General features: G+C 41.0%; 1 protein-coding gene across 1 annotated transcript; it reads left to right on the top strand.

The window, feature by feature from the left end:
* The first annotated feature begins 455 nt into the window (after window positions 1-455).
* Window positions 456-17,801, top strand: TMEM62 (transmembrane protein 62). Its single transcript, XM_084263967.1, has 12 exons — window positions 456-510; window positions 1,589-1,634; window positions 5,480-5,621; window positions 7,057-7,181; window positions 7,339-7,461; window positions 8,868-9,023; window positions 10,440-10,599; window positions 12,153-12,266; window positions 13,553-13,637; window positions 15,125-15,229; window positions 16,048-16,166; window positions 17,061-17,801. The coding sequence occupies exons 1-12, from the start codon at window positions 471-473 to the stop codon at window positions 17,394-17,396; spliced, it is 1,551 nt and encodes a 516-aa protein (XP_084120093.1). The 5' UTR covers window positions 456-470; the 3' UTR covers window positions 17,397-17,801.
* The last annotated feature ends 43,147 nt before the right edge of the window (window positions 17,802-60,948 follow it).

The raw sequence follows: 60,948 nt of genomic DNA, 5'->3' as shown, positions 1-60,948 counted from the left end.
TTTAACTAGTGGTGCAGTGAGGCATTATTATATGAACAGGAACGTGAATGGTTCGAACTTTAATCGGAGCTTGAGGGGATACAGAAGGTGAGGCAGTTAAAGCTTCTGGAGTGAAGGTGTAACAACTTACGCTCTTAGTAAAGGTGCTGCGGTGATGTAGTCAGTAGATGTTTGAACAGGCTGCCACGTTTGTATGAGAAGGCGTTCACCCTTATAGTAACCTCTTGGACCAGAAGATAGGAACATGCAGGTTGCACACAGAAGGCCTGCAGTCACATACCAAAGGAGGCTTGGGTTACATGCTTGCCTAGTTAAAGTGTTTGTGTAAGCAGTGTAGGCCTCTAGTTATATCTCAACTTTGTACACTTTCAGGTGACCTGACAGATGCCAAGACAAGAGATAAACTGGGATCTGAACAGGTAGAAGCAGAATGGAAAACTTACCAGTCAATCCTGAAGAGATCAAGGGTCATGGCAAAAACCAAGTGGATAGACATCAAAGGGAATCATGGTAAGAAGGAAGTTAAATGTCTTTCTCTTTCCTGTGATTACAGAGCGCATTTAGGCAAGTTAGAATGTAAGGTATTAGTACTTACTAGCATGTTAGTGGTGGTTATGAGTCAGTAGATGGGCTTGCCTGCCTACTCTACTGAAGGCCCACTGTGCTTACAGGCAGTGGAGTTTCAGTACCAAGGAAGTAAGTCTTCCTTTACTGCTTTTGCTTGGCAAGTGGTAGAACACAGCTTCTGATGTTGGTTTCCAGGTCCTTAGTTTATGTACACTCATCTTTAAATGGAAGAGCAAAGCTTAACCTTACCCTACTCAAGAAATGGCTTCCATTTACTTTTCCTAGACCTCCTGCCACAGGTTTAAATTAAAAAGTATCACACATTCAGCAAGTAAAGGAAATTCTGTTTCTTTTGATTAGAAAGGACTCCTGGAAATTTGTACCCATGTAGTTGTCGCTACCTTCTAAACATTCAAACTCAAGCTAACAACCTTCTAGCCTACATAAGCCAGGTGTTACAGAAGGGGAAAAACTAGAAATTGTAGCACTTGGGGGGAGGGGAACCCACATGCTTTGTCACATACAGCCTATATATGACAGTTTACTCCCATTTCCCTCTCAGGCTTCTGTTACCAGCCTCAGTGGAGAGGTAGACCCTCAGCTGCAGTACAAACCTCCACAAGCTGCTGTTTTACACATGCTATTGCTACTTTATTTTCCTTGGCTGTGTTAGGTCTTACAGAGAATGCACTTAGTACGAAAAGCTTTTGAAAAGCTTTGTGGCCAAAATGGAGACACATGGTCAGCTTTTAGCCACTAAATGAAAATTCACATTCCCACAACTTTGTCTTTGAATTGAAACTTCAATGAGAAAACTGTTCCCACTTTTAGGTTAGCTGCACCAAGTATATAATACCTTCTCTGCAGGGTTAGACAGTCTGCTTGTCAATTATTTAACAAAAATAAAAGGCTTTTAAGTACCTGCTGGGACTGCCATATATCAACAGTATGAAATAAAACCCATAGGTCAATAACCAATTTGATCTGAAAGTTTCTTAATTTCCTTTTCTCTCCTTTACAGATTCATTCAACATTCCCCACCTGGATAGTGTCCGCAATTATTACAGGTACTTTTATTTCTCATGCAGATGCCACTGTATTCAAGGTCAAACTCACTAAGCAATATTCTCTTTTCAGTTATCACATGCTTTTTTCACTGACTTTCTAGTGGTCAGGACCATACTTTTTAATCCCTCTGTCTATCCCATTGCCAGTTGATAGAACAGAATAGATGGAGGTAATAGTGAATTATTCATGCAGACTTCTATCCCTTTCCCCTCTGCATTTTGTAATGGTATGTATTGCAAGCCTGCCTGTGTCTTCGAAATATTCTGTGCCTTATGTATTCAATTTCCTCAAGACAGCTCTGTGATATATTTCTGTAAAGCTAGTGTAGACAAAAAAATAGATGAAAAAGAAAGCAAGAGAGAAGTCCAGGTTTTTAATGTCCTGCATGCCTAAAAGTGCATTTCACATTGTATGGGTCTTAATTTTGTCTGAGCCATTTCCTCACATCTGAGTCATTTTAGAAAACTGAAAGTAGAGAAGCAAGAAGGCAAATGATCGTCATGAGTGGACAAATGTTCTTGAGGAACACACTTGAGATGTATGTGTGAAGATAGGTGAGGAAACTTCTGCGCTTCAGCTGGCTCTTTTGTTTGTTCTTTATAAGGGTAGCCTCAGCTGTAACTCATGTTTACTTTTCAGTTTCTCCTACTCTTCACATCTGAACACAAAATCTCATCTCATAATTTGGTGGTGCTTTGACTTCTTTGGATCTGGAGGAGGACTTGGATATCTAAATTCTGTAGTTCAGGCTCTTAAGTCATCTACTTTGCAGTAAGATTGCAAATTAAATATCTAATACTTGTTTGCTTCAGTTTCCTGTGGCCCAGCAGTACAGATACATTTTTCCACAAATTCTGTGGGAAATGATTCTACAGCAGCTGCATTTGGAGGTAAACGTGGAATTCATATGTAGATTTACCACAACAGGATGAATGTGTGGTGCTGCAAGGGGTTTGGATGCACTAAATGCACATCCATACATCTTTCACCACAGTTGTGGCTATGTGACAGTCTAGAATCAGTCTTCCACTCAGGTTTAAGGCTGCTATCAGAAGTCCCAGTGACACCCATGGGAACATGTAGCACCAGTGAATTTGCTGGATCATCCCTGAATTGTTTTGCCTAGACGAGTTTACAAGATGTGTGGATCACCCGCCTGTAGTACACACTGAAGATGCACCGATAGCAAAAAGGATTGGAAAGGGTGAAATTTGGAAGCAATTTAGCCAACTTAAGAATTTCCAAGTGAAATTCTGAGTCATGTGAAAAAGTCCATGCTTATTAACTATCAGTCTCTTGCTAAACAAATGTGTTCTCAATGAGGTTTGCATCGTCACAGCAAAGTAAAAGAAACTTTAATGAGAATTCTCACACCTAAGACTGAAGAAAGGCCTTAAAAGCTATTAAGCATCACTAATAAAACTGAAAAGATAATTCTGCCTTTAATCTGATGCATCAATAAAAATATAAAAATTAATAACATTTTTCTTCTACCCCTTCCTTGCGAAGTTAAACAGTCAGAAGTATATCTCTAAGTGATAACAAAGCACTGTCTGGTTGCCTGAAAAAGTAATTCATTCTTTGCTGTACACATTAGTGCTATAGCTTACAGATATAAAAATAGAGGCCAAGGCAAAGTTATTGAACACCACGTTCTGTGTTCATTATGTATTAAAATTAAAGAAGGCAGCACTTGTATTGAAATGTGATATTTTACATAAAAACATGGGTTACTGTTTTATGTTCGCAGGGGATGATTTGTTTGTTACATATACACTTAAGTGAGACTAAAGGAAGAAATTGTAGGATTAGGATACTGAGCTTCCAGTTTTCCTATAGAAATTCATGAATATAACATTAAGTTCCAAAAACTAAATTTTGTGAGAGGGTCTTTATGGCATTAGAAGTATTGATTTATACCTGAAACTTGGTTTTAATATATTGCCTTTTATTCTGCTCACGTCAACCTTTCTGACCATTTTGTTGTTTATTCTGATGGGTGAGGGAATAGTAAATATGAACTGCTTTCAGCAGTTTTTTTGTGTTCAAATTATACTCATCATCTGAGCTCGAGGATGTTTTAGCTTCCACAAACCTTACAGGGGTTTAAAAAAAACTACAACAAAACCTAAAAAAACAAACATACACACAAACCCAACCCAAAACTGAAAAAAACCCAAACAAACTAAATATTCCCCCCTCAATTAAACTCTATAAATTTTAATCTCAGATTAAAATCACAACCATTTTAGTTACAAAACTTGACTCTTTATTGAGCAACTCATTAGGCAGCATTAGTTGGAATATTATATTTCTTTGCCAGTAGGTTATGTGTGCAATTCCCATCTAGCATCAAGTATCAAAAGCACTTCAATTTTAGAAGTTAGAAAATCTGAAGAAAACTGTTGTCAATGGAAGGAGAGAAAATAACGTATATATACATTATTGCCTGTATTTAATGTAGACAATATTAGCATAAAGCTACGGGGGGGGGAAAGAATTATTTGACATGTCTTCTAAATCCTTCCCTGTTTACAGTTCTCTCTTGAATTATTTTAAGATTACGATTCAAGCGGTTGATTAGCATCAGGTAATATGCAATAGAGCAGAAACCCTTTTTGCTCTCTTCTGATACTCCCTGAATGAGAAATTATGGTGCCATTCCCCAGGTGGCAGGAGAACTGGTAAGATTTGCTATGCTGAGAAACAAAAAAGAGACATAAGCAAGAGGAAGCGCTGCTGCCTTTACTCTTAGTGCGGTTTGGCATAGTGTACTGGTTCTGGAAAGCCAATGGCATCCTGGCTTGTATCAGAAACAGTGTGGCCAGTAGGTCTGGGAAGGTGATTGTGCCCCTGTACCTGGCATTGGTGAGGCGGCATCTTGAGTGCTGCGTCCAGTTCTGGGCTCCTCACCATAAGAAGGACATTGAGGTCCTTGAGTGAGTGCAGAGAAGGGCAGCCAGGCTGGGGAAGGAGCTGGAGGGCAAATCCTATGAGGGGTAGCTGAGGGAGCTGGGGGTGTTTAGCCTGGAGAAGAGGAGGCTCAGGGGAGACCTTATCATCACCTACAACTACCTGACAGGAGGGTGCAGAGAGGTGGGCGATGGTCTCTTCAGCCAGGTGACAGGAGACAGGACAAGGGGAAATGGCACGAAGCTGCCCCAGGGCAGGGTCAGGTTAGATGTTAGGAGAAAGTTCTTCCCTGAAAGAGTTGTGAGGGCCTGGAACAGGCTGCCCAGGGAGGGGGTTGAGTCACTGACCCTGGGTGTGTTTAACAGACAGGTAGATGAGGTACTTAGGACAGGAGCTGTCGGACTTGATGATCTTAAAGGTCTTTTCCAACCTTGTGGTTCTGTGGTTTGGATCTTTTGGAAAAACAATTGAAAAGGCGTGATACTTCTGTGGTTCAGAATCAGCCATCAGGGTAACTTAAAGAGATCTCTATCCAAATTTGATGTTCCTGGTGTTTCTAGGTAAGGAAGGAAACATTATTTTTGAGCAATTCTTTCAGATACCACCAATAAACACAAGACAAACTTCTCTTTCTTTTACGGATCCCCCGTTAGTTACCACATTGCTCAGAGGAAGCATATTTCTGCTAACAAATCTCAAACGTGTGCCAAACTGCCACTTGTCTTAACACACAACTCGTGATGCATATTCTCTGAAGTACAGACTTTTCAGTGCCAGAGATGTTTAAGAGGAGGCTTTAACGCAGCAGGAAGATGGACCTAGATCTAATGCAAGAAATCTTGCATTTATATGAAGTGGGTCGTTGTCGGTTGTCATTGTCACCATTGCTACAAGCTTTCCTGACGGCAAGATTGTCATTTTCTTTTGGCAGGAAGTATTCTGCGTGGCGTAAAGATGGCTCTTTCCATTACATCCACACCACCCCTTTTGGGAACTATTCATTCATCTGTGTGGATGCCACTCTCAGCCCAGGTCCTAAGAGACCCTATAATTTCTTCGGGATTTTAAACATGGTATTTTATAAGTCTTGGCATTCCATTTTGCTGTCTGTTTTGTTTCTCTAGTGGGTGTTGGGGTTTGGTGGGTTTTGGGGTTTTTTTGAGGGGTGAGGAGGGTTGGGGTGTCTTTATTCTTATCAAGAACTGTCTGAAAGATTTGTGTTCATCTAAAAGAGTCTTCATGTTTTTCAGTTATTATGCATGTGGGACGTTTATTTAGCAAAACCAAGCATGTCAACACTCACCGTTTCTTCTCTCTCAAGAAAGAACCAGTACAGCAACATAAAATTAGTCATTTTAAGGACACTCTCAGTAGTTTCTTAGCTTTTAGCAAGGCATGAGTGATATTTTCCCTCCTTTTTGCTTTGGGAGATGCTTTTTTTTTCTTGTGTATTACAGACGAGTCATGCTGAGCCATGGAATAATGTGAAAGATAATGCTGTAAAGAAATGTGTCATTTATGCAAGTGAGGTCTGATCTTCTGAGACCATAAAAATTCCATGGTACTGTTTTGAAGGAGTAACATTAATCCCAGTGTTTAAATCACATATCAGATAACATTTGGCGTCCCTTTGATTTTTCTCTGTAGCTTATTGACATGCAATTGTTCTTGACATCCTCTTCTGAAATGCTGGCAGAGAGTTACAGCACTCTGGTGCAGAGATGTCATACTTTGCCTGTGAGAGTGACCTCAAAATATTGTCCCTCTAATCTTGTCTAAAGGAGGCTCTAGTTTTAATAGTTTTTAAAGCTAGTTTAAAATAGTTTGTAAAGCTCTTGGTGATAGCCAGGTGAATGGTGACGCAGGATTGCCAAGTACTGTTGTCATTGTTAATGGTAATCCATAGTGGATGCAGTAGATTTGCAGGAAAACTCAAAAATCTAAGAAGTGCAGTGGAGTCTAGAGCTGGCTGCCATAGGTCAGACCTTTTCAGCTTGGAGTCCAGAGAGTGTAATTTGCAGGTTTTTGCCCCCAAATGAAAATAAAGGTAGCTACCTTGAAGAATTAAACCTCTGCCAGGAGATTGAAAAATAAATTAGATTTGCATTAGTGTTTTGATTGCGTAGCATGGGTAAAAATATTACCAAAATCCAGATTCATAAAGGCAAAGGAAATATAATCTCACTTAATGAGCCTGTTGATGTAATGCAGAATGGTACACTGAATCCATTCTCTTTTTGCCCTTTTCCCATGTTTGGTTGCAAGAAAGGTGTTGAGTGTCTTGATTTCACTTTCTTTTTCCAACATCAGATTTTAGGGGTATGTCTAATAGTGTGGTTTGTGAATGCACGCAACTGATAGTATTGTCTGTTTTGAAAAAAAATAATAAACCAGAACCTTTTGTTTTCTTCATTAGTTTCTTTCTGCTTTCCATTTGCTGTTGTTTTTAAATACCCTGAAGTTTGAACAGGTTTATCTGTTTGTTTTTCAAACATCTGCCCATTTCAGAATCAAATGAAAGAGCTGTCTTTGATGGCCACAGAAAGTCTGAAGAGCAATCATACTATCTGGTTTGGCCATTTTCCTACCTCAACAATCATCTCCCCAGCTCCAGGGATACGAACATTAATGAGGTGAGAACTACCTTTTTCTTCCTGTTTTCAGCCTGAAGTACATTTTTTGCTGCTTTTCCCATGCTCATCTGTCACTTTTCAGGTTTTCTGCAGTGGTATTTCCTTCCCACCGAAATAATCACAATTCTTACACTGTTTTTATGGGGGTTTTTTCCAGTTCTGCCACAGCTTATTTATGTGGACATCTCCATACAATGCATGGGCTGATGCCAGCCTTGCACAGTCAACACCATGGTGGCACTCTGGAACTCGAACTGGGAGACTGGATGGATAATAGGAGGTGAGTAAACCCTGTGTGAAGAAAATATTATATGGAACATACATGGTTATACTCTGACTCACTTTCATGCTCTTTGGAGAATTTTCCCATTAAAGTTTTAGAAAATTGTTTGTATTTGGGGTCATTTTTTCCTTATACTGACAGTTTGCCAACAAATTAAGTAATTTTTGATTTATTCATGTTAGATAAAAATTAAAAAGAATACATCTAAATGTCCATTTAGTATGTCCATTCAAAGTAGACAAATTGGAATAAAATTCAGCATCACTACTTCAAATTACCCGTGCTCGGCACCAGCTCTCAGAATTTTGGAGGAAAAGTACTCTTATCTGAGAAATGTTAACTTTGCAGCATGTGAAAAACTGTCATGGAATGTGTAGTATATTAGATTTTATTCTGCAGTAACCCTCAGAGAGATACTTGTATACATAGAATCACAGAATCATAGGGATTGGAAGGGACCTTGAGAGATCATCGTGTCCAACCTCCCTGCCAAAGCAGGCTCCCTGGCTCATATTGCACAGGGAAGTGTCCGGACGGGTCTAGAATCTCTCCAGAGAAGGAGACTCCACACCCCCCTGGGAATCCTGTCCCAGGGCTCTGTCACCCTCACTGTGTAAGAGTTCTTCCGCGTGTTGGTGCGGAACTTCCTGTGCTCCAACTTGAGGCCATTGCCCCTTGTCCTGTCCCCACAGACCACTGAGAAGGGGCTGGCCATTTCCCCCTGTGTCCCACACCTCAGATATTTATAAACATTAATAAGGTCCCCCCTTAATCTTTTCTCAAGGCTGAACAGCCCCAGTTCATTCAGCCTTTCCTCATAGGCAAGATGCTCCAGACCCTTAATCATCTCTGTAGCCTCCTCTGGACTCTCTCCAGGAGATCCCTGTCTTTTTTTATACCAGGGAGCCCAGAACTGGACACAATATTCCAGGTGGGGCCTGACCACGGCAGAGTAGAGGGGGGAGGATCACCTCCTTCGACCTGCTGGCCACACTTTTCTTGATGCACCCCAGGATCCCATTGGCTCTCTTAGGCACCAGGGCACACTGCTGGCTCAAAGACAGGAAGAGAACACGTGGGGGTCAGAGTGCCTACCCAGACACTGAAGTAATGTGCATGTTATTTGAATTCTTTAACATAATGTTCATCTATCTGATTCACATGCAAAATTCAATAGGACATTTACAATTTTGAGTGGTGCTTCAGTGAACCCCAATAAAATGATCATGATCAGAGGTAACCAGCTGTGTAGTTAGGACAGCAGATTTGGTTAATGGATCAACTACAGAAGAAGATAAATAGAAACTGAATCAAACAAGGTCTATTTAGGAACTTGTGAAGCATGGGAATCAGCTGTGCACACAGTGTTCTGTATCAACTGATTCTTTATCCTTTCATTACAGGTACCGGCTCCTTGCAATTGATCACGACCTCCTCAGCTTCACAGATCTTAACTTTGAAGAATGGCCTGTAGTTCTCATCACCAATCCCAAATCCTTCCTATACAGTAGTTATGTTCATGAACCACTGGTTAAAATCCTTTATTCTACTCATATCAGGTACCCTGTAATCTCTTGGTTTCACAGTATTTGACTATATTTGAATAGCTGGGGTCTTCCTTGGTTATGATGTACATCTATATTTATATGTACATACACAAAACGTTGGGGTTTTTTAATGGGTGTCCACTGTTCTCAGAATTCACTCTTCTCTGGAAGATTGTTCCTGAGAGCTCACTTAGATTTCCCTTTAGCACAGATATCATACATAGTAATTAATATTTGTTTTATTTATGCAGTTATTTCCCCTAAATTCAATTGAACTTTTTTATGTAACCAAAGCTGGTATAGTTAGATTAACATGTCATCTGTGTGGTTAACCTTACATGGTCACGTTGCCTTCACTGATTTCAGGGGTTTTTGTCATAATTTTTAAAGTGTTTCCTCTATTCATTTCAGACTTCTTAACCTTCTGTGTTTTCAGTTTTACATCCCTTGTAGGTTAAAACATCTTAAGCCTCTGCTTTAAGTCTCTCCATCTTTCATTTCTACCTTTTCCTTTTTATTTTAATTTCAAATTTCTGTGCCCTTTCCAACATCTTATATTTGCTATTAAACCAATGCACACGAAATACATGGGTGTATTACATACACAGAATTACAATCAAAAGAAGTTCATCGTACTTTTCAGTCAGGAACCAGTGTCACACTAAGTCTGCCTACCTTCCAGTTTCTTCTTTATAACATTATCTGACCATTCTTATCGTTATATTAAATGTATGAACTTGTGGAATCATTCCCCATAACTATATGAGACTCCTTCATTTGCCTCCCCTGGAATGCCTTTTTGTATTACCAGAGATGAGAGGATACAGTGAATCTATGTTAGCATCGCTGTTTCTCTGAGTATAAGCACTGCCGATAGATGCTACATTTGTTGGTACCTCAGATGTGTGATACCAGCCTTGCATTCCACTCCACTCCTCATAAATTCAGTATACAAAGACTGGGAGGTTATATTCTGACTAGGAAAACAAATACAAAGAAAAACCCAAGCAAGCCATCACACCCAGCAACAAAAGGCTTCAGAGACTGGCGATTTTTAACACCAGTATTTGGTCCTGTGCCTGTCTGTATGTGTGCAGGAGGGTGCATCCCCTTTGTGTTAGCAAATGTTCTGAGAGGAAGGGTCCTAAGATTATTTCTGCCAGGATAGCCGGGTCTCTGCTGATTCTTTTGTCTGTTCCACAGCCTTCTGATCGATCTTTTTGCACCATACAATACAGAACTTCTCTCTTTAACTGTAGGGAAGAGCTCCATGTCACCATTAGCCTACAGATACTTCACCTTTTTAATTTCTAACTTTTGAACGCTTAAGTACAACAGTGTAATCTTTGTAGACTTTTCTTCAGGAAGTCATGACAAATCTTCAAGTCTGTAACAAATCTGTTTATTTTGCTGTTATTAACTCCTCAGAATTCTGGCCTTCTCTCCTTCTATCATTATCTCCATCAAAGTCTACATAGATGGCGTTCATTTGGGGAATGCACAACAGGTGTCTGGCCCTCTCTATGTACTGAAGTGGAACCCACAAAACTACAGGGAAGGATTCCATCACATAGATGTGACTGTCCAGGTAAGGTTATCCTGGAATGTTAGCATTCTTTGTCTTACATTTTTGTCTGCTCCATCACCCTTCTGCATCGTATAACTAGGGACAAAATACATGATAACAGACTTGGTTCATATTTGCCTGCTTACAAAAAACCAAGGATTTCTTAAATTAAAAACCACTGACTGCTGAACACTGAACATTCATAAAGCATCTGGACCAAGGAAAGGATTCTTATTGTTCATGAGAAATATGTTAACACTTGACAGAAGAGCAAGTAATTTTTTAGAAATAATTCTTTTGAGTAAAAGGCAACAATTTGCTTTTAAGGTTGCCCTGGAAAAAAAAATAATTGGGCTTGATCAAGAAAAACAGTAAGTAGCATCCTGTTTTCAGAAGGCAAAGGAACTGGGTCTGGAAGATCAGAATGCTGTTTTTCATTATGTGTTTGAAGTTCTTTTCATGATTTCTTATAGGCTGACAGTGAATACAGTTTCTGTTTCCCAGAACACCAGACTTAACTGGTGTTCCATAACTGGGTGCAAAAGGCATATTTCAGTGAAGGCTTCTCTTCTTCAGTCACCTTTGTCCTGCTTGGGGGAACCCAGCTAGGCAGTCTTTCTCATAGGACAAGAGCAAGAATGCTTTTTTTTTTTTCCTAATGGCCTTTCTGTGCTGCCACTGTTCCAGCTCCTGGCTTGTTACTGATTTCTGCTATGTGTTACTTGGGAAAGATGCATTTTTAGGTGGGTTTTTTGTTTGGGTTTTCTCTTTTTTAATGATGATGAAAATATATGCTCAAAACTAAGTAACATTTGGCGAGGGTCATACAGGCCTGCATAATAATAGTTTGCCTGCAAATACATGCTTGTTATCTTGTAACTGAAGGGGATTATTTAAAAATTCATTTCCTCCAGTTATAAATCACTATCTGTAACTGAATAGTTCTGGGAAAGCAAGGAGGATGAAGCACTAACTTCAGTTAGGTATCTGGAGAACATATGAATACTCAGTTGCTGTACTTTGTTTCTAGAATTGTCTATTGTTTCAGCTATAACCACACTAAACATACTGAATCCTTTACTGGAAACCATTTATCTTTGCATATCCTTTACATATTATGTTTATTATGTACTGGACGATAAGGGGTCAGTGTTACACGTGCAGAAATATCAAACTCCTGAATAAATGTAGCAATTTCTAGCAAATACACCAGAAAAGAGGCACAAAAAAAGCTTCAAAATATTTTAAGATGGTCCATTACCTAGAATTGAGCTTTCAGAAAATAAATGGTGGTGGCCAATAGTCGTTGTCTTCCACAGGTTGCTGAGTCTCTGAGTCTCTCCTCCATATGTAGCCCTTTCATGTTATGATCTTAAAAACACCACTTAACTTGAAGCTAAAAAACTGACAGTAAGTGATCCTATGCAGGTAGAAGAATTTTATGCAGCAGTATGTCTAACATCATGCATCAATCGGATCTTTCCACAGAAGCTGAAGTGATAATTAGCAATTTTAACTAGATATTTTGCACACAACTGGAGTCTTAATTTCTCTCTCTCATTATATCAATTTAGGATGCTTCAGGAAGAATTAGCACACGGAGTCATATATTTGCTATGGAAGAAAACCTCTCTCTTAGATTTGCCTTTTGGCCATCTGTTATTCTTCTTGCTGACCACTATGTTCTAGTAAGTGCTTTCAGCAAAACAGCTGTCATTGCGTGTTGGTTTTCTCAGAGACCACAGGAGGCATCTTTCTAATTCCTGGGAGACTTTGCTCTCTCTGGATCCGACTTAATCAGCATTGCGCAATCATTTCCGGTTGCAGACTCTGATTGTGAATGTGCAGTGATGGTTTGGGCAAACAGTTAACTTCACACACACAGAATCACAAGGTTGGAAAAGACCTTTAAGATCGAGTCCAACCGTTCCTGTCCTAAGCTAAACCATATGCCCAAGTACCTCATCTACCCGTCTGTTAAACACATCTAGGGAAGGTGACTCAACCCCCTCCCTGGGCAGCCTGTTCCAGGCCCTAACAGCTCTTCAGTGAAGAACTTTATCCTAATATCTAACCTGACCCTGCCCTGTGCCATTTCCCCTTGTCCCACCTCCTGTCACCTGGCCAAAGAGACCATTGCCCACCTCTCTACACCCTCCTGTCAGGTAGTTGTAGGTGGTGATAAGGTCTCCCCTCAGCCTCCTCTTCTCTAGGCTAAACAGCCCCTGGACTTAGGGGCATTTCCTGGGGGACTTCCTGGATTTAGTTGCAGTTGTCTGGTTTTGGGCATAGGTGTCTACACATTTTGTACAAGCAAGAAATGGGAAAGAAGCTACTGGAGATAGTAGATAAAGGAAATATTGAATAAAAAAAACCTTCACCGTGATCTGTTGCAATATCTACTGTTGAGAACGCTGCAAAAAGTCTTGCATCTTCTGCTGACATCGTAGGTAACTCTAGGAAAGAGGAGGGGAAAATTCCATTGACCTCAGTAAGTTCCAGGTCCTATCTGGCGGTATCACTTCCCAGCATGTGCAAAGAAGGCATGTCATGATAGTTTAGATGCACTTGCAGAACAACATAGGAAAGTCCACGTGATAGTGTCATAATTGGCTCAAAGAAAGTTATTACAGTAATGTTGTTAATCAGTAACAGGTATTCTCTACAATGCCTCCAGCTGCAGTTCTCTTCAGCCCAGCACTCAGAAAACATTGTACGTAGGAAGCATATTTACACTTTCCCAGCCCATGTGTTTTACAGACTCTGGGTTTAAAAGATTCGGGTCTATCACTTTCTGCCATCCAACTGAATTCAAGCCAGTGAGATACCAGTCCAGTAACTTAGAATCTCTTAACTTTCTTGTGACTTTTCAGTTCAATGACACCACAAACTTTGAATATGTGTTTCAGTTAGAGATCTCAATGTCCATAAGGCGTGCTCAGAGCTGGCTTAGAGGTTAAAACTATCTTTCCAGGCTCGTGTGCTCTTTGGACTGATTGTGCTGACTCAGATCACCTTGCTGGTTACTTTCAGATACCTCCAAAAGCCGGCGCTCAAAGGTATGACCCAACATTTGTGGCTTTTAGAGGATCTGTTTTTCCCAGACCTTTTTTGCTGTCTATCTGCACACTAACGATGTGCAAGCAGTTGCCCAGTTAACTGGCATCTCATACTGTGGGGTTGGGTTGGGTTCTCGGAAGCAGCTGTTTTGCATTTAAGGGGACCCAGGAAACCCCCCAATATACAAATAAAGTAAATTAAAAACTAAGAACTTAATCAGGTATCTTTGTTTAAATGAAAATTCAGCTAATTTGAGCCTAAAGGTTTCATTTTAATTTTTTCACTGCAGAATCCGATGCAGAGGGGAGTGTTTTGTTTTGCAGGGCTTGCATGTGTATGCTTGTTTCGCCACAGCTAGCACAGAATTCTGTCACCTGAGTGGAGGAACAGCTTTCATTCTGCAAAAATAATGTTTACTAATCTTTCCAGAGAACAGGAAGGTGCTTGGGTCTTTCTCAGAATGATCTTGAGACCAGTTCTGTCATAACTTGATATTTTGTTTGTGATAAATCTGGTAAATGACAATTAATGCTGTTATGCCTGTGGTGTTTATCCTTTAAACAACTGTTTGAACCACACCTTACTAATGAGATTTTTCTGGAAGCCACCTCCCTTCCTATTCATATCCGTGTACATCCCTTCCTTTATACACATAATCATGTAGCATCCTGAGGTAACTACAGCAACTGCTTGCATCAAAAAGATTTTTCAGTTGCCTTCATAGAATTGAGCAGCTAAAAATGAAAAGAACTAGTGCTCTGCTCAGCTAGGTCCCTGCAGACCGTGAGAAATGTTTTACAAGTTAGGGAACAAATTTGTTAGAGCTGCTGATTTGGAAAGGTCAGGCTTGTCCTCCAGGAGTTAATGCTTTGTGAGAAGGGCAGCCGTGTAAAAGGTGAAAGTCTGGAAGCTGGAGATTAAGGCTCTCTTAATCTCAGTCTATGAATTGTCTGCTTGGGTTAGAAAGTGAATATTGCTTTTTGTTGCGCTGGTCAGAATGCTGCTGCTTTACCACCTAACCCTCATTTTATCTGAGTTGCTATCCAATCTTGCTAAGCAGATTTAATCAAAGAAAATCCAGTTAATCTAGGCTGACCCACCTTTTTGGGTTTGCAAAGTTACTGCTTTGATTATCCCACTTTTCATTTCATATGAACTTTCTCTGTGTTTTTCAATCTAGCTAACGTCATTTTCTGGGTATAGAATGAGCGTTCAGTTTTATTTACATACAGTAAGCAGCTGGTACTGCTGCTTTTTAACATAGGTTATTATATTTATCACTTCCTTACTCTCAGTTATCACAGTAACAACAGAAATGCATTCCCTTGTGTTTGTTCTAGAGGTGTACCAAATAGTATTTCTATAGTTCTTACTTAATAGAATGTACAGATTTGTTTCAGAAAGACCAGTGGTTTTTTATATATATATATACACACATATGATATGTGTGTGTTGCAACCTGAATCAAGTGTATTTTTCTGTTTAGAAAAGCCAAGATTACTTACTCTGACCTCGTATTCCCTTCACGTCTTCAGTAAAACAAACACCTTATATTACTCAATCCTGGCCCTGAATTTATACACCCTTCTAGGTAAGTAACCTAGAGTCCTGGAAGACAGAAATTGTATTTTTAAATTACACATCAGATCCTGATGAAAAATGAGACTGAGAACGTCTTGGACAATGGGAAAATCTATTTAAGTTAGAAATTCTATGTGGAACTTTGAAAGCTAGCCTAATGTAGAAGCCCTAGAATTAATAAACCAAATTATTAAATTACTCAAAGTAATTTAAGCAAAGTGCATATTTTTAAATTTAACTTATTTTCACTTTGAGTAAGATCTGGTTGGACCTTGGTGTGAAATGCATCTGTGGAATGTATATTTCACATGTCACCAAGACCTCTTGGCTCTGATGTGAACAATTTTAGTTTACTTCTCCTCCAACAATGGGTTACTAAACTAGCTATTCCTGTGGCAGCTGGTGCAGTATGCCTAACACAGTGCAGCCTAAGCCAAGCTGGAATTTTTTCTGGCCATGCCTTTCAGACGTAGCACTGTAATCCTGGGAAAAGGCAGCATTGGGCAGCATCTGTCTTTTCCCTTCTTTCACCAGGGAAACATTGTAAGTGGCGGTGAAAACTGTTGCAGAGATGAAATCAGCTTAAAAGTATTTTCACTGGGCTCCACAACTCATTGATGTACCATGATGCTTTGATATGAGGAATGCTCATCAGATTGCTGTTTGTTGAAGATGAAAACATTGGGCTTATTGCTATAGGCAAGCGATCGAGAAGTCATTTTATCCCAGTTAACTGCTTTGTGCTCAGGAGTACAAAGGGCACTCAGAGAAGGGCCATGGCTTTGTTGTACTTTCTGATGGTGCTGTGTTTGGTTTCTTCTCTTCCAGGACCGTGGTTTGTAGGTGAACTGGTAGATGGCCAGATGGGGGCCTGTTTTGCCTTTGGGATATTCGTCGGTGGTACCTTCCTACAGGGCAGTCTGACGTTTGTGGTTGGGATTTTACAGGTACCTCTTATAAAAATTAAGGCTGACAACTGTTTTCTTCTTGGAATTTTTTCTGAGGTTTTTAACAGTTTCACGAAGAAAGGAGTCTTGGAAGGATAGAGAAAATTAGTGGCTGTGCCTGACTACAAGAGCTCTTTCTTACCCTTCTGCAGATTTAAAGGGCAGAAAGGCAGGAGGTTGTGCATTATTTTCTCAGACTTCTCCTTTCCTCTTCTGAAGTTGCTTTGGACTCTCTGGATGTCTAGATTAGAGGCCAGCTCTACAGATCCACCACCCTGAATTTTTTCCTGTCCTCAGCTTGTGTGCAGGTTGCAGTGTTTCAGCAAAAGGAACAGAATGGCCAGGGCAGTCCTTGCACACTGAATAACCCCTTCACATCAGTAGGTGTCACCCTCCACGCACACGAGTCCAGTTTTCCCAGCAGTCTCACCCGCCTGTGCTCTAGTTTTCTCGGCTGCCATTAGTCTGAAAGAAAGGGTGTAGTTCCTTGGCATTTAAACCAGACCAGGCCAGCGTTGCTTCCTTCACGGTCCATCCCTTGTGCCAGGGCTGACACTTGTCTGACACCAGAGCGGGCTGGGACTGAGGGCTGAACAGGGCCTTCCTTTTTTACTCTGCTGGTATTTTGCCCAGTCTAGCCCCTGAACCGACTCCAGGGAAGGTCAGCTGCATGTCAGCGCCTCCCACGGCAAGGGAGTGGCCAGGAATGCTTGGGCAGCCGCAGTGTCAGCTGCCGAGTTGTGGAAGTGCATCCTGAGATCCCAGCTCTGGGACTTGTACTCAGCCCTTAGCATGGAACAGGTTTACGTTCTCTTACCTTTCTGTGGCCTCACGTATATTACCCAGCATGCTCAGCTTGCTCATCATCTGTTTTTTCTCTGCTCTTCTTTCCAGATGTTGTTCTTCAACCTGCCGCTGATGGCCTATCTGTGCTGGTGCCTGTTGCTGCGATGCCAGGGTCACAGCTTCTGCTCTCACTTCCGTCATATCCGACGCCTCCGACGCCTCGTGGCTGTGGCTGTCCACCTGGCGATGGCACTTCTCCTGGCCTGGCAGGTCTATTCCTGCTACTTCCTGCAGCGAACGTATGGCACCTTGGCGTTCTTCCTCTCCCCAATGAGAACGTGGCTGGTGGCTCTGACCTCAGCACTGATTTATAAAACTTGGACACTGAAATCACCTGAGCTCAGAACTTACATAGTAGAAATGAAAAACTGTCAGAGCTCCTGAAGCACAAGCACGATAGAGGCGTTCAGAGTTCTTTGACTTAAAAAAACTTGATAGGGCACAACCTATAGTCTCTGATGATGCTGGAATTCCGCACAGCCCAACCGTTAGGTGGTAAGATCTAAAACTGTACCTGTGTTGCTATGGAGCTGTATTAAGTAGTAAATGTCTAACAGTATGTATTATATACTTCTATTGTATTATACTATATTTTCCCGTATAATACATGTTATATAATACAGCTGTACATTATACAATAATACAGAAAACTGTGTAATTATAATACGGGGTTTGTGATACAGAAGAGAGGTATGTCCAGATGGACCATAAATGGAATTGTTTGCTCATTGCTACTGTGAATGGAAAAACATTTTTTTATTCATTAAATTCTTGGGTTTTATAATGCTGGGGAGAATGAGCAGAGATCTTGGGTAGGAGCTCCGGGATTTGTGCCTAACTTGATTTTTTAATTCAAGTTTTAGATATATTTTTACAAGACTAACTACAAGACTAGCCCAGGTGTCTTTGTGAACTAATGGTACTGCAGAGGTGCTGTGGTGGCCTTCCTAGTGGTGGCCTTCACTTACTCGCAGAGTTTTTCAGCTCCTAAAGCTCTACAGGAGCAGTTTGCAGGCTGTGAGGTGTGTATACATGTTACTTATGTTTATGTGGCCTATTGCTCCATTGAGGCGGCAATTTTCCCAAAGTTGGCCAGTGAAAGCAGAGTGAACAACCAGTCTTGGCAGGCATTCCCAGCTGCAGTCAGAGACTGGCATTAAAGCAAGAAAATGGGGCCAGCGGCCTCAGGATGGGAGAGCCCAAAGGAATGGTGCTCTAATGCCTGTGGTGTCTGTACAGGAGGGGATCGGGGCTGCATCTTTGTGTCTCAGTCATATGTATGAAGAGTGACCTGAGAAAACTCATTTCTTTACTTTCAGTTTTTCTAAGTCTAAAAGGGAGAGAACAGTTGTGTTTACAAAGAATGAAAGGATTGAGAGCCAAGAGAGGTGAGATGCCTTTGCCTCTAAAGTAAGGAGAACACTGGCCCGCGTCACAGGAGTGGAACAGTTAAAATGCATCACGTAATTTTACAGTAACTTATTCATGGCTCAGAAAAAAGAGGTGTAACTTATTTATGGAGCCTTAGGAAAAAACCCACCAGTGACTATAGTAGGACATACAGGAAAATAAACTGATTTGGAAGAAAATATTAAGTGCAATGAAGACTTTTGTTATTTCTAGAAGGTGATAGTTTTCCTGTTCCTCAGTGATTGACAAGGTAATAGGGAAGAGTCATGCTCTTTACAGAGAGAGTGGTACGGTGCTGGAACAGGCTGCCCAGAGAGGTGGTGGATGCCACATACCTGGAGCTGTTCAAGGCCAGGTTGGATGGAGCCCTGGGCAACCTTGTGTAGATCCAGGCCTGGAGGTTGGTGGCCCTGCCTGTGGCAGGGGTGTTGGGTGATCCTTGGGGTCCCTTACAGCCCATGCCATTCTATGATTTGCATAAATTACGTTAAGAGAATATAGAATGTTGTTTGTTTTTCTAAAGCTATTAGAAAATCAAAGAAGTGGGGCACAAAATTTACTCTCATGAAACACTACTGAAAAATTAATAAACCTGAACATCACAATTAATTTACTTTTGTGTGATCAGGGAACATAAGAAGTGGGACTAAAATACTTCCTATCTATCCCCTGCAGCAAGACGCTGTTCTGAAATGAGACTTTGTCTCTGCTAAGGTAGCAGCTGATTGCAACATAATCAAATCTTAATGTATTCAACTGTCTGTGGACTTAAAAATCTTACAGTCTGTCAAGTATTTACTGTTTTGGCTCCGTGGGATGTGTTTGGTAGATTGATAGAATTCTGTTAGGAACCTCTTGGCACTATTCTTATTCTTTGTAGATGTGTTATCTCTGGCTCCAGGGACCCAAGTAAGAATCGCAGGCTCTGAAACGTGGTTGATGTGTGTTAGAAATTACAACGGTCTTAAAAACAGGACTTAAGGTAGGCACGTTAGTGAAGCAGTGACCCAACAAAGTAGGCACACTTTTGGTCAGTGACTGCAGCCTTTTTATACCATACATCTATACATATTCATCACCTGTCCCGCTTCATATTAAGATGAGTTCTAAGAAGTGGTTTCCATAAACTCCTCCCAATTGCGTCTGCGCATTGTCCTGTGGTAGTGGTCGTTGGGGGTCTCAGCGATGAAGGTTCGAGTCTTCCTCAGGTTGAACCTTTCACCTCCTTCCTCTGTTTAACTATGGATTTTACAGGCTCAACCAAGGCGCCCCATCCACAGCAATACACAATATAATACACATCACATGTCTGGGACATTCCTCTTCCATTTGGTGAAGAAAATTAGAATGTATGAGTCCTTTTGTCTGGGACAACTGCTTACTGGCAAGTAGTTGTCTTTATCTTAACTCTCCCCGGCAACTCACGTGGCCCTGGGCTGAAGGAAGTTTGTGGATGACACCAAGCTGAGTGGTGTGGTCGACACAACAGAAGGAAAGGAAGCCATCCAGAGGGATCTTGACAGGCTTGAAAGATGGGCGCAGGGGAACCTAATGAGGTTCAACACTGCCAAGTGTAAGGTGTTGCACTTGGGCCGGAAGAATCCCAGACACAGATACAGACTGGCAGAAGAGCTTCTTGAGAGTAGCCCTGCTGAGAAGGACTTGGGGATTGTGGTGGATGAGAAGCTTGACATGAGCCAGCAGTGTGCTCTTGCAGCTCGTAGGGCCAATGGTATCCTGGGCTCCATCAGGAGAGGAGTGGCCAGCAGGGACAGGGAGGGGATTGTCCCTCTCTACTCTGCCCTCGTGAGGCCCCATCTGGAGTCCTGTGTCCAGAGCTGGGGCCCTCAATACAAGAAGGATGTGGAACTGTTGGAAAGGGTTCAGAGGAGGGCCACAAGGATGATTAGAGGGCTGGAGCACCTCCCCTACAAAGAGAGGCTGAGGGAACTGGACTTGTTCAGCCTGGAGAAGAGAAGGCTGCGGGGGGACCTCATTGCAGCTTTCCAGTACCTGAAGGGAGCTTATAGGCAGGAGGGGATTCGACTTTTTAAAAGAGCAGATAATGGCAGGACAAGGGGGAATGGACTAAAGCTAAAGGAGGGAAGGTTTAGATTAGATATTAGGGGGAAGTTTTTTTACAGAAAGAGTGGTGAGGTGCTGGAACAGGCTGCCCAGAGAGGTAGTGGATTCCCCGTCCCTGGAGGTGTTCAAGGCCAGGTTGGATGGGGCCCTGGGCAGCCTTGTGTAGATCCAGGCCTGGAGGTTGGTGACCCTGCCTGTGGCAGGGGGGTTGGAACTCTATGATCCTTGGGGTCCCTTCCAACCCAGACCAGTCTATGATTCTATGAAAGCTCCATACAGGTTTCAGATTGCGCATGTTAATTTTGTAGCTCCTGAAAAGGCAATTCCACTCCTAGTCAAAATGACCCCACATCGTTTTGCCTGTTTGCCTTGATGTGGTAATTTGTGCCCCATTATCAATCAACATGGTCGAAGCCTCTTCCTTGAGCCTGATTTCCTTAAGTTGCAGCCCATGTCCTCAGTTACGACTTAACCCCTTATCTCATTGTCCAGGATCATCTGTATCTTTTAGCAGAGCTATGTACTCAAATTGAACCCTTATTTGAGGACAGTATTCCCCCTTATTTTATGTGCTATCCTAAATTCCCCACACAGGATCTCTGATGAGGCAGCCTGAGTCCTTTAAGTCAGTAAAGAATAAATAACATTTTTCAGTTTGCAAAAGCAACATTTCTTAGCACTTTCCACATCTATTACATACATATATGGGGATGATGTAGTAATTGGTGAGAGCAAGAACTATCCTGCTGGCCTGGGATGCTGGTGAAGAGCACAGGGCTGAAACTGAGAACTAACTCTACCCTGCTTCGGAAGCACCTCTTGGCTTGTGGTCTGCAGACACAATTCTCTCAGCCTTTTGCTACCTAACAGAGAAGTAAACTTGGATTTTCTCCATCCTAAACAGCCTTCTGATGATCTAAAACCTTAGCAGGAAGGTATCAATTTTCCTACCTGAGCTGTACCCTTTAACACAGGAGACTTTATTTACCCAGGCTGCCTTCAAAGCTTTTTACTTCTTTATATCTCAGCAGGCTAAAACTTCTTAGAAGCACAGACTAGGAACTAGCTTTGAATTTAGCTGTTCTTATCAGATAGGCAAGACCTCGAGTTAACTATGAGTAACAACAATCACAGTACAGCATGTTTTCCCTTAACAGTCAAAGAAAATAAATTGCTTTCTTAAAATGTAGCCCAATGAACTTAAATGACCTGGACAAACCTCTGGCAACTACGCAGATATTACAGTAAAGCTGCATGTCACCCTATAAAGAAAACTGCTTTTGTTCCCCTGTTGGCTTGTGGTGCCCCGAAGGCACAAATCAATGTGGTGGACTGAAGTGAGGCATTCCCTTGATAACAGGCTCTGTGTTCTCTTTTAAATTCGTTCTCTTTTAAAATTCAGCTTGTCTGCTCAACCACAGGCTGTATTTGTACTAAGATACAGCACCATATTGTACTGTAATGTATCTTAGCCTCTTCTATGAAGCCAGGCTGAGAGTCAGGGTGCTTCAGCCTGGAGAAGAGAAGGCTCCGGGTAGACCTCACAGCAGCCTGCCAGTCCTGAAGGGGATCTACAGGAAAGCTGGGGAGGGGCTGTTTGTGAGTGCATGGAGGGATGGGGACAAGGGGTGATGGCCTTATGCTGAAGTAGGACAGATTTAGATTAGATGTTAGTAAGAAATCCTTCCCTGTGAGGGCAGTGAGGCCCTGGCACAGGCTGCCCAGAGAAGCTGTGTCTGTCCTCTCCCTGGCAGTGTTCAGGGACAGGCTGGATGGGGCTTTGGGTCACCTGGGCTGGTGGAGGGTGTCTGCCCACGGCAGGGAGTTTGGAACAAGATAGTGCTTAATGTCCCTTCCAACCCAAACCAGTCTGTGATTCCATAGTTTACATCGATCAACATTGGTGTAAGATTGCTCATAGTGTTGCATGGTTTATGACACATTTTTCCAGTTTATGGATAAATTATGGCCAAAAATATTTTCTTTCTTAACTTGAACAGAAGCAAATGGCTTCATTACTTCTGGCATGTCGTGATCTTTCTTTTAAAATAGTACTCCATGGTTATTTTGGGGTAAGCATGAGAGTACAGATGGCTTCTGAAGTCAGGAGTGATAAGTAGGAGGACAAATCAGCTACGTGAAGTGAGCAAAGCAAGCAGCAGATCATGGAACCAGGCTGCTGAAGTGCTTCACATAGTGCTGGAGGACATTAGTATGATCTGTGGCAAATCAGTCTTTCATAGTATAAATGTTTCTATTAAAGTACTCTGCAGCGGTTGTTGGTTTGTGTTTTTTTTAGTCTGCACAGGGAGCTCCTTTAAAATACTTAACTTCCATTTGAAACTACTACTCTGAAAGGACACTTGAAATGATTATTTGGAAAGGGAAAAAAAATCTCTTGTTCTCTTTCTTGAAGTCTCCTAGAAAAAGCATGCGTAAGTTTTCATGCTGATGTTTGCTTATGAAGGAATCCTGGTGTTCATCAGTGCATTACACTCAAGGTGCTGTGAAATGCAAAACAAACTAGGAAGAAGAGAGAAGATTCTTTTATATGTGTTACCCTCCATGCTCTGAGGGCTAAGCAAAACTTGGCAAGGGAAGTTCCCAGGCGAGTGCCATTGCCATGCATCATTTCCTATAACTGCTGTCAGTGAGGGCCTGTCCAATCCTGTGATCCCAATGGAGAAATCTTGGCATTCAGTGTAGTGGAAAATGCAAGAATGTCTAGGGGAGAGAGGCTTCTCCCATGTGCTTTTCCCACTATCTGCATAGCATACTGAAAAAACAAAGATACAGAAATAATCCCCCAAACCAGTTCCCAAACTTCCCAGGGAAAGAACCCCTGGCTGGAGCTGGCTGAGGCAGACAGCTGCCTCCAGAGCATGGCTGCTTACCCAGGCTGCCTGACCTGAAGACACGGCTCAGGCTGTTCCAGCTTGAAACACTGACCGATGCCCATGCAGCTCCCTGGTGGGTTGTTGCTGCCCAAAGAGAGATGTAGCTAATACTCTGGGGAGCAAGACATACAGGCAGCTCAGTCCCAGCAGGATAGGCACTTGTAGAGGGAGTCCTGTCCTCCTCTGTCACCCCCAGAAGCAGGAGAAAGCCCAACCCTGCTAGCTCCTGTCCAGACTTCACCCCACAGAGCGCAGTCCTTGGCCCTCTACCTTACCTCCCCACATCACCCAGCCTGGAAGGCAAATGAAATCAAGCAGGGGCTGGTGGGTGAGAGAGGCTCCTCCTTGCAGAGATAGAGAGAAGCTGGTGCAACGATGGAACAAAGGAAGGTAGACCCATAGCCCCATAAAACCTCACTGCCTTCTCTCATGGTTTGCCCTCAGTCTCCTACAAAAATACACTGTATCTCCTTTTTCTTCCATAAACACTGCTTTGCTACTTCATACCCATCACTTTCTTTCACTAGCACTGAACTGTTCAGCCACCCTCTGACCACCATACACCCAGCAGAACATGCTGTAGCAAAAATGAGTTTTGCTGGCCAAGGTCTATTTCTAATTGCAAAATTGTGTCTTCCTGGGGCTAAAAAGTCCTTGCTCATTTCTGCTTCTTTCTGTGCATCTCATAATAAGTTCCCAGTTGCGTCTCAATTTGGAGATGATTCCAGTTGCTGTTACCCTTTTTTACTGTGGGATAATGCTGTCTGCCTGTGATGTTCTTTTATCCCCAGTAGCCTAGTTATGGTTTGTACGAACTTTTCCCACCCAGTAAAGGGAAAGGCAGTGTAGCAACAGGGGAGAGTGACGGTACAAACACAACTACTAAGTAATCCTGCATCTGCTGCTGCCTTGATCAGTGCATCAAAGTACAGAATAAACAGATGAAGCTATTTCAAAGGCATCTCTCCTCGCTTTTGTAACAGCAGCTACTACAACCTGCAGATAGAAACATTTATGTCCGGGCTGACAAGTTCCTTTCATGGTATCACTGACATGGAAATCCTGCCTTTAAACTGTATTGAACCACTAATAGGTGCTCCTATGAAAAAAGCATCTTTGTCTCATTATCGAGGAAGAAGCCAACAATAAGGACAAGAAACATGATGAAATAAGGACATTAAGGGGGAAAAAATGGAGAGTAAGAAAGCAGAAGGGAAGGAAGTGAAATACAGGACAGCTAACAGCAGCTCTTCAAGGTGCAGTGGAAGAAGGGATGGAAATGGGAGTGCATGAAACTACCAAATACAAACAAGCAGAAAATTGACTCAAATAAAAAAAAAAAAGGTCAGCCTAACACTGTGTAAGTTATATTGCCCTTTGCAATGCGAAATGCTCGTTTATAGATTGTATAGCTGAATTTCTAGTACTTTGTTGTGGTCACAAACTCCTACTCTGAATTAATGCTTGCCCTTGTTTAAGATCTTATAAACTATCAATCACTGTTGCCTGTTACCTGTCATCTTTAGTTAAATGAGACCTCTCCTATAATGCAAAATATATTGCTACATAAGAGCCACACTATTAGAATAATTGAGAAATTAAGACAAGGTGAAAAGAGGACATATTCATGTTTTTTACAATTCTGGGTACTTGTTTTAAAGCATTTTCTCCCTTTGACTTTTATTAATTCTTAGAAGGTGACACGAGCCAAGATGCACAAGTAAAGCTACTCATCTGTGAGAATCTTAAACATTGGAGGGAGGTCCCAGGATGAGGTGTATTTTGACTGTCCTCATCTTTCCCACCACCCCCCAAAACCATCTGATGAAAGCTGATTGACCCTCTGTTGCCCTTCACAGCTTACCTTCTACAGAAATGCAGCTGCAATCAAGCTGCCTTTATTCCCGTAAAGAATGAGTAATCTCAACATGATCCTGCTCTGAGTCTCCCCTCACATCATCAGCTCATAATAGGTTTACGACTTGCACAGGTTACTGAGCAAATCCTGTAAAAATAACAGTGCTGAGAATTTTAGAATTTTATCATATTCTGTTTTGGTTGTAAAAAAACCTTCCTAGAGGCCTGTGGCACTCACAGTGCCAGAGATGAGCTCGTTCTGGCATAGGTCTGCAGCAAGAGCTGTTTAGAAGTACAGAACCTGCACTTTGGACAAGCAAATGTAACTCTGGAAACAAAAGTAGGTCAGACTGAGGCCTTCACCTCTAAACGTATGAAAACCTTTTAATGTGGTTATTGCTACGATTGCTTTCTTATGTTCATACAACACAAACTCACCACAGCTCATAGTTGGAGCTCCTTGAAACCCGGAGGTATTTAATCAGCTTGCTTTGGGTACTGCCCTATGATACCCATTTTTCTCAAAACAGGCTGTTAAAACAGAAACAAAAATAAGACTGAGAAAGGCAAATACAGGGAACTGAAAGTCATAGGATGCTGAAACTTTAGTGTAGGAAGAGGCTAGTCCTCAAGCATGGAAGAAAATACAAAAGCACCATGGTGGCACTGTTTCCCAGAAAGCACCGTATGTATTTATGTGCAATTAGACACATACACACAAAACCAAGTTCAGTGGAGGACTCTGTTCCAAAGTGACACGGATAGTATTCCAACTCAGGGACAGGAACATTAACACTCTCATTTGTAGAAGTACTCTTGCATCATACCACTATCAGGAGCAGTGGCAATGGAGTCTCCAGTTAAGATCAGCTTTGCTGCAGGGGCGTGGAGTGTTAATATTCATCTCCGTGGAGTGGCCTGTTTTATTTTGCATGTACGCATTTGCTTTAGGAATGAACTGTAAGGAGCAGGGCATTTATTCAGAGATGAAGAGTGTTAATGTGCATTAAGGCTAATCTGCTTCCTGGCAGAAGTTAAAGGCAGATTACAGGCAGTAGGTAACAACATGGCTGATGGCCATGCTGTCTTAATCTGAGTATTTGTACCAGGCACAGGCATGTGGAAGGGACAATAGACCTGTCATCAGCACTCACACATGCCACAGCCGCTGTTTGGAAAGGTTGTACTCCCATCAGCTCCCTCCCCACTAAACCCAGCCGAGGTTGTTAGAAATGCCAAAGGTCCTAAGAAAGGACTTGAGGTAGACACGTTAGTGAAGCAGTAATTTATTATATGTTGTTGCAAGAGCGGGTGACCTAACAAAGCAGGCACACCTGTGGTCAGATTTTGTAGCATTTTTATACCATATCCCTGTCCGAAATAATTAGGTTACCTCATACACCTATACATATTCATAACCTGTCCCACATTGTATTAAAATGTGTTCCAAGAGGTGGTTTCCATAAACTCCTCCCGATTGCGTCTGCGCACCATCTCATGGTAGTGGTCGTCAGGGGTCTCAAAGTCTTCATCAGGTTGAACTTTTCACCTCCTTCCCCTGGCACATGCATAGTTGTGATTGTTCCAGGTGGGCAACTATAATTGGCATGTTTCCTTCTTATCAGTCCTTGGTCCACATTAAATTATTCCAAGAACACTAATCACTCAGGACTAACTACACTAGAAACACTAGAGTTGTTCAAGTGAGACATTGTTTATGTGAGGTCACCTCTGACATAACCACTGTGGCACTTCAAACCATCCTGTTAGCAAGTCCTCCTTAACCCTTTACAAGCATCTTGTTAGCAAGTCCCCTTTATCACAAATAGCAGTAATAGCAAGAGGTGCAATATTTCAGTAATGTGGAGACATATGTCCACAGGCACAGGCATTTATTGAGGGACACAGTTCTTCACCCCAATGGCTCAACATTGCCATCTTATTGATGGTTCTCCGTGATGGATAGAAGATAGAAGTAAAGCAAGGAGGAAGGAAAAGTCTGTGCACAATAGTCCAATAGCTACAATCAAAACATTCAAACAATTGACATTTCCAATAATCAATAATAACTGTTAAAATTTGATGAACATTAATTAAACACCATATGTATCACAAGAACATGTGAAAGTAAAAGTTTCCCTCTCCTTTTTCCCCATGGATTAAGTTTTTCAAAATTTACAAGCTCAACTTAGGTGTTTTCATGTCTGTCAGGGTACTAAGTGTAATTGTGGGTTTCCCAATCACCAGTTGGAAACCAGTTAATTCAGTCACAAACTTATTTTTATTAATTTAGCAGGCAGCAAATAAGCTTGGGCAGCGCTGGGCGGCTGGAGAGTCTCAGCTCTACCAACGGCACGCACGGGCACACACGGTCCCTGTCCGAATTCAGGTTTTTCTAGTCTTTTAGCTCTGGGTCCTGATTGTTTCACTGAGGCTTCTTCTGCACATGCACCAGTTGTTGTTAGGGGGTTGTCTTCTACCTCCTGGTGGTTGATGAGATGAAGTTGCTCCTCTTCCTCACTTATCCCTTAGTTGACCCCTCTCCCACATGTGGTCATCTTTAACAGTAAGCTCATTCATTGGCTACTTAATTTCTATGGTTTCTACTTCTAAGTTACCTATAACTCAATTCTATGCTTCGTTAGCAACTTACAATATACGTTCCACAATCATTCTTACAAAATCAGAATGTTACGACCTGTTTCAAGGTATATGCAGTTTACTGAACAAAGGCTCATCTATCACACTAAGTTATAAATATTCCTTTTGTCCAGGACAAATGTTTGTTATCTGAATAATGGGGCTTAATTAGAACATAAGGTTTGTTGAAGGAATCCAGAGCCCCATACAGGTTTTAGTTTTAATTATGCAGCAACACCTTTCTGGTGAGCTATCTCCACTGGAACAGGACCCCAAAGCAATTCAAGATTGAGTCAAACCACACACCCCCTCCCCATAAATCGCCTGAACGTTGCAGAAACCTGTTTGTGGAGCCAGATAACTCTTACATTCCACCTGAGTCACAATTAATTGTCCAATGTATAGATATAAATTTCATCTGCATCTGTTAACAGAGCTGTGTATTCTAATTGGGAGATAGGTTGTGCCATAATTCATTTAACACAATTAACAGCAAAACTTCCTTATCTTCCTAAATTCGTCTACAAAGGATTTATGATGAGGCAGCCCGAGTCCTTCACCTTTCAAGTCATCAATTTGCAAAAGCAACATGTCCTAGGGAGCCTGGCTTTGGCAGGAGGGTTGGACCCGATGATCTCTTGAGGTCCCTTCCAACCCCTGCAATTCTATGATTTCCCAGCATTTTTCACAATGTGACAGGAGCCCAAGTGCTCAGGATCACTGCATTCCCTCCTGCCTCCTGTTTCAATATACATACAAATTACCCAGGCTGCACTGCCCAACTGCCCCTGGGGAGTTACATCTACAAACAGCCAAGATGGAGGAATTCCTAGCTTTTCACTCACCAGGTGCATTCTGCCTGTATTTGCCAAGTGTGACTACGCTGATGTTACTGCATGAAAACATCAGCTTCTGTCCCAGCATGATGCTGGTTAAAGCTGCCAGAGTTAGTTGTGCTGATGGTGGAGTCACGCTCTGGCTGAAAGTGAACCAGTCGCTAACGTGGTAGTTGAAAAATACACTCTGGAAGATTTTAGACCACGGAATGTTATACTGCAGGTGTCTTTCCCTCAAAGTTCATGGCATCTCTCACTCGGCTTGCTTCCTTCTTTCAGGGCCACTTTCAGTACCAGGAAAGACACAAACTGTTTTTCATATCGCTCGAGACTGTAGCAGGCAATTTTAAACCCTTCTTATTTTCCACAGCACACAAAATGATTTGAAATGCCAAATTTATTGCACAGTGTTTCTTTCCTAGTCCTTGGATTCCATTTCCTTTAAGCCTGGGTAATGACTCACAGAGATCTACATAATCCATTCTCTGGAGAATTCGACTCAGCCAGGCTGTTTGGAATCACTTGTCTTAAAGGCAAATTAAAACCAAAACCAACTACCTGTAAATCAGAACGTCTGGAACCATCGGACACTCTAAATAAATAGTTTTAATGTCTCTTAAATGTCCACAGTACTGGAATTCTAATGTCTTTAAGATAATTATCCACTCCCTTTTCAGGTCTTTGCTATTGAAGACTTAATCTCCTTGGTCTCATTTGGCCTGGGGTTATGCTAGTCAGACTTGAAAACCTGACCCATTTCTTCAGGCTTCCCACTGAAATGGTAAAAGAGCATTCTGAGGCCAAAAAATCTGAGCCAAGATGAGTAACTGAGGGAACAGAAGGTCTGCCCTTACCTTCTGCTGTCAGGCGGCATGGTTTGAGGTCCTCTGCATGTCACCCTGGAAAGGTGTAAAACCCAGAAAAACTAGGGAGATCCGGGAGATTCTCATAAAAATAAGATAGATTTTATAAAAAGATTTCATTTAAGCCTGGAATGCAAGGATTGAGAAGTGTGAATAAGACTCTCCCTGCACCTGACCCTATCTCTAATGAAAGTCTCAGGTTGCACACAAATGGGATTGTAAATGAATTAGGTTTCAAGTGCTCTGAAAAGAGCAGACACAACGACACAGTACAGAGAAACGGACAGAGGAAACTTGTTCCAGATGGCAAAATGGAAATAACCGTTCTTATTAAGAGACCCTGAACTGCAGAAATTGAAGTTTTCATTGCAGTTATTGGTAAAAATGAGAACATTTACATCCCAAAACGATCGGCCAGGCTCATTTGACTGTCAGGGCAAACTCGCGCTACTAAATTAAAAATTCCTAGAGATGTTCCTGCGCACGGAGACAAACTAGCATGGGAATGGTGCACACCTACTCCAGCAAATTTTGCTAACCACCAAAACTAGATGGCTGCATACAAATTGCTGATTGGAAACGTTTCCTGAGATGTTGGAACTTTCAAACCATACCCACAACATACTCGCAGATGTGCTAGCTGGCAACTGTCACCATGATGTCAAAGAACCTATCAGTCATTTCTAGTAGAAATGATTGCATTCTGGCTTGTAGTTTGATGTATTAGCATCCCAGAACCTCTGCTTTCACTACAGACAGAACAACTTCATGGTTTATTTAAGAAAATGGCAATTATTGCAAGTAAAAACTTGCTCACCATGATACCAAAACTCACAGCTTACAGAACTCTCTAAGACTTGTTTTGGAGCTTTAGAAAGTGGCACCAGATGCAAAGGGGGATAACTTCCACCAACATGGCACCAAGCATGACCTAAAGTGCAGCTTTTATAGAAGAGACATACTCATTTTATTTCCTAGAAAGGCCAGTCTTGTCATAATAGGTTCCCAGAATTCATTTGCATACTGGTTGCATATGCTCAGTGATTTGAGCCAGGGGTCCTCAGTGGTGACATACTCAGGCTTCCTGGCATGCTGACCTTGGTCCTGTGAAACCAGTTACTCTTCTGTTATTAGAGGGAGACCTTGCCCCAAGGTCCATTAGCCTTGTGAAGAGATGACAGCAACATCCCTAAAGCTTGGAAAAGTCATCCTTTTAGTTAGAAATTGAGATTATCTGTTTTCTACCATCGCTTCCATTCATCATGGACTGGAAAGCAGCTTTAAGAGAAATAATGAAATACACCAAGCAAAATATGCCAAGTAACTTCTAAAAAAGTGTAATGGTAGAAGCAACTGTATTAAACAGCTCTCCCAAAAATGCAGAGATAGCCTTTGTGAATATTTATAAATACATAGTAAAATAAATGCAAACAGCTGATGCAAAAGAACAAATCTGTTGAGTAAATAAAGTATGAAAAATGACTGTTACATTTAACTCCTCCAAAGAATGTATATATACACCTGTAAGTAGCAATCACTAGAAAAAAAAGGAAGTCTGTAAGTTTTGGCTCTTGCTTAATTCTACTGGCTTCCGATCTTGTGGGACTAAAGACTAAACGGACTAAATTCTACTCTTCCCAATTCCTTGAGAAGGAAGCATTCCTGAAGCACAGCTTGAATCACCTGGCTCTAACTTTGTCTCACTGGAGTAAAAGGCGAGTTACCTGCCCTTCCAGAACTAGTTGTTCCAATAAGGTTGGCTTGTTTGTGACTGAGAAACAGTATCATTGGCCACTGGGCAAAATCAGACCAAAAGTGTTTAGGAAAAGAGAACGGGGAGTCTGGGCTTGGCACTCAGGTCACCCTTTGTAGCAAGCTTCCATCTAGAATTGCCCGCTTCTGCCAGGGTGAACTGAAGAAGTTACAAAGCCTCCTTCAGCAAGGTTATTCTGCTTGCTCTTACCCCAAAGCCGATGCCCTGTCCATCAACAATTTGAGGCAGCTGGGAAGGCAGGGCATAACCTGAGCCAGTATCCTCTTTTATTCAGCAGTGCTGAAAGACAAGGCTTTAATGAGAAGGTCTGATGTGACACATGGTTTTGTTTACAAGTTGAAATGAAGTGGGGGATGAGATACCTTTAAAACTTCAAACACAAAAGGCTACTAAAAAATGTCTCAATAAGCCTGGAATATTAATCACCCTTAGATCCCACTTTCCCCTTGTTTGCTCAGTACAAAAGGAGGATGGGGCATTCTGATCTCCTCCATCTGTGTTTGAAACACATTCCATACAGCAGCAAAAGAAGGCAACTGGCTTGGGTCTGATGGGAATCCTGTCAACGCCATTCTGTAGCTGGATGAATCACAGACACATAGCACTGAAAAGCACACACACAACCCATGCAGGCCATGCCTATTCCAAGCCTATGCACTGCACAACAGTCAAGTAAATGTAGCCCATCCCAGCCAGACAGATGTTTAATGAAGCATCTTGAAATTGGAAGTCTTGTCTTTCTACCTCCCCCTGGTGCCTGAGTTAGTACCTCAGGGTTCTTAAACTTCTTAATTCCCAAGCTGAACCTGCTTTCTTGATATTTGAATTGAAACTGTTTCTTTTCTGCTATCTCCATCAGTAAGGGAACCAATGGTTTTAATTCTCTTTACAGCAAAGTGGGTTTGTCTGGTTCTCTCCTACCTTCACTTCCACTTCAACCCACAAATCTCCCAACCACGATTCCTACAGCTTTGAGAATCAGGTGCAAGTGCTGGTTATGGCTTCATTCACTAATTCTTTCTGCTGTTTCCACTGTCTTTGAAGCATTGGCACACTTCGGTACTGCCATCACCCACTAAAGGGGAAAATCTGTCATTTGTAAACAAAACTGAGAATAGCTACATAACATTTAACTGGAATCATTTATGTGTTTTGTCCAATTATTTTTCCCCTGGTCACATCTCTCTTGCTTCATCATGAAGTATCCCTCCTCCTCTACCCACACTCCTCTCAATTGCAAACTACTTCCATCATTGCAAAGAAGAAAAAAAGAAAAAGGTTTAAAAATGTATATAAAAGAGCAAGGTTTAGAAAAAGCTGAAATTATAAACCAGGGTACTCAGTCTCTTCCTGGTCCTATAAAGCCATAGATTTATTTATATATGTGTGTGTGTACATACATATCGCATCACTGTCACATAAATGCCAAGTTCCTTCTCAATATAACTCCATCAGAATGAACAGAACTAATAAGCTATAGAGGAGATACATTGGTCCCATAACTGGTGGCTTTGGCACTAAACACCGCGACAGGTGGACTTGAACATATTTTAAAAAGCAAATTCTGGCTTAGCTCTAAGCCTACCACCTACCATGCAAGGGGTGGCAGAGGGGTACAGGCTTTAAAATGTATCCTCCCGCCCAGATCATGTCTGCTTTTGTACTTTGTTCCAGCTGGAAGTTCTCAGCCACTGGCATGCCATTCTTGCCCAGAATTATTTTAAAAATCAAGGAAATACATTACTCAATATAGACCCTCCCTAATCACTATGGGAAGGCCTTTTTTTAAGGTGGTTCATTTTAGAATAAACAACTAGGCCGTATCTTTCCTCAGGCATAAAACTGCCAACAACCTTCAGATTTTGTGTCGCAGACACAATTTAAATGGGTGCACTGCCACCGCCCATCCCAAGGAAACACCAGCTCATCTGCCAGCTTACGCTTACCTGGGTCAGTACCAGGCAGTCACACTGGCTGACAATGTCTGCACTGTTTGCTACACCTAAGTTTTATGAACAATTAGAGCAAATTAAATAATTTTTAGAAACAATTAGGTCAAATTAAAGAAAAAGCAAAAGGGGGGGGCGCTGTAACGTTTGATTTGCATTAGAAAAGACAGGTCAGGCAGTAATTCTGACCTCTTAGGACTATTTTGGCATTGAGCAGCATACAGTACTTCCCAAAAAACTTAATGCACACACGTGGGTCTATTACTAAATATGATTTATACTCACACTATTCCAGATATTGTGCTGACATCCATAACAAGGCAAATGTGTAAGCAAGGAAGTAAACAAATCCTCAGAGTGTAAATTTTAAAAACTTTCAAGCATGGGAAGAAGAAAAGATTCAATATCTACTCTAAGGAAACAAAAATTAACAGGATCAAAATATTTCAGTCATCTCTTAAAACGTGAGAACTGTCAAAAACTAAAAAGCAATGCTTGCTGGTCTTGCTTCACTTTGAGTCCCTACGCTTAAGGTTTTCTCATATATCAGACCTTAATCTTTTTTTTTTCTCAGCCAAAAGTTTAGAAATATGTATATACAGTCCAAATAAATACACATGACAATAAACTTTATTTGTTGCTGCATGCAATACTAAGATATATAAAAGGCAGTTATTTTAAGTTAGGGGTTGTTTCTACCCTCACCATTTTCGAGCAAATGAAAATGAAATGACTCAAATGAAAAGTATTTTGTTCACAAACCAGATAGAGATTTAACCATTTAAATGTGTTTACACTTGAAGAGCCACTTAGACAAAAATTATTAAAGAGTTACTTCCTTTTCAGTATTTCAACACCCAGGGTGCTACAAGAAATACTACATGAAATGGATCTCAAAGGGTTCTTTACAGCATCACACTGGTGAAAAGTGACCTGAACAGCTCATTGGACAGAAAAATGTAGAGCATCAGCCTACAACAAAAGGAGAAAAAAAACAACTCACCCTTCGATGAAGTTACTAGTTGCCGTTCAAAATATTTATTTAAAAGCATCGAAAACACAGGAGTAAACAGTTGGAGAGAAATAAAGATCCGTTTCACGCCCACACATTTGATACAATCTCTGGAATGAACACACCCGTGGAAAACCCTAACAGGAAGATAGCTTAAGATGAATTTTGGCAGATCTTGTGTTCAGCATCATACTCAACTACAGACTTCCTGTGTGACCGTGGGCACGTCACTTTGAACTTTTATATTTTTCAGAACAAAATTCCTCATTCCTCCTGATAACATCTGCCTAACAAAATGACATTCAAGCGGTACAGTGGCTACCCCCTGAGCCACTGTATTAGTATCTCAGAATTTGTGCCAATTCAATGAGCATTTTATGAACTGACAGACGTGCCCAGTGCAATAGGATACGACAACCACACTCTAGTAAACCAGTTTGTGCACATACAGAACTTGGCTGGAGTTTCCAACCACTAATGAAATAGGCTTTGTGCAGAAATAACGAGTTAAGAATACAGTGACTATAAACCAACACTGATCTGACAGCTCACATGAAATCCAGGCAAATCATTTCTCTATGCACTGTTCAAATCCATCCATGGTGTTCAGGGTCTGATCTGCTGTTTAGAAACCACACAGCATTGGCAGAACTGCTGTACTGCTCATGCCTTACAGACAGGCCCTTTATCAAACCTGCTGACTCAATATTCTTTATCCTGGAACTTAATACCTGTATTATGCAAACACAAAAACCCTATCTGAATGAGAAAAGAGATGATGAAAAGCATTTTTGTTGTCCCTAATACACACTTGAAATACCTGCTTCCTATGATAGAACAGAGAAAGAAAAAATCAGTTCTTTAACAGAAAAAAGCCTAAGACGTTAACATATTAAAAGAATGAAAAAGCAATGCAGAGCAGCATAGAAAGATGAAGGTGAAAAAAGCATACAATGTTAAGTTTAGATTACTTCTTTGAATGCCTGACATTCTGAAGGAATAAAAATGCTGTTGATTTCCAGGTCATTTTCACAGCTTTTGGTTGAGAGAAGCCTGTGTACTAATTCACTTTGAAGATCTTCCAGATACTGTGAGTGGGTGGACAGAAAGTGAGGCTGGCAACTGAATTGTTCCATGGCAGCTGTCACAGTAAAACACACACTGGAGATGGACATTTACTTCTAAATATGACTGGCCTTGCTCTACAGTGAAAGTAACACCAGTACACAAGTAAATGTTAACACTAATACTGTAAGAAACAGTCAAACTTTCCTTGTATTACAAACAAGTGACTAAAAAAAGCTGAGACACCGTCCTTTCAAGCACCATAAGCTGAAGAAACCTTTTGGAGAACAGATTTTTTTTTTAAGTGAAAAAGGCAGTATTTTTTTTTTAAAAACCAACAGGATGCAACATGCATTACTATTTTTTTTTTAGGTTTTCCAACAAAAAGAGTTTGTTTTTCCTAGAAGTCAAATACAGTAAAAATTAACTGCAAGTTTTAACGTCATCATTGTATGCCAAGATCACCTGAGCCACCTCATGAGTACGAGAGCATTCAGCAGCACAACAACAGCCCCTTCAGGGTGCGTTTCAAGTATGTTTTAGCATAGTTTTATTCTTATCTCTTTCTCCCCATACCTTTCTTTTCCTATTTTTGCAAGGAGACACAGGACAACTCCTTTTACAGATGTTAAACAAACTCCTCAGTTTGCTCCAGTTTGTTTGTCCTGGGCGTGGATCACAGAACTTATTTCTGAGACCACACAGAAGATATGCTCTCAGTTACACCTGCTTTTGCCAAAATGAACTTGCCTACTTCCTGCTCATGCCAGGTTCAGTCTAGTTAAAAAAGGAAGAGCAGGTAGCTTAGAGAGAGTGGTGAGGGGCTGGAACAGGCTGCCCAGAGAGATGGTGGATGCCCCATCCCTGGAGGTGTTCAAGGCCAGGTTGGATGGGGCCCTGGGCAACTTTGTGTAGATCCAGGCCTGGAGATTCGTGGCCCTGCTTGTGGCAGGGGGATTGGGCTCAGCAAAGCCCTACTCTAGCTGCTTTTCTGGAGATGAGGCTCTCACAACCCTCAAACCCGTTCCCCTGCCTACCCTGCACTGCTGAGACACAAATTCCTGAGGAAATTACTTCTGGGAAGGAGGGCCGGGCCTCGCCCTGGAAAGGAGGGCTCCGCCGAGCTTCCCGACGTGTGAAGAGAAGTCCGCAAGCCCTCCCGGGTGTAACGCTCAGCACCCGGGCCCGCTCATCTCGACGGGGCTCACCCCCGAGGCCCCGCTGCGCCGCTCCGGCCGGTCACGGCTGCCTCTCTCCCTTCCCGCGCACGGGACGCCGCACGCGACCGGCTCGCGACCAAGCCCCACGCGCATACCGCTCCCGCCGCCTCACGCTCAGCCGAAAGCTCGCCTCGAGCCTTGCAGCACGTTCCTCCGCGGGACACAGAGGCCGCCGCGCGCATGCGCAAAGGCTTTAAGGGCAGGCACACAGCGGCCCAGCGCTTAAAGTGGCGGTTCCCTCAGCCTGGTGTCTAAAGGGCGGGATTGTGGGCGGTAATATGGTGTCTCAGAGGCTGCTTGGTGGCTGTAGGTAGCCGGCTTTCTCATCTGTATGCTCCCACGCTCCTGTTTTGCCGGGAGTAGTCCCTGGGCCAGGGTCTCCCACCTTGGCTCCTAGGTATAGGTGAGGTGTTGGTGGCTCATCCTGGTTGCAAAGAGAAGGCTTGTGAAGGTTTTTCCCTGTGAGGGAAAGGCTAACACTGACTTATGCTTACTCCCTATGTGTTCTGGCAAGTGAGGTGGTGTTTGTTACTGCAATAAAAGGCTGTGTTATAACTGTTCTTAAAGTTCCAGTAAAGTTGCTGTTCCATATGATGTATTTACAGTGTGTGTATCTTGGTTATGCTTGAAAGTAGGTGAAGAGGTATTTTTACTTAAAAGAGCCATTTGTAGGAGGGTGACTAACTGAAGAGCTGGAGCTCCCCTGGGATGGGGCTTGGGTCCTGGAGCTGCCTGCCTTGGTTACTCTGTGTGCTTCCTCTGTGTTGTAGAGACTCAGGGTGCTGGAAAGGAAAATAGGCCTGTGGGGTGGCCACTGAGTTGCTGGAAATTACTATGGAGTTCAAAGTGACCACTTAAGATTGGAAAAACTCTTCTGTGCTGATAATCCTGATTACTTTGTCCCTTGTAAAGGAAGGCAAAGCCTTTCTATTGTACTTCATCTATAGTATTTTAATACAAGGATGCTCTAGGGGAAAGTAAATGAGATACCTTAATAAGGGCATTTATACCTTTGTGCTTTCTTGTATCAGCTGATCTAGTGATAGGTCAACTTTTTACCTGTGTAATGCCCTAAAAGTTAGTCTTCAGGGTTGAAGTCAGCTCTGTAGTTTTAAATGGACATATCTTGTGTGTAGAAAGCTTGCAGTAAAACAAATGAATACTGATCTGCCTCATACTTGTGTGAGAAAAAGAACAACACAATTATTACTGTAAGAATTAATTGAGAAATGAATGCTACATGTCTTTCATTATATGAGCAAGCAGGAAATGACTTGAGGTGTATAAGAGTTCCCTGTTAATGTAGTAGTAGTGTATCTCAATGACTTGTAATTTAAGGAAAATGGGGGAAGTTATGCTGTACATGGGCACATATGCATAATTTTTCCATATATAATGTCAATAAAAATTTGGCCATTTTATGAGATTATCTAAAAAATTACAGACCCCAATGCATTATGTGGGCTTGCAAAAGTCTCTGTAAAACCCTGCTTTCTCTTGCACAGGCTTTGTTTCCTCCACAAATGAGGTTATACTGAAAGCTGGTTATAACAAGCGCCTGCAGTTTACTGATTTAACCCTTATATTCACACACACCCACTCCAGTTTCATTTATTACATACTTGGTAAGCAAAGCTGCAGTGAACTAAGCTTAGATGAGTTTGAAGTGCAGTAGCTGCTCTGCACTGACTTGCCTTGTGGATACATGTTTTAGTCTAAGAATGCTTTTTTGTGGTTTAGCATAGTCAGCCTCGGCCTAAACTGAACAATGCAAAGTCACACTTTATGTGAAATAAAACTGTCTGTGAAGGCAGGCAATTATTGAGTAGTTGTTACATAATAGATACTAGAGGTTGTTACCACATGCAAACAAGGCTGAATCAATATAGGTGTCATCATTTTAAAGTCAACCAGAGACAGGGCAGAGCTAAAATGGGGGGATGTGTCTATGCTGGAAGATGGTTGTGAATCTTATCAATAAACCATTGCTGTCTACCCAAATGGCAGATGTCTCTCAGTGAAGCCTTACTTTACTGAACAGATGCTCCCCTCAATTCTGACTAGCTTCAGGCAGATTTGAGAAAGCAAGAAACATTTCTTGACCACATGGTGAGATGAAAAAGACTTTATGCCATATGATCTTTTTAGAACAAAAAGAGAAAATAAAAAAGAGGTTTTGTGGGTATAAAGTCATTAGCTCCCAGAATTGTGTGAACTTGGACAGAGTGTAAAAGTGAAACAGCCATCCAGTTCAGAGTGGTTAAAATATTGCCACCAATTTTAGGGAAGCCAATAACAATAGTTAAAATAGAACTAAAAGAAAACCAGTCTGGATGCTTTTTTTTCTTTTAAGATTGATTGAATGTTTAGCTGACCCTTTAATATAGAAACAACAAACTTTACATATTCTGCCTACACTGTGAGGCTTAAATGTTTCTAAAGTACCCAGTAATCCTGTTCATTTTCCAAAATTTACTGGGCTTGTGCATCATATTGATGAAAGCATGTAATAAATTGTCACCTTTTGTACATTTCCATATTTATAGGCAGATGTGTGTACTCTTTCTTTGTTACTTTTTTATTAATGTCACTATAATAGGTAGTCTTTTTTTTTTTTAATCTGTACAGATGAATAGTGCAGATGTTGTTTATGTAATTGAAGTGCAGCTGTATTTTGGCCATCAAAATTCTCTGGGGTATGCATGAGCTCTGAATGACATCAGATTCTTTAGCCTCTGTATATAGGGAGCAAAGTGCTCTATGAGGTATCTTAAAAAGCATCCTTTATGGATTTTGTGGACAGGAATGATCTGTTAGATTACTTCAATCCAACGCAAATCTTTGGTTTTGATATAGTAAGTCTCTGACACAATAGGCAAATAAGAGGTCATCTTCTGCCGTGAGGCATTTTTCTAAAGGTACAGAAAGTTAGAGAAACAGTATTGAAAGTATTCTTCAGAGAATTCAGGAAATGTTGCCGAAGGCGTCTTGAGAAAAGGTATGTCTTCTCCATTCATAAAACCTTATGGAAGTACTTAGTGACTAATATCTCATCATGTTCTTGGGTAATAAACCCATTTTACTTCTCTTAATCCAGCCTGAAACACCTTTAGAATTTGTAAGAAAAAATGATTTTAAAATGATCTGTGCTAGACTTGATGTTTCTAGTTTCCTAAACTATGAGTTTACTAGTGTTAAGTTTCTTGCCCTCGCTGCTGAGAACAGTGAGAAAGCTCCTTTGCTTTGTCGATGCAATTGCACCTAACAGCCTGAAGTGTTGCTGAGTGTAATTTGAGTTAATCCACGTATCTTTGCATGAAATGGTTTCAGAGCTTGGAGGTGATTCATTCTGCCGGCTAAGCTGTGGATGCAATAACTTCAGCAGAGGACAGCAGCGCATGAGGTCATCACAGACATTTGCAGTGACTGTTTGAATCAGTGTGAGTTTATCCATTATGAGAACTGACAAATCTTAGCTTGAGACAGCTGCTGAGGTTGAACTGAGCTTTTCAGCTGACTTTATGTCAGAGTTACGTACTGTGCCCTAGAGTGCAGTTTACAGGTGATCTGTGAGCAGCTCAGCTCCCCGTTGGCTGAAATTGTTGGAAAAGGTAGGCAGCTGGGGAAAGCAAGTTATCATGCGACTCAGGTTATGCCATCCACTTCTGAACTGTCTCTGCTTTTCAAGATGATGTTCATGAGAGTCCTGCTTTGTAAAAAGAAACAAACCCCACAAGATATCCATGATGGTTTGAGCATTAGCTTGGGGCAGTGGTATTTGCTGGAAAGTTTTCCAAGTGGCCCCTCAGCTGTTTTATCAGGCTGATATCTTCTGATGCTAACTGCTAGCTAATCACAAAGTGACTCCAGGTAAGTACACAGATAAGAAGCAGTTGCTGCGTTTTGTGGCAATTTGGCTTTCTGATGTTTAGTGCTTGGGAATGCCCTCACCCATCCTTCTTTGTTGTTGTTTTAAAACTTTCATCTGGATTAAGACTGGCCAAATATCATAGGTAAGATCTGGATTTACTCTGTTGTTTACATTTTTTGTGATTGTAAGGAAGCTTTGCTCTGTAAACAATCTTTGCTAGTCAAAACTACTGGTTTTGATATACATTCACACAGCAGACTATCCGTAAGGCATGTCTCGAAGAATCACATCCATTTTTAAACTGTATAACTTCTTTTGTTAGGAAAATAAAATATAGTATGTAGTAACACTTGGATGCCTAACTTTTGTAAGGAAAACACAGGTTTAAAAGACTTTTTTGCATAGATATTGTTCGGCCTGATCTTTAACCATTTGGTGTTTTGCTAAATGTTTAAACCCATGTAAAGTGAACACAGTATGTTGTTATTGTGATCTGATAGTGATTATTATTTGATTGTCACAAAGTTTTGCTCATCATTTTACCTCCTTTTCTATCCATACCATTTTTTTCATCCTTAAGAGAAGAGGCACTGAAGTGCTTGCTGCACAGACTGATTTTTCTGTTGTCTTTAGTTTGTTAGTGACAGCTTCTTAAATCCAAACAAGCAGGGTTGGGTGATGTTCTAGTATTTTTTTTTATATTATTAAATATGGTAAATTGATATTTTGGTATAGCCACAGTGAGGTACTAATATGGCTTGTTTCATACTCTGAAGATTCAGTCATGCATGTCTATATCAGAACAAAAATGTCTTGAATTTTCCCTATTTAATATAAATTATCATCACTGATCTGTTGTAGATGCCATTGAAAAGTGTAAATTTTCATTTTGTCATGGCATGTAGTTGCTGCATGTGCTTTGTAATGAGTAATTATAATTCAAACCAGGAAAGAGTAAAGGGATTTTTAATTAAGAATGCCAATGACCTTAAAAGTATTTCTTCTTACTGCTATTCTCTCCACTTTGTCTAATAAACCCTGCCAATTTGGAAACAAAGCTGTTAAATGTAACAATCCCTTGTTTCACAGCTTGTGTGAATGGAAATTGGGACCATTTAGTCAAAAAGGAAACTAAATTTGTATTTTAGGAAGAACTGAGGGTATAAATTAAGCATTATTACGTGAGTACCCAATCTATCAGTCCATCCTGAAAAACAGGGGGAAGGAAGAAATGTGGTAACAAAGGCTCAGTGACTTATTCAGAACACAAATTGATCTTTATGCAATCACAGTAATGCCAAGTCATGTTTCTTTGGTTTGAAATTGCTGGCAGCAAATGGTCAGGACAAGTGTTTCTGTCTGAACTGAGGACAGCAAACATATGCACACCATTTGTTGAAAATGCTGCTGATTGCTGCACCAGAGCAGGAGGCCCCAGTGGGGGATAGACTGTGCTGCATGGGGAAATCCTAATAGCAATAGAATATTGCATCATATTCTCTTCTTTTTCATACTTGAAATTCACATAATTGTAAAACAACTCTGGGGTTTTATTCATGCATGTTAATGCTGGAAGAGCTAATGGCTAAACAGAAGCAGGGAGATAAATGGGTCTTCTAGAATAAAAAAAAATGTTCCTATGAGGGATGTATCTGAGGCTGTGTGAGTTTATACATAGTGTAGGTTCCTTGTTGTAAGGCTTCTTTCTATGTTAACCCTTGTTTGAATTGAAAAGTCTTGTCTTCTGGATTTCAACCTGTTTTGTAGAGAAACACATTGGGATATTGATGAAAGATAGAAGCTGACTAAAGGTGAATAAAGGTAAGTGTGAACAAGGAGGAAAATGAATGAGGGGGAAGCTGCTTCATAAAGAACTTGCACAAGCATCATGTTTACAGATGCTAGTGCAAGGAACTTCCTGAAAAGCAAGTACTGGCTGCTGCTAGAGGACTATGTAGACTTGGAAAGTATCAAGATAACCAAATGCATATTTTTGGACTTCTGTGTAGGGATTATTTCAGAGCTGCTGGTTATTAGTAAAATGCTTCTCATCCATGCAGCATGTGAACATTCCCTTCTGGAGACTTACAGCAATTGGTTATTAGCAGTCAATTATTAACAGCTTTGGTATCAGTATATCAGCTGTTGTATTCCATTGGCAGGAAATGAGAATTTACCAAAGGTTTCACCTGTTTCCTCTAAGGAAAAGAGGGATAAGTAAGCACAACTGGTCTGGAAGGAGTTAATGGTGTCAGTGGCTGTATACTAGGAGACTGTGCTTGCCTTTATTGTTATGGGTGATAAAGTATTTTATTAGACATGTGAAACTTAGATGACAACTGGTTTGACTTTCAGCTAAGCAACTGCAGGATAACAATGAGGGTTGTGTTGTTGAGTCTGATCAACAATTGGTAGCTGAAAGGTCTGAGACAACTAAGTAAAACCTATGATTGTATCCTGTGTTTTATCCAGCACAGTTGGCAGGTAGTAGTCAAGAGGCTTTCTGCTGTTTGAGTAGTGTGTGAGACTGTGATAGATACAAAGGGCATTTTAGGGAGGTGGTTTGTAAATCTGCTGAGGGAATGAGATCTTGGATGCCTTTCTTTCCTAGTTCATTGTGCAGCGTTCTGTGGTGTGCCATGCAAGATAGTCCTCTAGGTCACTTAGTGGGTACTGACTTTGCAGATTCTACAAATTGTGTTCATTTTACATCAAAAAGTAAACAACAGGAATAGATAGGCTATATCATAGTTCTGGCAAACGTGCTATATATTTTATTTATAAATTTTATTAGCAGTAGGTGACTAATTTGAGAAATCAGGCCTACAAATCAAGGAGTTGTCCAAGCGAACTTGCTACATAATTTCTACAGTTAGTCTTTTCTCATGGGTCCGACCACTACTTTTTGGAAGCTTGAAATGGCATGACAGAATTTTTTTCTTTGTCAGAGAAATAAACACACAGTGTTGTTCTATGGAACAGAGTGGAAGATTTGTGGCTGTAGGTCTGCTGGTGATATTCAAACCACAGCTAACAACTCCAAGAAAGAGTTGCAATTTTTACAAAAAATGCTGCTCAAAAATATGCTCCTTTGAAACTCAATTATCTAATTTTCTATGTCCCTGATGATTTCTTTGTGTGCATTCTGTGCAGCAAAGCTCCACCCTGCAATTACAAAGTCACCTTTTGCAGTGAATTGTGACAGTATTTTGTTGTAAGGAAGTCCTCTTTCTTGTCCCCTGTGTTGCTTTGAAGCTTTGTTAACGTCTGCTGGTCCTTAGCCAATCTGAATCTTTCAAGAGCTTTCACAATAAGGGGGGAAAAAAACCCAACAACCTGTTGTAGTCACCTGATAGTGAACTGCTGTAACATTTGTTTTCTCAGCAGTGTGGATGCTAATAATGATCCTATAACTTGATGACTTTTTCCTTACTTTAATAATTTATTGCATAATAAGAGGAGGCTTGGGAGTTGTCTGTGTTTTGGTGGGGTTTTTTGTTTTTTAATAAGCCTGGTTTTCCCCTGCAGTTTTTGAGTGCAAATTTCCTGAACCACTTCCTATTCCTGAGAGATTCTACAAGGGATTTCTTTGATGTGCTTTGATCTATACAGCCCTGTGTCATGACTCTAGCATGTTTACTGGTGGACAGTAGATTTGCTACTCTGCCTTGGGCATGGTGAGTTTCTGTTGTTGGTTGATAATGGCACCATGAAGAAAACACAAACATATTCAGAGCATTTTTTTGTAGGGAGATCTTGCTGAAGATAAGACAGTAATGATTGCTTTTGTATTGCTTGAGACAGTATTGATATTGGAGAATGTGCATCTCATGCATGTGAAGAAAGAGCAGAGTAATTTAGAAGTCCTTATAAACAGACTCTAGTAAATCTAGCAGATGTATAAAGCTAGAGCAAGTGGTCTTGCTTGGTATTTGAGTGCCTCCATATTTGTTGCCTTTCTAGATCATGTACATTCCTATTGATTTCTACTGTAGGTCTCAGTTATATTAGCTGCTGCCTTAGTTTCCTTTGTTTTCTCAGTCCACTGTGGTTTCAAAGAGCTAGAGAAGACTCTGCTACTCCTGGGAGGAGTGGTGGTGGAGATAAGAAAGTTCCTGCTTGGTAGGAAGAGAAGGGTTTTAAGAGGACACGCTTAATGCCTGAGATGTGTTGATAGAAGACATTATTGCTGCTTTACACTTTCTTCAGGCTAACAATCTTGTGATAGCCATGAAAGTGTGTGTTTCTATTGAGTGTTGTAGTGTATTTCTGGTAACTCAGATGCTCAGTAGACAATACTATAACCACATCCAGATTTGGGAAGCATTCCTGGCTCGGAATACCACATCGTAGCTTAGGCTAGCACTGTGAAATTGCAATTTATGCCCTATATAGGTATTGCAAAATAGCTCTAGATGTGCACTGTACTTTGAATGTGAGCCTTTTGAAGGTTCTATTTGACAAGAAAGTAAAATTGCCAGGTTTCTGTTGGGGGGAGGGAATTCCATAATAAGTCGTCCCAATAAAATAGAGAGACTGAATTTATTTTCTGTATTATCAAACATGCCAAGTACTTCATAATAGAACTAAGGACTGTTCAGAGATCAGAGATCAGCAAAGCAGCTGGTTGGGATAGGACACAAACTGGTATTGGAAAGCAGCTTGGGGTATTGTCAAAATACTTTTGGAGCCCAGGCATGAAAATCAATATGATGTAACTTGCGCCTGAATCTGGGAAGAATAAAAAATACCCAGTATTTCACCAATTACACTGCAGTGCAATAGTGATGACAGAAGCAGCTCTGCAGCCTGATTTGCAGCAGTGCAGGCTGCCAACACAGGCAAGCATGTGGTGTCAGTAAAGAAGGATTAAGGAGTAGAGGGACAGATAAGGTGATCAAGGTGCATAATTATGTGGTTCCAGATTATCATTTGTATTTGGTACATGCCTGTCATCTTATTTATACACGTTGGTGTCTCCCATTGTGAATGATCCATATCCCTCTCCCCTTCTGTAATTTATTATGGGATAAAATAAGAACGAGTCCCCATGAGACAGAATGCCATATGCTGCCTATGAAGCCTGATGTTAGCAAATGCTTGCTTTTTAATTCCCTTTCCCTCTCCCATTCCCCCAATTTATATTGCATATGTTTCAATTTGATCACAATGGTACTGAGTCATTGTCAGTAAAACCTGTTTGGACTGAAAGGTCTTTGGATGATTGTCACTGTCAAATGATTTAAAATGGGCTTTGAGATTGCTACTTGTAATATATCAGGTAGGGAAGCTCAGGAGGGATTCCTAGTTGATGTTCTCTATAAAAGATGACTTTAAGCATGCTCTTTATGTATGTGCATAGGTATATATACATATATATATACACAAGTTGTATATAAAGCCATACGTAATAGAAATATTGAACAAGACTCCAAACCCTGCAGATATTTATATGCCATGCAGGATTAGTTAAGTAGTACCTTAATGTCAGTAGTGCAGATGAGATTGATTGTGGGCATGAGCTGTTATATTTATGTAAATGTATTGGAAAATTATCTCTGAGTTTCTTCATTACTAGCATATCTTTTTGTGTGTAGTGGATAGATTGAATAGATTTTTTTTCAGCAGGGGATACTATTTTTAATAATGTTTTACAGCAGAAATGCTCTTTGCAAAAAAAATGCGGTGTGGAACTGAAAGCTTTTGGTTTTCTATCATAAACCATTGAAAACTTAAATTTTCAAATGCATTAGCAATTGTATAATTAGAGAAAGCATTACATTTTAGATGACACATTAGAACAAATACTAAGGACTCCTGTAAGTTGCATTTCTGTTTTCTCTGTTCAGTGCTGCTGGGAAGGCATATGTGCAAAGATATTCTTAGCATGTGACTTCAGGATTGCTTGTTTATTGTTGTTGTCATTAGCTTTAGTCAGTAGCTGGGACAAACAGTGCAACACAAGGAAATATTTAATCATCCTTCTGAGCTGACGCTCGCTGCTGGTGGGCTGCATGGTGTAGGAACTATTCAGGTATTATACAACCTGTGACTTCCTAGATAAGTCAGAATCCCTTAGTCCAGAGAAACAATCTTAGAGCTGAATGTTGGTTGTGTTTTCCATACTAAGGAGAAAGAGAATTACCTTTGTATTAGTGTACATGTGAGCAATATAATGTATGTGAAAATGAAGTACAAGTTGAACCAAAGAACTTTAGGGTATTAAATAGACTAATGATCAAATTCATTACTTACTCTGTGTTTCAATAAGAAATTGTACCATTCAGACTACTAAAAGAACAGCCTGGATTGTTGCTCATAAAAATAATTCCTAGTATGTAGCATTAATGTTATATAAAGACAGGAAAATATTGCAGCTCATTGTTTTCAGTCCCAGTCTTTATTTCTGTTACTACATTAAATTCAATCAAACTGTGAATATAAGTCTGCACTGAAGGCTCTCAAATTTTCTTTTCTAGTTGTTTTGTTGTTGTTGAGTGTTTCCAGGGTGTTTCTCTGTCTTGGCTCAAAGCCAACTTAAAGCACAGCTGGTTGTCTTTGGGGAAAGAAGAGATGGAAGAAACATCAGTGGAAGCGATTTGCAGGAGCAAGCCTCAGTGGGGGCTTCTGTCCTATTTGCTTAGGAGCTGCTGTAAGCTGAGGCTTGTGTCTGTGGCCCTGCCTGAGCTACATTGCAGCTGCATCACAATCGTGCAGGCGCCCAGCACTTGATTCTGACCTGTGAGCTTGCCTTCCCAGCTTAACTTCAGCCCTGCCCATGGGGGTGTCTGATGCCCTTGGGGGTATTCCCCTGGCCTGGGGGTAGTGGGACCAGCCCTAGCCCTTCTACTGTCAACCCTGAGGATTTCCTTGGCTCTAGACGCTGGCCATGGGGAGCAGCCCCAGCCCTTGATGCTCCCCAACAGTTATCCATTTAAGTCTGATAGTATCTATTACCAATAAGAAAATCCATCCATTTGATTTCTAGACAGTTTTATATGTGAGTTTCACAGAAGCTGTAGAACTACACTCATATTTTGTAAAATGTTCCATGTGAAACTGAGGCAGTAATAGATGTGGGTGCTCCTGAAAGCAAACTTTGCAGGTCTGCAAACTTCCAAAACTTTAAGGTTTTGGAAATGATGTATGTAGACACCCAAAGCAGGAGTGTGTGTTCCTTTTAAAGATGATGCACTCTTGTAATGCATAATGAGAGATAAATCCCAGAAAGGTTTGTTAAAATCTGTTGTAATAGTGGCCATCAAACCGTTTAGTGATTATAGCATTAAAAGTGTGTATTAGAATTAAAAATATGCGTATGATCACCAATTTTTGATCCTTGTTGACCAACATGTTTTTCAGGAATATTTCAACAGACCTGAAGCTTCCCTCATCTTGTTGAAAGCTGTTAATCGATTCCCTTTTCCAAGGTATGTATATTCACAGAGCTAATGTTTTTGCAGGACTTTATCTTTTCAGAGTACTAAAATACTACATATTTATTAATCCTTTTATAACAGTTCCTCTCACATAGTAGGTATGAATATATTTCTAAGTAGTTAAGAAATAATCAGATTCAGTTTACAGCCAGCTTTTTGAAAATTGTCTTATTTTAGGTGTTTAATTTTTTTAGGCTAATTTTCAGAGAAACTTGTGCCACTACTCAATTGAGCAGCATAAAACATTTGTTGTCCTATAATTGTATGTGTTGATTAGTCGAACTTAGATGAGGGTGCATGTTGTAGCTTAGTACAGTCTGTAGACTGAGCTTCTAAAATACAGCAAAAAATGTGGTATGACAGATGAATCTGCATGTGGACTTGAGCATTTGGAGCGAATTGATGCTCAGCTATTGAACCTCCCTGTGGCCTTCAGCTCTCCACTTAGCTTCTCCAAATGTTGTTTTTTCCTGAGTTGTAAACAGTGAATCATATTACCACAGACTGTTGTTTGTAAAACAAATAATTTGGAATTCTGGGAGCAGTCATAGTAAATGCAGAAAGGACTGCAAAGAGTGTTTAAAGTTACACAACCTAGCAAAATTAGGAAGAAAGTTTCAGCATGCCATATAATTCGGTACTTCATAGATTCTGACACTGTCTTTCTCACCATGGTGTCTGAGCTTCTTTGAGTAGTGTTTAACCAATATGAATAACATTTTTTTACATGTGGTTTCTTCTCTAAACCACAGTGGCCCTCCCTTTCCCTCACATAACAAGGTCTCATCCTGGTTCTCAGGGACCCTGTTCATGACGCTTTGTGTGTATATGTATATATATGTATTTACATACACATGCTCTATAAATAAACATGTATTTTGCCCGAAGTTGATCAAAGAAGCTGATTCTTGCTCAAGTAAAGCAAACTCATTGTTTTAATTTTAAATTCAGATATGAAGAGTAAAATAAATATACAGGAAGTCTTTTATTTTTTGCAAACTCTTTAAAAAGGCAACCCCCTTCTTACCAAACACTCTGACTGCATCATGTTTCCTAAGAGAAGTTGTACTCTTGAATAATTTTTTTAAATGTGTTTAATTTAAATTCTGACGAAGGTGGGAGGCAGACATACTGAGGAAAGAAATTCACATTTCTCTGTAGTAAGGAGAAATTAATGTCATATTAAAAATAAAAAAGTATGTATAAGCATTTTGTATTGTGATAATGCAGTTGAGAAATGCTGACTGTGAGGGAATTGGTTTTGTATTTATGCTGACAGTCTTCTGAATTCATGACTTGAAAATGAAAGGTCAACCAACCTGAAACACATACAGTAACTTGTATTTCCTCTAAGATCTTTTCAAACTATATTACTACAATTTAATTCATCCTCCTCTTATGTGATTCTTGAATTGTAGAATCACTTGCATTGGAAGGGATTTTGGGAGGTTCAACCTCCTGCTCAAAGCAGGGTCACACTGAGTTGAGACAGCAGGGTGCTTTTAGTCACATAGTCAAGGCTTTCTTAGGTATTTAAACTTTAAAGGAAGAAAATTCCACAGCCTCTTCCAGCAACCTGTTGTATTGCTTTGCTAGCCTTACTAGTTGGTTGGAACAGACACTGTTTCAGTTTATGACCTCTGTCTTTCACTGTGCATTTCAGTAAAGAGTCTGGCTCTGCCTTCTCTTGTAGGTAAAGATCTTGGAGCTACTGGAAGGCTGGTGTTAGCTCTCTCCTACCTGTTTTCCTTTCCATACTAGGTAAGCCAAATTTCCCTCAGTCTCTTATTGCAGGGTGTCTGTTATAGCCTGTGACCATCTTGGATTTTTATTGTTCTGCTGGCTCAATTTTATCAACATCTCTCTCACACTGGGATGCCCAAAACTGGGCACAGTATTCCAGATGAGACTACCAAATGCTGAGTAAAGAGGAACAATTGTTTCCCTTGATCTAGCAGTGCTTTTCTTTGTACAGCCCAGGATGCTGTTAACCTTCACTGCTGGATGGTGTTTTATCCCACCGTCCACCATGACCCCCAAATCTTACTCAGTGGTGCCAAGTGGCCTGCCCGTCCCAGCCTGTGCAGTGACAAAGGGTTAGTGCAGCCAAAGTGCAGGGCTTTGCATGAGTCTGTGTTGAACTTTCTGTGGTTCCTGTCAGTCCATTCTCCAGCGTGCCTGGAGGCAGTCCTACCCTCAAGCACTGAACATATTTGTGGATAAACACTGCAGCTATTCATTGCTGTTTTATGCTGTCATTCATTTTTGAAGAAAAATATCACATCCAATGGAAGTTTTAGACCAAATTTCAGTGTGGCTGAGATGGATGTTTTAGGCTTTTTGGAATCTGAACCTTCTATTACAAAGTATGTAATTATTTTCTTACTAGCTATAGTGATTAAGGCCTTCATTTTATACTTAATTTCAGGGAGAACTAATAGCTCCATATGGTCTTCTGTAATGCTGGAGCACTAGTTCAACTCGTGATGACTAGAAAGAGGATGGCGCATAGGCTGTGCTCTGACTTGGTGAAAAGAGTGCCACCTGCTGAGTGTATGTCCCAGTTTTGCAAACCTAAGTATGCAAAGCATAGTCTTTAATCCAAATTCTGACTCAGTGCAATCAAGTTTATTAATGATATGCGTCGATGTTGTTACAGCACAAGATCTGTCTGTACAAGCCAAAGAAACCTACGACCTTTTTATGGTGATAGCTAGGAAATTTTCCAATCTTCTTCAATGTAGTAATAAAATAATGATATAACAGGGAATATATGTCTTAAATTTTCTTACTGTAAAACCGATGCCTGCATGCAGTCTCAGCATATGCTGAGAACAGGAGATAGGAAAGAAAAATCTATTTAAAAAAAAAGCATAGCAAAAGCTGCTACTGCATGGAAGAAAATCATGATGGCTGGTTCTGAGGGAGATGTAAGGACTGCATAATGTGAGGAACAGAGAAACAACTGAAGAGTGTAGTGGCAAAATCTTCACAAAACACTTCATAAAACTGTTTATTGCTCAGTAGGACAAACAATAGCGTACAGCTCTAGAAACACACATGCTGTGGTATCTTTCAAGTGTGCAACCTCTATTTTAGATCTATAAACTGGCTGTTGTGCTTACAGACTTGGCTGGTTTTGTTCTCATCCCATTTGGTATGTTTAGAAGTACCACTCTTTCATTGTGGATACTACGTTGTCTTTGGCTCAGTAAAGGAGGATTCCTGTCTACTTTCCACATTATTTAGGAGGTGACTATCAAAATGCAACAATGTTAAAATGTCTCCTAGACAGGGTAGAAAGCATACTCCCTGGTCTAGGCAATTTAAGCTTCTGAAGCCAGATTAAGATGTTCCTACCATTGTCTGCTGCTTTTATGTGATTATGTATTGTGAAACATGAGACACTGCTCATCCTTTTGCTTCCCAAACTCCAATCAGGTGAACTACAACATGTGTTTGTTCTGGCTGGAAGGAAGAGTTACACTTTATTACGTGATTTACACGCATAGAAGAGTGGTTTTGGTTTGGTCTTTTTTACAAAGAAAATTTAGATAAGCATCTTATTGATAGATCTTATTTGTTTTAGATCTTACCAATATCTGATGTGCTTCTTATCAGAGGCACATATAGCATCTTGTAACAGAGAAGGAAATAACTCCAATTAATACAATCTGTCTCTTCAGTCTTTAGGGCAAATCAAACCAGCCTTTGACTTCAGTTTTAGTCATTGTATATTCAATTATTTAGTTAATTCATGAACAGCTGTGAATGTTCTTTCTGTACTGATTTTATTAGTTATTGACTTACTGCTCCTTTCTATTCAGGGGTTTAGAAGAGTGAATGAATTTCCAGTAGCATAGAAAGTTTTCCTCAAATGGTCTATTGAGACAGTGTTGGATCAAATGATACCTTTGGTTGTGAAAGGAAAAAACTCCTAACTTTAGCAGCAGTACCTGTGGCTACTATTTTGCTCTTTACCTCCATGTGCCTCACTGTTATTCTCTGCACCCTGACAGGAAAAGATTGGGTGTGGCAATTAGACTACTAACCTGGGAGTCATCAGAGGAACCTAGTTATGCATCACATATGTTCTGTAGTCATGGGTAAGTCACTTCTCTGGGCTCCTGTTTCCACACATCTTCAGCTTCCCCGGTAAGAAATTCTGCATAAAAGCCAGGAACTATTGTGAAAGAAATCCAAACTAAAGCGAGCAGTGCAAAAATTACTTCTCTATTGCACACTTCATAAAGCAATACATGCTAGAAGGGAAGCTGCCCTGCTAGTCTGGAAAAAAAAAAAAAGGTGTGCTGCTCTGCACACTAAGCCTGGATGAAAGTAAACATGAAACTGTTGTGCACTTTGGGGAAAAATGTTTGGCACATTCATGTGCTTGGCGTGTTTCCCTGAATGAGAGTCTAGCTTGTGAATGCTGTCTAAATATTTCATATTCTAAAAGTTTCATTGATTACTAACAAACTCTCTAGTATTGGGGCGGTCTACAGGGGGGGCAGTGACGAAGCAGGAGCTTTATTTCCTGCCTGAAGAGCAGCAGCTTGTCTGCATTTGTCTGCACACTGTGTGGTGGTTTTTTTTTTTTTATTCTCAGACCAAGGCAAGAGAGGAAGCCATATTCCAGTAGATGAGTTGAACGTTTTTAGAAACCTCAGTAAGTTGCAGCTGTTTGGTAAACGGCCACAGCACAGAGATGACCTGAGGATTTGCAATCCTTTCTCCTGTTTTTCCACTTTTTCTTCAGAAAAAAAAGCGGGGGGGGGGGGGAAAAGGACCAAAAAGGGGGGAAAAGAAAAACATGTTTTCCTCTGGTACAAGTGTTTCCTTAAAAAACAAACCCAAAGAAACTCAAGCAACTCTTAGATTGTCCTTAGAGAGAAGGGCAACGAAGCCTGGTCACACCGGGGAGGCTGCCTCAACTCGGGGCATCAAACCGGCGAATTTTGCCAGGTGTTGAACAGGACGGTAGTTTGTAGGGCTTGGCTTTCAAATCAGTGCTGCAAACTCTCTCCCCGCCCCCCTTACTCTTTGGGGATTTCCCCTCCTTCTCTGCAAACGGCAGCCGAAGCCAAGCGCAGAAGGTCAAGCCAAGATCTGTGAAAAAGGGTAGGGGCGCCAGGCCGGTGCCAGGAAGAGACGCTGAAGAGCTGCGGACAGCTGCGCCGCGGAGGGTTACTCGTTGCGGCTGCGGGGGAGTGGAGGAGGAGGAGGAAGGCGGGAGGAGGAGTTGAGGAGCCCGGGCCCGGGAGCCTCCCCGTTTACCGCACTAGGAAGTGACGCTTTCCCTGAGTCCCGGAGAGAAAGAAACAAAGTTTGGCGTTTTTTTCCCCCACCCCTCTCTTCCTTCTCCCCTCCTCCCCCCTTGCGAACTGCTGCTCCGCGTCCTTCCACGGGCGCTCGCCGCCACAGCCGTGCCTCGCTTCGCAGGTGAGCAAGCACATTTTCTTACCCCCTCCTCTTTGCCGCGGGTTTATTTTTCTTTTTTCTTTTTTTTTCCGCAAGATTTGCTTCCGTTTTCCTGCCATTTTGGAGAAGGGGTGCCTTTCCTGGGGTTTGCTTTGGTGGTTGGGGTATTTTTTTTTTTTTAGGGGGAGGGGGGCGGTGGTGGGAAGCGGTGGTGTGTTGCTTTGTTTGTGGGGTGCGGGGTTGCAGGATGAGGAAGAAAAGTACCTGTGGAGGTGACGACGACGGTTGGCTCCGCTCCTGGGCCGCGCAGCCCCGCGGGGCCGGGGCAGCGGCACTCCCGACCCGCCTGCAGCGGCGAGGGGGGGGCCAAGCTCGGCTACCGAACTATTTCCTCCTGCTTTTCCGTGAATCGTTAGCAGGGCTCCAGAGGGTTTACTTCCTGCTGCCTATCTGCAGCAGCACGTTAGGGATGTATCGGCGTGCGGGTGAGCTGCCTGCGGGTGGTATTTAGAGAACGAGGAGGGGGAGAAATGTGTGTGCTGGTTTGGTGGTGGTGTGTGGGGGAATATTTTTTTTCCTTTTTGCCTTTTCTCTTTGCCTGCTGCGTGCTGGAGCAGCTCCGCGTGTGCCGCAGGCCGCGGGCGCTGCGGGGGAGCACCCGTGCCTCGGCCGCGCAGTAACGCGCAGGCAGCCGCCGCTTCCAAGGGTTGGGTTTCTCTGCTGAGATTTACTCGTTGGAAGGATTGGCGGGGGGGGGGGGAAGGTAGGGGAGGAATTTATTAGATAATTTATGAAAATCTCGTGCTCTCAAATGTGCAGTTCGAGGTTTTTTTTTCTTTTTTTCGTTCTGTTTTGATGGGTTTTTTCTTTTTTCTGGCAGCAACTGCGAAGGACTGATTCTTTGCAGTTTGTCAGTAAAAGCTGACAATACACCCACGCGCGTATGTGCGAGTCTTATATAATACTTACGGGTTGGTGTTTTTAACAGGCGTAAGCGGGATTTATTTTTGGTTTGTAAAGTCTTGTGTGGTTGCAGCCTGCAGAATTAAAGAAATAGCCTCTTTGCTCAACAGAGATTTAACTGGGCATCCTCTTTAAAACGCATTGCTGCTGCTTCGTAATATCCCAAATAATTTGATTTAATCCTGACTACGTGTTTCGATTGCAGTGTAAAGGCCATCTATACTGGAGCAAGCAGTAAGCAGTTAAGGGAGGGGAAGAGAGACAAGAAATGTCCTAATGCGGAGACTGATATTAGGTTGTTTAGAGGGCGAGACTGCAGTTCCAAGCAGCAACAGCAGCAGCTTTATGACTGTGTGTAATTAGAGTGATTGCATAGGACAGCATTGTTGGAACGAGTACGTATACACAGGCTATTGTGCAAGATTTCTGTACCGAACAAAACCTAGTTTTGCATTGCAAATGCTAAAAAGAGAATGTATTCTGCATTGAGCTGCAACATTCCTCTTTGACTCCGCTGAAGAATTCGAGGAGAGGGGCAAAGGAGAAGTGGAGTGGGGCTGATCATGCGAGTCTCAGACATGAAATACTCATCAGGAACACCACATTTCTGAAATCGCAGAAGAAACAAAGCTCCTTGAATCTGAGTTTGCTTCCAAAGCAATTATGCTGCAGATGAAAATTAATCACGTTTGCTATCAGTCCTGCAGATTTTGTGTAATTTTTGCTCAGCTCTAAATGCTTTTGTGAAGGGGGAAGAAAACCCCACCTGTGTGGCAACTGCGCTTCATCTTGCTTGGAAATGAAAAGAGCACTGGGGAGAGTTTCTGTGTAAGGCTACAAAAAGGGGCTGAAAGGAGTGCTAGACTAGATGAAACAGCATGTTTAGAATGTACAACTTCAGCTGGAGTTGCATCTTGTTTGGTGATCGTGCAGGCGGTGTTGGCTGGGGGATAAGACAAGGCATGGAGAGTGGGCCATCGACACTTACTGCAGGTCTTTTAACTAAGACTGTGAAAGACCATCAAAATTATGCCAAAGTTCTTCAAGATATAATGTGAGGTACATAAAATTTGTTTTTCAGAGATGCTGGTTTAACTGTAATTTCTGTCAGTTTAGTTTTGGAATTAATGAAATATCAGATCCAAAATATTTCAGTTCTGGTATGCAGAAAATGGCCTAAGATTAGAGACAATTTTCTAGAAATGTTATCTTTAGTTGTCATTAATGCTCCAAAGGCTTGCAGTGTTTTGAGTGCTGTGATGGAAAGTACTCTTAAAAATGGAAAGCTGCTTTAAAATTTCTTGGTATTTGTTTGACTAGAGAGTATTATTTTATAGTTTAACACATTGATCCTCTCATTACTGGTAGTTTCCTCAGGCTGTCAACTAAGAGCTTCACATAAAATGCATGTGGTTTTCTTAATGAAGAATGTGATCTGCTGAAGAAGTTTGGTTTTTCAGTTCTCTTTTTTTTTCTTCTTAGCAAGTGGCTCATGGACCACAACACTAGGCCTGTCACTTGACAAACTAACTTTAGTAGTAAGATCCTTCTGTAAGCTCGTTGTAGCATTTTAATACAGAATAAGCAAAGATACGTGAATGTGTGCATTACTATGATGTTTTACTAGTAGATATTTTTTCTCTGAATTGTTCTTGGTGTCTTGACTGACTTGTAAATCTGTTATACTGGATGTTTTAATATCAAAAATACTCCTGGGGAAAAAAAAAAAACCAGAAACAGTGCTTAAAGGTTCTTAGAATAATCTGTGGCAGTGATACAACACAGTTATTCCTTATGCTGAATCTTTGGATTTTCGCAGCCAGTGTGGCAGGAGAAAATTTTAGAGGCCAGAATTCTTTGGACTTATTTAAAAAGGAGTAGGTAACTTTCGTGCCTCTGAGTTGTTCTGTGTTAGTGGAATTACTCGGAGGTACGTTTGTGTGTGTGTTAGCAAAAGGGAGGGGTAGACCTGCTGTCCTTTAACCCAGCAAGGTGCATGAGAGTAGCTGAGGGCTGTACCAGCCTTTCAGGAGCCTACCTACACCTTCCAGATGTTCATTTTTGCTTTTGCAAAGTGCACTCTTACTATCACCTGGAAGTGGTAACTGCAGGAGATATTTTAAAGCCTGGCATCCCTCCCACGACGCCATTCTGTCAAGCTGCCAGGCAATCCCTTAAGTTGCCCCTGACAGAGAACCTGCAGCCTTTCTTTAGAAACGGCCACCGTGGTGGTGGCAGCAGCTGTGTGTCTGTGTGTGGGGCTGCTGTGGATCAGAAAGGTAGTCTGTCTAGCCCGTGGTCCCGTTTCCAGAGGTGGATGTGGTTTCTGTGTGCTTAGCAACTCCTGAGGAGTTGCTGCTCAGGAAAATTATCTAGTTTTCCCTTGAACACTGAGCCAGATGCCTTTTTAACCTACTGATCAGACTGTGGAATGAGGATGTTGAAGGGACTTGTGTTAGGGATAAAAGCTGATTTGTTTGTTTCACATTCAGAAGTAAAATCTGTTTTTTTTCCTTCTTTTTCAGAGGCATTGCATAAAATCTTAGTATTGGTTGCAGTAAATTACAGCTTATGCTAAAATGAAATGTATTAAATATGCATATTGTCTCCAGTGCAGTTAACTATATTCTGTGGGCACAAAGGGAGAAACAAACCACTTTTGACTGTTCGTTGTTGGAAATGGGGGTGGGTGAGGAAGGCAGGAGCTCTGGTGGTGAGGTTTTGCAACACATGCACAAAAAGCTAGTGAATTCTGGCACAGGCGAGCCGAGGCTCATGAGTCATCTCCAAATGGAAGATTTGTCACTGAGCGATTTGTAAATAGGAGGGATGTACTGCTAATTCAAGGAAATATAATTGTTAGGACCTCCCCTAATAATTGGAGTAGTGTGGTGCAGAGCTATCGCTCAGGTGGGAGTTGTTTGTGCTTTGAATCACATGTGCCCTTCAGTGTGATCTGAGCATTCAAACCAAGAAATCCTTGTCATGCAATATGTAGGTCCCTGAAGGAGGTGGTTGCTCAAGTAATAATTTAAATTTCTGTAGCTGCATACCAGCAACTCGCATTCCGTGTGGAAGCTCCTTGGCAGCTCCAGCAGCTCCCAGTGAACAAATGGCATGTGTTTCCAGCGTGAGGCTGCTCAATAAGCACTTCACAAGGTTTTGCATAACTTCTGTTTCTGAACGGTCTCCAACTGTAGCCCTTCGCAAGTGCTCTGCTGATCTACTGTAGTGACTGAAAAATACACAATGTCAGGAGAAAAAGTTGTACTTCCGGTGCTTGGGGGAGAATGTGAATGTATGCATTTTGAATGCAGCCAAAATTCGGCTGTTCAGGAGCAAACAATTAAATGAGGATGCAGAGATAAGTCTTTGTAATAAATTTTTGCTTTTCTGTCTGTGTGGATGCATTTGGTGTGACTGACAGCCACCCAGTCAGCAAGCCTGAATTAATAGAATTCATTAATTGGTATATAGTGTGGAAGATGTGCTTCCACATGTATTCTTTAAAATTTACATCTCTAAAAAGAATGTTCTTTTTATATGTGCATGTAAATTATGTTAATGCTTCTTGTTGCATTGACAGCTGGTGTTGATCAAGAGATTAAAAATGGGGAAAAGTTAGATTTGGAGGGGGGGGAAGTTAGATTTGGAGGGGGTGGCAAAGTGTTTACTGGTGTTTTTGTGGTGTTTTTTTAAAGGCATCTTAAAAGGCTCACAGCAAAATATGGAATAACACTTTTTTCCACATTTAGTTTCTTGAAAATTAGTTTTTAAGTTCTATGTAGTTTGACATAAGTGTTGGTGAAGATTTGATGTAAGTTAAATGCTTTTAATGATTGTAGTAAACTGAGAAACAGTCCTGATATGTTTTTACTAAGTTTGTTACTAATTCATTACATGTTCTGTGTTGGGATGTGAAGAGATAGGAAGTGGGATCAATCCAGTATGCACATTATTTCATCTTCATTGTTTATTACCTTCTCACATGAAAATTGATTTTTCAATTGCTTTGCTTTCCCCATACAGCTTAGAAAAGCAATAATGCTATACCACACGTTGGTATATTCTCATCATTTATTTTGGGAAGGCAAATTAAATGTGTATGCATATGTGTACAGACACTAGTCTGTTATAGACCCTTAAGTTTCTCTTAACTTGATTTCCCCGAGAACAGTCCATGGGGGCTTTTTTTGTGGTGGTAGAGTAATACTTGTGCAGTTTTGTTTATTTTTAAAACACTTCTTGAAGCTTTTTCTTTGCTTGTACTATTATTTCAAGCTTGAACATCAGGATGAATTTTAGGTTTTGTCCTGATTTACTATTATTTATTGGTTTTAATAATGTTGCTTTTGGTATCTCTAGCCTTATAGTGACCATAACATGCATGAATTATGTCTGCAAGGATTGTTCTTGTATTTAATTCTGTTTTTATTAAGGGCTTTTAATTGAGAAGACTTTCTGGAATAGTGGTCTGGCTTTGCAGTCTGGTGGTGGTACAGCGTTGTGTGGCTGATTTCTGGCTACCAGATAGGCTGCATCTCTTCAGGAAGGTAAATGGGATTTGTTCTCTGTAGCTACATGTTGTAGGGCACCAGGCCTGCTGAAATGTTTGTCACCTGACTGCAGTGTGTGTTCTGATCAAGTCGAAAGTTGAAACTACTTCCAGGAGTCCGGATAATCTCTAAATTGCCCTGTTATGTATAGTTCATAGGGTAAAAGTGCGTGTCTGTTTGGATCCCAGGCTACTTGAGGATGTGGGGTGATTTAAAACTCAACTTAATCATGGTATGATGAGGTGTGGCCTTATCTGCTACGTCTGTGTACGCTTACTCCTTGAGCATCTGCTTCTGAACTCCTGCATCAGTCTCTTAGTAATCTCATAAATTATATTATTGATTATAGTTTTATAGTAATGCAAATCAACTATTCTTACAGCTTCATAATATCCTTAACAATTCGGTTCCTTGATCCTGAATAATTCACTCTTAGTCACATTGAAAAAGTAAAGTAAATCAAAGTGCCATACATTAAAAATACTCTGGGGATTTTACTGGATTGTTTGCTGTTAAACAGTCTTATTTTCAGGCTTTATTTCTTGTTACATCATGTATTATTCATTCTCTTAAGCACTTCCTGAAAGGAGAGCTAGCTGTGTTTGTGGGAAATTACTACACTTGGGTGGAGAAGAAGTTAGCAAAGTGTTTTCCTACTATGAATTTATTCTGTACCATTTGAGAACAAAATCCTGGTACTCAGGCAGAGAGGAGAGAGCTGCAGCTGTGAGGCATTCTAGTTGCTGTAGGAGGTTCTGATGATGAAAAACAAATTAGGATGCCGAAGACTTATGTGAAACTAGCAGGGAAACCTGACTGCCCCTGTGGTTTAGCTTGATTTGGTGACTTCGAATAATTCCATTCAGAATTTTCTTTTTTGTTTATAAGGTCTAGATGTTTTCCTGTATGAGACATGCTAAATATTGGGAATATTTGTAATCTTTATTATATTGAATTACATATATAAATGTATGCAGGTTTTTATTGGAAAGCTATTTATTTTTTGAAAGTAAAAATATTTTTAGGAGTATATATCATGAGTAAATGACATTGTCTACAACAGTATTTGTTTAAATTAAAATGTTTTAAGGGAAGTTGAGATGTCTGGGGAGAAATAAATTAATATACTATAAATGAAAGCTAGGAATTAAAATGTATTACTGTACTGTAGGGCATTCTTATGAGTTTAAGCTGCCCTTGAATATTTGGGAAACCTTTTGCACACAGAGGTTGCTATTGCAAGTGAATAATTATGCAAAAAGTTACATTTCAATATGGACTTTATTTTTTGTTCTGATTTAATTTCAGTATTGGAGCGGTCTTTGCAGCCTTTCTAAATACATGCATGAATGCAATATACATTTAAGACTTTTTTTCGTATTAAGTATGAGAATTACTTTGACTCTTTATTTTTGGCTTCATGGTTTTTAATGTTCTTAGGCCAGAGCCAAAATATTTGAGGTGTAGTACTAGCTGGCTTACTTTGCTATTACCACTATTTCTTTCTATAGAAAATATACTGCAACTCTTTCTATAGAAAAATTTGATCTGTAATAAAAATTATTTTTTTATTGCCTAAGAGTTTGAAAAGAAGAATGTGGAACTCTTTGTAAGCAATTGATTTTCATTTTGAGTTTGAGATGCAAAGAGTAACCATTTGACCTCTTGTGGTATTAAAAACCTAGGAAGTTTAGTATGTGTTATACTGTGCTTGTGTTTTATACCTGTTTAAGGGCAAAGAACAGGCTGCCTCTCAAGCTTCACTGAAGTCAATGCTGATAATCTTTTAAAAAAATTAACGAAGCCCATCTGAATTAGGTTTTTCATTTGTAATATGAATAAACCTAGTTACCTTACCTTTATAGAGGAAATTAAAATGCTGAGTGCTTTCTTAGGAAAAGAAATAAAATGCAGATTTGAATCCGTGATTGGTGAAGTTTCTCTCTAAAGCTGGAAGAGCAATTAAATAATTATTGGTATAAATTGCACTCTGGAAGATTCTGTTTCCTCACTCAGCTAATCTCCTGGTGTTCTAAAACAAGCTAACCTGCTTGTGCACACATGTATGCCAAGATGTG

This window comes from Gallinula chloropus, assembly GCF_964237585.1.
Source record: "Gallinula chloropus genome assembly, chromosome: 4".
In the NCBI taxonomy this organism is placed as follows: Eukaryota; Metazoa; Chordata; class Aves; order Gruiformes; family Rallidae; genus Gallinula; species Gallinula chloropus.
Note: the sequence above shows the minus strand (reverse complement) of the source record. Positions and strands in the feature narration are given on the sequence as shown.

Coding starts and splice junctions, on each gene's coding strand:
- TMEM62 (XM_084263967.1), top strand. CDS start 471: ATGGCAAAAACCAAGTGGATAGACATCAAAGGGAATCATG. Junction 1,635..5,479: donor AGTGTCCGCAATTATTACAG/GTACTTTTATTT, acceptor TTCTTTTGGCAG/GAAGTATTCTGCGTGGCGTA. Junction 15,230..16,047: donor GAATTTATACACCCTTCTAG/GTAAGTAACCTA, acceptor CTTCTCTTCCAG/GACCGTGGTTTGTAGGTGAA.